Raw genomic sequence first — 72,089 nt, forward strand, 5'->3', positions numbered from 1 at the left:
TAGTATTGGTAAAAGTAAACTGAGAAAATATCTCAGAATGCAGCACAAAGAAGTGAATAGGTTAAAAATATGAAAGAAAAGTTAAGAAAAATGATGTTTAGATACAGCTCTAACATAGCCTTAGAGATAGGAATTCCTAATAAGTCAATAAGGAAATGGAAGGAAGAAAATACTCGAAAAAATAATGGCCAATATTTCTTCTAAACATAAGAATAATTAGAACCCCTCAATAAAAAAGGACTCTTTTTGCTGGGTAAAGACATAGGTTTCCCTGTACTTAAACATAATATAATAAAAGTCCGGAATATTTAGGGTAAAGGAAAATTTGTGAAAGCTAAGAAAAAAAGATGACCTACAAAAGAATGAGAATCAAACTGACATCAAATTTTCATCAGCATCTTTGGATTGCAAGAAGTTAGTAATGCACTATCTTCAAAACGTTAAAGGAGCATTAGCAAAATATTCTAAAAGATTCTTTTTTTTTTTTTTTTTTTACTGCCATAAATGTAGTTCACTGCCAGTGGAAGCACAAAATGGTTCTTTCTGGCAAGAAAATCTGCATTCTGAATTAAGAACCTTAAAATTTTTATATTCTTTAACCTATCTAGGAATCTAGTCCAAGGTAATAATCAGAAATGCCATACAGAACAAGTGCAATGAGCCCAAATGCTCATTATTGTGTTATTTTTGGTAGCAAAAATTGAAAGATCCTAAATATTAAAAATATTTAGGAAGACTAACTAAAGTATGTTTCAGCCATATGGTAAAATATTTGCCATCACTAATACAGTGCGAAGGCTTGCGAAATAAGATGGATCAGTTAAAATAGCAAATCAGAAGTGGTTCAAATAATAATGATGTTTATTATCTCACTTAATAAGAAATTAGGAGGTAGAAAAGAAGCAGAGTTAGTTAAGAAACTCAAAGATTGCTTGTAGTCCTGCAATATTTACTCTCTCCTCTTCCTAAGAAACAGAACCTTGAGTTGTTGATGGACACAACGGCCACCCAAAAAATTACTACATTTTCCAGGCTCTCCAAATACTAAATGCTAATTAATGAGATACAAGATGAACTATTTCATACAATTTCCAAGAAGAAATATTTAACTGGGGGAGGAAGAGGAACGTACATGCCCATCTTTGTACTTCCTCCTTTCTGATAATTGCAATTCAGAAGTGATAGCTGGAGATCAAGCAGCCATCTTGGGCTATGAGGAGAAAGCCATGTCTAGAGAATGGCAAGGCATCAAGACAGGAGGAACCGGATCTCTAACACCTGCCCTGGAACACCTACTTTTAGACTTTTTTTTTACGTAAGAGAGAAAGAAATTGTTATTTTGTTGTTAGTAAGCTGTAGAGTTGATTGCAACTTGTGGTGACCCCAGGTGTGCAGGGTGGAACTGATCCACAGCGTTTTCAAAGCTGTGACCTTTCAGAAGCAGATCACCAGGCCTGCCTTCTGAAGCACCTCTGGGCGTGTTCAAACCTTCACCCTTGTGCTTAGTAGTTGAGCATTTAACCATTTGTGCCAATCAGGAAATTGCTATTAAGGTACTATTGAGTTGTCTGATACACACATCTGGGCTCCACCCCAGAGTTTCTGATTCAGTATATTTGGGAGTAAAAAAAAAAAAAATTTGGGAGTAGGGCCTGATAATTTGTATTTCTAGCAAGTTCCCAGTTAATGCCAATGCAGTTGGTCTGGGGACCACATTTGGAGCACAACTGCAATAATGGATATAATGTTTTGTTGTTGTTAGGTACCATCGAGTCAGCTCTGTATGATACAACGAAACCCTGCCCAGTCCTGTGCCATTCTCACAATCATTGCTATTTCAAGCCCTTTGTTGCAGACACTGCGTCGAACCATCTCGTTGAGGGTCTGCCTATTTTTCATTGACCCTCTACTTTACCAAGCATGATGTCCTTCTCCAGGGACTGCTCCCTTCTGATAACATGTTTAAAGTACATAAGACAGTGTCTCGCCATCCTCCCTTCTAAGAAGTGTTCTGGCTGTACTTATTCCAAGACAGATTTGTTTGTTCTTCTGGTAGTCCATGGTATTTTAATGTTCTTTGACAACGCCATAATTCAAAGGCATTAATTCTTCTTCAGTCTTCCTTATTCATTCTCCAGCTTTCACATGCACAAGGTGATTGAATACCATGGCTTGGGTCAGGCGAACCTTAGTCCTCAAACTGGTATCTTTGCTTTTTAACATTTTAAAGAGGTCTTTTGCAGCAGACTTGCCCAATGGAACACGTAATTTGATTTCTTGACCTGCCACTTCCATGGGCATTGATTGTGGATTCAAGTAAAATGAAATCCTTGGCAACTTCAATCTTTTCTGTTTTTATCATAATTGTTTATTAGTCCAGTTGTGAGGAATTTTGTTCTCTTTATGTTGAGGTATAATCCATACTGAAGGCTGTAGTCTTTGATCTTCATCAGACCTCTTCACTTTCAGCAAGCAAGGTTGTGTCATCTATATTTCGCAGGTTGTTTATGAGTCCTCCTGTAATCCCGATGCCCCATCCTTCTTCATATAGTCCAGCTTCTTGGATTATTTGCTCAGCATATACATTGAATAAGTATGGTAAAGGATACGACCCTGACATACACCTTTCCTTATTTTAAACCATGCAGCATCCTCTTGTTCTGTTCGAATGACTGCTCTTTGGCCTATGTACAGGTTCTGCATGGGCACAATTAAGTGTTCTGGAACTCCTATTCTTCACAATGTTATTCATAATTTGTTATGATTCACAGAGTCAAATGTTTTGCATAATCAAATAAAACATAGGTAAACATCCTTCTGGTATTCTCTGCTTTCAGCCAGGATCCATCTGACATGAGCAGTGATATCTATCACTTGTTCCATGTTCTCTTCTGAATCAGGCTTGAATTTCTGGCAGTTCCCTGTGGATATATTGCTGCAACTGTTTTTGATTTATCTTCAGCAAAATTTTACTTGTGTGTGATTAATGTTACTGTTTGATAATTTCTGCATTCTGTTGGATCACCCTTCTTTGGAATGGACACAAATATGGATCTCTTCCAGTTGGTTGGCCAGGTAGCTGTCTTCCAAATTTCTTGGCACAGAAGAGTGGTTGCTTCCAGTGTTGCATACGTTTGTTCAAACATCTCAACTGGTATTCTGTCAGCTTCTGAAGCAGTGTTTTTCACCAATGTCTTCAGTGCAGCATGGACTTCTTCCTTCAATACCATCAGTTCTCGATCATATGCTACCTCCTGGAATGGTTAAACGTTGACCAATTTTTTTGATACAGTGACTCTGTGTATTCCTTCCATCTTTTTTTGATGCTTCCTGCATTGTTCAATTTTTTAACCATAGAATCCTTCAGTATTGCAACTCGAGGCTTGAATTTTTTTCTTCAGTTCCTTCAGCTTGTTCTTCCTTTTTGGTTTTCTAATTCCAGCTCTGTCTTAGTCATCTAGTGCTGCCATAACAAAAATACCACAAGTGGATGGCTTTAACAAAGAGAAATTTATTCTCTCAGAGTCTAGCATGTTACAAGTCCAAATTCAGTGTGTCAGCTCCAGGGGAAGGTTTTCTCTCTTTGTTGGCTCTGGAAGAAGGTCCTTGTCTTCAATCTTCCCTTGGTCGAGGAGCTTCTCGCTCTGCTCCTGGTGCTGCTTTCTTGATGTATGAGGTCCCCAACTCTCTGCTTGCTTCCCTTTCCTTTTATCTCTTGAGAGATGAAAGGTGGTGCAGGCCACACCCCAGGGAAATGCGCTTTACCTTGGATCAGGGAAGTGACCTGAGTAAAGATGGTATTACAATCCCACACTAATCCTCTCAACATAAAATTACAATCACAAAAAAAAATAAAATAGAATTACAATCACAAAATGGAGGACAACCACACAATACTGGGAATCATGGCCCAATCACATTGACACATATTTTTTGGGGGACACAGTTCAATCCATGATAAGGTCTTTTCATATTTCATTATAATACATTATTTTGTCTTCTCGAGCCACCCTTTGAAATCTTCTGTTCAGCTCTTTTACTTCCTCATTTCTTCCATTTGCTTTAGCTGCTCTACATTCAAGAGCAAGTTTCAGATATAATAACTCAGTGGTTCTCAGGCCTTGCTGCACATTAGAATCACTTGTGTGGCTTCCTTTAAAAAAAAACTTTTACCTAGGGTCCACTCCGGAGGCTCTAATTTGATAAGTATGGTTTGGGCCTGGGAATGAATGTAGGTTAAAAATCTCCCAAGTGATCCTAAGACACAGCCAGGGATGCATATTGTAACCCTTCCCCTATTTAATATGAACAGCAGTAATGAGACTGAAAAGCCTGTATCAGAGGGGCATGATATTTAAAAAGTTGCACTTGATGGCTCAGGACTGGAAGCCAAAAGAAATCACAAGAGAAAAGGCCCAGCAGATTTTCTATGAAGAACCTGAATTAGATTAGCCCTAAGACTGGACTAAAGCATTGTAAGAGAGAGAGGAGGAAAAAAAAAAGAGAAAGACCATAGGAAGAAATACTATAGGACTGATGTGTGACTACCTACCATAGAGGACTGGAACCTATGACGATATCATCTATTTCTTCCATCATGGACGCTGCCCACTTATCCTTCCCTTGAGTTTTTATTAGCATGATTATATTTTCAACAGGTGTTCCTAGTCTGCAGTAACTCCTCTGGGTGACATTCCTGGCCTGGCGCACATAGGCTTTGCCTGTGTGTGAACAGGTGTTGAAGAATGGACGGTCTTCCAACTATTATGATCATTATACTGCCATCAATAACCATAGCCTGAAATCTCCTGCCACTGAAATGTGTTCCTTGTCACTGTTTTACATCCAGGTGCTTGGCTATGGATGTGCCAGAAGTCAGGAGCTGACCCTGATATTTCTAATTTCAGGATAAATTGTGCCAGGCAATAGCAAAATAGATCGTTATAAGTGAATGTCTCTGTACCTATCCTGAGAACAAACGGAAGTGTCCATTAGTTGCTAAATGCCCACAGGCTTTTGCTTAACATATAGGAGGATAATATCCTGATTAAGTGGCCAAGACCTGAATTCAAGTCCGGTCTGTGAAGTCTGCTACAAGATAAGTTTCCTTGTTCAAACTTCAGAACCTCTCAAAGCTTCTATCTTCTCATTTTTAATGTGGGGATGCTGATAATATCTCCCTCACAGAGTTGTTAAGAGCATTACGTGTGTAAAGCACCTAGCATGGGACATGACCCCAGTGTGTGCCATAATATTACCCAGCTCAGACCTTGAATTGTAATTTTTAATTCAAAACTCATCTCAGTAGCATGAAGGGTGATATTAGATACTTGGTGCCATGGATCGAATTGTGTCTCCTCAAAAATAGGTGTCTCGATTTGGCTAGGCCATGATTCCCAGTATTGTGTTATTGTCTACCATTTTATCATCTGCTGTGATTTTTTTATGTGTGGTAAATCCTACCTCTGTGATGTTAATGAGGTGGGGTAGGCAGCAGTTATGTTAACGAGGCAGGTCTCAATCTACAAGATTGGATTGTGTCTTGAGCCAATCTCTTTTGAAGTATAAAAGAAAGAAGAGAGCAGAGAGACAGGGGGACCTCAGACCACTAAGAAAGCAGTGCCAGGAGCAGAGCTTGTCCTTTGGACCCAGGGTTCCTGTGCAGAGAATCTCCTAGTCCAGTTGAAGATTGAGAGAATAAACTTCTGTTTGTTAAAATCTCCCACTTGTGATATTTCTATACAACAGCACTAGGTGACTAAGACACTTGGGTAACATTAGACAACAGTTCTATCACCCATCTGTCAGTTTGTCATACTATGGTGGCTTGCATGTTGCTATGATGCTGGAATCTATGCCACTGGTATTTCAAATACCAGCAGGGTCACACCCATGGTGGACAGGTTTCAGCAGTTTCCACAATAAGATAGACTAGGAAGAAAGTCCTAGCAATCTACTTCTGAAAATTAGCCAATGAAAACTTTATGGATCACAAAAGAATATTATCCACTATAGTGTTGGAAGATGAGCACTCTAGGTTGGAAGTCACTACACAATAGCCATAATAACAAACTCAAACATGCCAGTGATCATGAAGATGGTGCAGGACCAGGCGATGTTTCATTCTATTATACATAATGCCATGTAGGATTTTAAACTTAGAAATTAGCAGAGAGATACCCAGGTTTATCATGAATAAACTCGTTTATTGTGAGGTACTTATGGCAAGACATGCAAGTAAGACCTCAGAACATTCACTTAGAACCTCACAACATTCATTTAGAACTGGACATGTAGCTGGGTTTAACAACACTTCACTCTCACACTTCAAGGCTGCTCCGGAGATTTTATCACACAGCACTGGCAAAGCGAACAGCTAAGAGTAGTAAGTATGAAAGACTGGTTAGAGGTAGTGCACTCACTCTTATTCTCTTTTCCCTAGAGCTTATCTCCTAAATTTCAAAATCTGGAGACTAGTGAAAATAGATGGAAGTTGTTGGAAAGGCGCAAAGTAGTATTTGTTGGATATCTGCTAGAGGATGTACAGATATTTTCTTATTTAATCATATTACAATTTCAGAGTAACTAATTTTTTTTATAATTTATTTTCTTTTTATAGTTCTTGAGAATATACACAGCAGAACATACACCAATTCAACAATTTCTACACGTACAATTCAGTGACATTGATTACACTCTTCGAGTTGTGTATACCATTCTCACCCTCCTTTTCCAAGCTGTTCCTCCTCCATTAACTTAAACTCATTGCTCCCTAAGTTTCCTATCCAATCTTTCAAGTTGCTATTGCTAATTTGATCCTATGTAGATAGATCTTAAAAGAGCTTAATGCTCAAGGCAGACATTCCTTACTACTTAAGCTAAACTATTGTTTGGTTTTGAGAAAACTCCAGGAGATATTTTTGGTTTAAGGTTTAAAGTTTATCTCAGGGCAAAAGTTTCAGGGGTTCATCCAGCCTGCATGGTTCCAGAAAGTCTAAAGTCCATGAATATTTGAAATTCTGTTCTGCATTTTTCCCCTTTTAATCATGATTCTTCTAGAGTCTTTGATCAGAACATTCAGTAATGGAAGCTGGGCACCATGCAGGTCTCCTCCTCTCCTGTCAAAGGGGGCAATTGTTCACGGAGGCAATTAGCCTCACATTTCATCTCCTCCTCCTATTCCTGACTCTTCTTCATCTGTTTCTCCAGGCAAAGAGACCAATTGTTGTGCCTTGGATGGCTGACTACATGATTTTAAGACTCCAGGCACTGCACAATGAACTAGGAAGAACAGAAGCACTAAACATGATATTAGGACAATTAACTGGGATGTTCCATGAAACCATGACCGTAAACCTCCACACCCAGGAACCAGTTTCCATGAGGTGTTTGATTGTACATAAACATCTTGAGTGGCTACCCTCCTCCCTTTTTTTGTCATTGTAAATATATCTGGTATGGATTGGACTGTGTCCCCAAAAAATATGTGTCAACTTGCTAGGCCATGATTCCCAGTATTGCGTGATTGTCCACCATTTTGTCATCTGATATAATTTTGCTACGTTTTGTAAATCCTACCCCTATGATGTTAATGAAGCGGGATTAGAGGCAGTTATATTAATGAGGCAGGACTCAATCTACAAGATTAGGTTGTATCTTTAGTCAGTCTCTTTTGAGACATAAAAGAAGTGAGCAGAGAGACAGGGGGACCTCATGCCACCAAGAATGAAGAAACAGGAGGGGAGGGCATCCTTTGTACCCAGAGCCCTCGTGCTAAGAAGCTCCTAGACCACGGGAAGATTGAAGATAAAGACCTTTCCCCAGAACTGACAGAGAGAAAAAGCCTTCCCCTAGAGCTGGCATCCTAAATTCTGACTTCTAGCCTACTAAACTGTGAGAGAATAAACTTCTACTTACTAAAGCCAGCCACTTGTGATATTTCTGTTGTAGCAGCACCAGACGAGTAAGACAGTATCTATCACATAACTTTTGGTAATTCAACTTTTTACAAGCATACAACTTATTGACAGCAATTATATGAATCAGCTGTGCAAACTTACCCTTAATCAATGTGATTTTTCCATCACTGTAAACAACAATTTTTTTTAAAGATCATATGATGAAGCTACATTCCTATTCCAGGTTCTTTTGTTCTTTGCATCTCACCAAGCTGTAAGAGGAGGGAGCATTTCTGAATCCCTAAGGGAACTGTGGAGTACCTGGGTGGTGTACAAAGTTAATGCCCTCAGCTGCTTAAGCTGACTTTTAAAAATTTGCCTCTGGTGAGAAAATAGTTAAACTACGACTGCAAAGAGGGTTTAGATAGGTCCTGGAGAGCCTCAGGTACCAGACTAGAGAGCTTGGACTTTTTCCTGTAGCTTGTGGAAGTCACTGGATTTTACCCAAGAAGTGACACAGAGTGCTGCTCTGAGAATCAGCCAGTGATGGATTAGACTGGGAAGTTACCGAAGTAATTCAGGTTGTAGAAAACCTAAATGCTTAGAGAAACACCAAAAATCAGTATGGCAGCATATATTTATTGTGAGTAAATACGATTCGAATTAGGCAGCGTGAACAAATAGGAGTGGTGCTCTAAAGGGGGGACAGTGAAAGCAGGTTATATAGGCCATTGTTAATTTCTCAAGGAGACAGCATCAAAGCACAGTGTAGGGTTTTAGGGTAGTGGATTGTAGAAACAGAGTCACCAAGAGCATGTCATACATCATAAAACACAGACTCTAGTCAGACCCTGGAGTTTCCGCTTCTGGCAACCAGCTGCAAATAGATGATTTTCCAAAAGAACCCTATGCCTGCGGTAAAACATTCTCCACTAAGCTGCTTACTAGGCTGTTGTTTAACTTGAAGGTGACTTCAGAGAACATATTCCTTAAAGGCCCCAGGTTCAAAAGGACACCTGAGGACAAATGGCCTTGGTGGACCACCTCAATTCCACAAACCCAGAAATCTCGATTCCAAGAGAATTGAAACGATTTTGTCAAGGTGTTAGGACCTGAACTAGGGTGGTAGTGATGGAAGTTGAATGGAAATGATAAATGCAAGCATTATGGCAGATGAAAATTAACAACATAGGATCTTTCGCAATTGTCAAGTTATTTTAGTGAATACTGGTAGCCTTCAACAACTAAAGATTGATGAGAGCTACATGTCTCTTGCTACTAGGGGGTATCCTATAATGGAGGCAAGCCTCAGATTGAATGCTAGTACACACCCCCCCACTGCTGCTGAGTTGTTTCTGACTCATAGTGACCCCGCAGGGTTTCCAAGGCTGTAAATCTCTGTGGAAGCAGATTGCCACATCTTGTCCCTGCAGAGCCCCTGGTGGTTTCTAACCACCAGCCTTTTGGTTAGTAGTCGATTATTTTTAACCACTGAGCCACCAGGGCTCCTTATTTATTAGCAAGTAAGCACAAGAACAGCTATACAATTGTTCTATAAATACGCTGAAGTCCATTTTCTCTGTTGTTCTGGGCATCCTGAATGACGAGTTTACTCTGAAGTAAATGTGACACTTGTATCATGTAACAGAATCCTCTTTTTTGTGGGAAAGGATGAAACATTGGTCTAGACTCAGGGAGCCATTCTGAGGCTATCAGTCAGCTAGCCTCAGCAAATTTTTATATCACATTTATGTAAGGGCAGAGGTGCCTGTACAATACTTTTAGGCAGACATGCATCTCTCATTTCCACAATGAAAAAGTACTTCTAATTCTTTATGCTAATTATTGAACCTCTAGTTCAGGTTTATATAGTGATATTTGAATCACTTGTGCATCCAGCTCTGTAGTGAGGATTCCTGATTAGCGTCTTTCAAATGCTAATTAACCACCCCAGAGTGTGCAGATTAAAGTTAACTTTCAAAAACATACTTATCCCACGGAAGTAGTCTAAAGTACACCGACAATGTAACAAGCATCAAAAAACAGCTTGAAGGTCACAAGGCAGAACATATTTAAGGTAGAAGATGAAAAAGTACTGTTTTAATGAGGGGTCTTGTGGTGAGCAACAGAAAACAACTGTGGCAGATTTAAGCAGAAAAGAAATTAATGAAAGGATAGTGGGTAGCTCAGGATTCCTGGGTGACACAAATCGTTCAGCACTCAACTACTAGCTGAAAGGTTGGTGGTGCTAATCCACCCAGAGATACTTCAGAAGAAAGGCCTGGTGATCTGCTTTCAAAAGGTCATAGCTTTACAAACCCTACAGAGCAGTTCTACTCTGCACATACGGGGTCGCCATAACTTGGAATCAACGTGACAGCAACCAATGGTAGCTTGGAGAATTGCTGGAGATCGAGGCTTGGACCTACATGGCTAGAGACTGCAACCAAAAACAGGCAACAGAGCTGTTGAGGAGAGGACTCCGTGGTTACTGATGCTAAGCACAGGCATTTTGCACTACTGACAGCACTATACTAAATGCTGGATGCTACTGCAAGACCCTCTTACTACCGCCACAGGAGCTTATCTTGCTACAGTCCTGCAGTTCCCCCAAAGAACATGACTTTCCATGCCTGTTTTTTGAGATTCTAGCTGGTGCACATGATTGACTGAGAGAGTACTTGCATTTCAGCTTCAGTCACTAGTCTCTTATATATATGAAATGTTGTTGTTACGTGCCATCGAGTCAGTTCCCATTCGTAGTGACCCGGTGTACAACAGAACGAAACACTGCCTGTTCCTGTGCCATCCTCACAATCCTTGCTATGTTTGAGCCCATTGTTGCAGCCACTGTGTCAATCCCTGTCATTGAGGGTTTTCCTCTTTTTCACTGACCCTCTACTTCACCAAGTATCTTAATCGTCTAGTGAGGCTATAACAGAAATACCACAAGTGGATGGCTTTCACAAACAGAAGTTTATTCTCTCACATTCCAGTAAGCTAGAAGTCCGAATTCAGGGTGCCAGCTCCAGGGGAAGGCTTTCTCTCTGTCGGCTCTGGAGGAAGGTCCTCAGGTCCTCGTCATCAGTCTTCCCTTGGTCTGGGAGCATCTCCTTGCAGGAACCTCAAGTCTGAAGGATGCTCTCTGCTCCCAGCACTGCTTTCTTAGTGATAGGAGGTCCCCAATCTGCTTGCTACCCTTTCCTTTTTATCTCTTGAGAGATAAAAGGTGATGCAGGCCACACCCCAGGGAAACTCCCCTTACATTGCATCAGGGATCTGACCTGGATAAGGGTGTTACAGTCCCACCTTAATCGTCTTCAACATAATCCAATCTTGCCTCATTAACCACAGGCAGAGATTAGGATTTACGACATATAGGAAAATCAATCACAAAATGGAGGACAACCACACAATGCTGGGAATCATGGCTCAGGACATAATTCAATCCATGATACCAAGCATGATGTCCTTCTCCAGGGACTGGTCCCTTCTGATAACATGTCCAAAGTACATGAGATGAAGTCATACCATCTTCACTTCTAAGGAGCCTTCTGGTTGTACTTCCAAGACTGATTTGTTTATTCTTTGGGCAGCCCATAGTATATTCAGTATTTTTCTCTAACACTATAATTCAAATGAATTAATTCTTCTTTGGTCTTCCTTATTGTCCAACTTTTGCATGCATATGAGATGATAGAAAATACCACAGCTTGGGTCAGGCAAACCTTAGTCCTCAAAGTGACATCTTTGCTTTTTAACACTCTAAAGAGGTCTTTTGCGGCAGATTTGCCCAATGCAATATGTCATTTGATTTCTTTACTACTGCTTTTGATTTCTTCACTGTTGCTTGTGGAGGCAAGAAAAATGAAACATATGGAATATATATGTATATATTCAATTGAATTAGAAGTGATGACAACATATAGAAACATCTAGCAAGTACCTGGAAATGTGATACTAGTTGTCTTAGTAATCTAGTGCTGCCGTAACAGAAATACCACAAGTGGATGGCTTTAACAAAGAGAAATTTATTTTCTCACAGTGTAGTAGGTCACAAGTCCAAATTCAGGGCATCTGCTTCAGGGGGAGGCTTTCTCTCTCTGTTCGCTCTGGAGAAAGGTCCTTGTCCTCAATCTTCCCCCGGTTGAGGAGTTTCTCAGGCACAGGGACCCCACGTCCAAAGAACGTGCTCTGCTGCTGGTGCTGCTTTCTTGATGGTGCGAGGTCCCCCACTCTCTGCTTGCTTCCTTTTTATCTCTTGGGAGATAAAAGGTGGTACAGGCCACACCCCAGGGAAACTCCCTTTACCTTGGATCAGGGAGGTGACCTGAGTAAGGGTGGTGTTACAATCCCACCCTAATCCTCTCAACAAAAAATTACAATCACAAAATGAAGGACAACCACACAAGACTGGGAATCGTGGCCTAACCAAGTCGATACACACATTTTTGGGGGGACATAATTCAATCTATGACACTAGTGCTCCCCAGAGAGCCAGACCTACAGATTTGAGAGTCGGGTAATGATCATATTTACAGTTAAAACAGAGTTAGCATGGAAAAAAAAATCTAACTCAAACTTTCATCTACATATGGGAATCTAGAATGGTTCATCCCATCCCCATCATCTGTTAAATGGAAAATTGCACTGCATTAGGAGAAATAGGACAAATATAAAAGTAACTGTAATACATGATTAGGAGCCCTGGTAGCACAATGTTTAAGTGGTAGGCTGCTAACTGGGAGGTCCTCACTTCAAACCCACCAGCCACTCTGCAGGAGAAAAGACCTGGCAATCTACTCCCGTAAAGATTATAGCCTAGGAAACCCTGTGGGGGCAGTTCTACTCTGTCACATGGCTTCCCTGAGTCTGCATGGACTCTACCCAACAACACAAGATAGGTGGGAGGAGAGAAGAAACCTAGTGCTTGTTGAGAGCCTATTGTGTACAACGACTTTAACAAACATTTAAGTGCCAACTATGTATAACTATGTATCAGTTACTATGCTACAATTATTTAATGGTGAACAAAAAACCAGGCAATGTCTCCACATTTGAGGAAATGAAACCACGCTGGGTACTGAGAGCTGGTGGGAGGTCAAGATAGAGGCAAAAAGGGACCAGACTACACAACATCTTGTCTATACCTAGAAAAGGATTTTGGAAAACCACCTAAGAATTCTGAAGATTTTTTAGAGACAGGAACTTATTCAATCTTTATAACAATCCTGTAAGGTATGTATTATAAGCGCACCATTTACATATAAGGAACTGGGGCTCAGAGAGGTTAACTGTCCTGCCTAAGCAGTAGGAAAAGCAGTGGGGTTAGAAGGCACAGGCAGGCAAGAAAGGCTTCTTGGAGAGGGAAAGGAAGTTCATATTTGCTGAGTGGCCTACCTTATACTAACCCAGTCCCAGTGCCTTGGAGTCGATTCCGACTCATAGCTACTAGGAAAAAAAAATTGTAACACTGAATATTCACCACAACTTTGCAAATAAAGTATTATTACTTGATAGTTGGAGAAACCGAGATCATACATAAATAAGAAGAGGAGGAACCAGGATTCAAATGCCAAGACTACAGCCAGGATCAAACACTGCTTCCCAATAATGCCTTCTTCCGGGTATTCAGTGCGTTCAGAATGCAAATGAGAATCGCTCCTAGGAAGGACCCTGAGAATAGAAGGCTGGGGAAAGTGTAAGACTCGGGAAGGGGGCATGGATGACCAGGGCTGGAGGAGCTAAGTGTTCTCCACGGAGTGAAGGCCCGGGTAGCGGATTAAAGGGAGACAATAAGAAAAGCAGGCTGGGTCCAGACGAGAAGGGCTTTGAAGGCGAGCCCGAAGGGCTTGGGCTTTAGATAGTGAATGGAACACAAAGCTACGTATTAAAAGAGCTGCAAAGCCTCCCGCAGCATTTACAGTCTACATGTGGAAGTCCCGCCCATCCTGCCCCAGTTTCGGTCCAGCCCGAGGCAGCGGCCTGGACGTTTGATGTACAAGGACAGCCTGATCCTTGCTGGTCTTCCTGCTCCGGTTCTCCGCCCCTGATTCCAAGTCCCGGGAGCCGGCAGAGTCCTGGGCTCCCCCGGCGCCGGGGTGGAGCCCCTCGCGCCCAAGCACCGCCTGGCGCACCTGGGTTTACCTCCCCGCGGCGGGTTTGGGCGGGGAGGAGGGCCGTGTTTAGGAGGGGCCTCAGCAAGGAAGCGCGCAACACAGTTTGGCCCCGGCGGCGTTCCGTATCCCCGCGGATTCGGCGGCGGGAACATGGCGGCCGCGGCAGGGCCGGTAACGGAGAAAGTTTCCACCGAGACTGGCCTATGCTAGTGCCCGTGGCCTCGGGACACTGATCCCCCTGGCCTGCTGCCTCGCCTCCGAGCCGCAGGCTCAGTCCCAAGGGCCCCGTTTACTCAGTTGGCCCCGGAGTACACTCCGAGGGTTAGAAAGCGTTGGTGCCGGCGACTGAGTCAGGTAGGGGGGCCACGGGGTGAACGGCCGGGCAGCGAGAGCGGAGCACAGACACCGCCCAGGGCTCGGCGTGGTCTGGGTCCCAAGCTCCGCCCAGCCGGCCTCACGGGGCGGGGGTAGGGATACCAGTCCCAAGAGGAGTTGACAGTGGGGGTGGAGGATGTGGGGGCGCCTCTCTTATGCCCCGAGATTCCCCGTCTCAGCTTGGCGCCCCGTTGTGCTCGCTTCTCCCGTAGTACAGGGGTGACCGAGGACAACCAGGCTCTATTTCAGGCCTCCCCACATGTCTCTAGAAGGAGGCAAAATGGGAGAAAAATTGCTATTGCTGACCTATTGCTGATTTAGTATTCGAGGTGCCATTTTCGTAAAAGATGGTCCCAAAAGTTATTATCTTCAATTCGAATAGAACTGAAGCACTGTAATTCCCCAACCCTGGCTTCTCAGTATCTTTCAACTTTTGCCACTGTCCCTAGATGGGACAGTAGTTTCTTAGTCGAAAGATAATGCAAATGATACGGTGTGTCTTGAACGACTTAGTGAGCCATGCGCTGGAGGAAAGGCATGGAATGAGAACTTACTGGTTTGAAGGAATGTGGGTGAAGCTTTAACTATGAAGGCTGGAATAAGGCCATGGGAGAAACAGCAACCGATCAATTTCTGGAACCTCCCAAAGCTTTACGGCTTATTAGCTGTGGGATATTAGAGGAGTTACTTATTCTCACTGTGCATTAATAATTGTTTGATAACTGGAAACACTGTTATTAAATGTAGTTATTTCTGTATTAGTCTTTTATTTCTTCAAATATTTGTTGAATGCCTACTTCATACCAGACTTTTTACTAAAAAAAACTAGACACTAGAAATTCAGTGTTGAATACAGACCCTCAGAGACCTTGTGATCTAGTGGGGGACTGCAGGCATTGAACAAGTGATGATGAATAGTTTGCTCTTACAAAGGAAGTATAAACCACCCTGCTCCTGTGGAGTCGATTCTGACTCATAGCGACCCTATAGGGCAGAGTAGAGCTGCCCCATAGAGTTTCCAAGGAGCGTCTGACAGATTCAAACTGCAGACCTTTTGGGTAGCAGCCATAGCACTTAACCACTACATCACCAGGGTTTCCCAAAGGAAGTATAAATAAATAAATAAACGGGTCATATAATGGGTCAGGGGAGACCTCCCTAAGAAAAAAATTTCTGCTGAGACCTGAAGATTAGGAGTAAGCCTGGTGTGAGGACTTGGGTGAGGCCAGGTGAAGGGAAAGGAGTGTAACTAGAGAGGGGATAGCATTTTTGTAGTTTCGCATTGCAAGTTAGTATGGCTGGAATACAAAGTGTGGGAGGAAGAATGGTAAGAGATAAGGCAGGAGAGTTAGTGAGGTCCAAAGTGGAAGGCCTTTAAAAAGACTTTATCACTGAGGGTGATGGGACACCATTTGAGGGCTTTATGTAGCAGTGATGTGACAAATTTGGGTTTTAAACAGAGCACTTCTTGGCAGGGGACAAGAGTGGATGCAGGGAGATGTTCAAGCTGGAGATGCTGGCCAACACTAGGATGATGACCTTGGTAATGAGAAGTAAAAACATTTAAGAGGTATTTGGGTTAGGAAGTAGAATGAACAGGACTTGAGGATTAAATGCAGGAAGTGACAGAAGGGTTAGAGTAGTATATGAAGTTTCATGGCAGTTATTAGTTAACATTCCCTGTATGTAGATTGACTCTTCTATTCTCTATGTAGACACATTTCTATCTGCCTTTTGAGTAATTTCCCATGGAAGAATCATAAATGATGGCAGACCAATTGAAAATCATTGCAGTACTTACCTCAGTCTCTGTTCAGGCTATTTGTGTTTTAAACAGTTCAGAGTGGGGAAAGACTTCTGTAAATTATCCATTAAAAGCAATTATTTTCCAAATTGTTTTTTGCACATTGGAGAGTGGCTTCATATATTCCATGATGCAGATGTACCGTACTTTATTAAATTATTTACACGGGTACATTTGCTTTGTTTCCAGGTTTTTGCCTATACAAAGAGTGCAGAACAGAGCTGTTGCCTTTATTGCTATTAGGTAGATTAATGTATATGTGTAAATGGATAGTAATTGAAGACATGGAAATAGATGAGATTGCTCAGAGAAAGTGTGTAGCAAAAGAAGAGCTTAGGCTTAAGAGCAAACATCCAAAGATAAGTTCAGAACTGAGAACCTGCAAGGAGACTGAGAAGGAGAGACTAATGAGTTAGAAAGAAAATCTCAATACTGGTCCTTGGAAGCAAAGGGAAGGTTTTAGAAGGTAGGAGGAATCATTCTTTAAACAACAGTGTCAACAGTTGTTTAAAGAATGAGCAGAAAATGGAGTAAAAGATGCCCATTGGATTTAGGAATGTACAGGTCATTTCAGACCTCGGCAAAGCAGTTTACCACTTTGTGATGGGAACCGCTGTTTAGTGGTTTAAAAAGTGAGTGGGTGAGAAGTGAAGCAGCCAGATATTCTCTGTCAAGAGGAGGATAGAAGATTGAACCTGGAAGAAGAGATGAGGATGAGGAAGTTTTGTGTTGTTTCTGGGTTTTGCTTTTTTTCTTCTTTGGATCATTTAAAAAAAAAAGATTTACAAATGTTTAAGTGCTAATGGATAAGAACTAGGGAAGAGGGAGAGTTTGAAGAGAAAAGAGAGCGTGAGATCCTGGAGAAGGCAGAAGGGAAGGAGATATATAGTATGGCCAAAAGATTTTCTCTTAGATAGGGAAGGGACATCCTTCGTTCCTTGTTTATATCAGGAGATGTTGGTAGAGGTGGGTTTGTAGTGTTGGAAACTCAAGTGAACTCCCTTGTGATGACTCTGTAGGAGGCAAAGTCATTTGGTGAGAATGCAGTGGGAAGTTGGGTCGGGTTTGAGGAGAGGGAAGAGAGGTTTGAATAGCACAGAGAATGGTAGAGTGTTGACCAGGGAAACAGAAGGATGCCTAATGAATTTAAAGTGTTCAGTAGCCTGAATTCAGATTGTACCATCAGCCCTTTGAGGATATGTATTCCAACATATTTGTTGAATGATCGAATAACATATAGGAGTGATATTTAAAAAAGAAAAAATTCAGTGCACTCCAGATTATCAGTTTCTCACTCTTAAGTAAAAGATAAACCAAAGTATACCAAAGGAAAACACTTTTTTATAGTGTGTGGTATCTGGTGGCACAATGGTTAAGAGCTTGGCTACTAACCAAAAGGTTGGCAGTTTGAATCCACCAGCCACTCCTTTGGAAAACCTACAGGGCAGTTCAGCTCTGTCCTGGAGGGTCATTATGAGTCAGAATCGACTTGACAGCGGTGGATTTGGTTTTGAGTTTTTTGGCGTGGAATCTTGAGTAAGAAAATAAAAATGAGTCAGAATCTACTTGACATCAGTGGGTTTGGTTTTGAGTTTTTTGGTGTGGTATCTTGAGTAAGAAAATACTGAATGAAAATGCAATTGAGGAAAATCAATTAGAATGCTTAGCTAATCTCATTTAGCTTTAAAAATATGCTTGTTGATAATATAGAAGTAGAATTAGTAACGATTCTTAGAGCCTACCAGAGACCCTAAAGTTGATTCAGTGACATTCTTCTTCAGCCTAATGGGTAATTTATGGTTAATTCCAAGGTTGTATGGTGTTTCTCTTGGGTCTTCCTTTTAGTGGCCTGTTTTTAAGAAAGTGTACATAAACTGATCACAAACTAGTTCTTTTTGAATTTTTATCTGGTCGAGTTCTCCTGGGATATTCAGCGTGACCATAGCCATCATAATAGACCAGTTCTTGTGAAACAATATACTAGAAAATTTTGAAGAATTATCTCAATAAAAAATCCAAACCGTTGCCATTGAGTCGATTCTGACTCATAGTGACCTTATAGGACAGAGTAGAACTGCCCCGTAGAGTTTCCAAGGAGCGCCTGGTGGATTTGAACTGTCAACCTTTTGGTTAGCAGCTGTAGCTCTTAACCGCTATGCCACCAGGGATTCTGGGGAATTATTTCATAGATAGCTAAATAATTTTTGAATAGTAATATTTTTTAAATAATATTTTGATTTTTCTTTCACTTAAGTGTGAGAAACTGATGATTGGAGTGTACTGAATTTTTTTTAACATCACCCTGTCGTGTTTTAAGTGTAACTCATAGAGATGCTTATCAGTATCAGTGTGCACTTAAGGTTGTAATAATTATCTGGGTGCTCAAACAAATAATCAGTGTGGTAAGGTTTTTTTTTAAGTAGAATTCTTAAGGGCTTAGTTTACTTTATATTAACTGTTGGTCAGCATTCCTGTGTTTGAATTTGACTGGCAGTAATTGGTTTGCCACAGAGAGATTAGATTTGGAAAGAAGGTTTGGTAAAGAAACTTTGTCCTAGAGGTAAAGGTACAGGGAGAATTATGGTCAACATTAGAGACTGAGTAACTTTAATGCAGTTGAGCTTTACTATTAGGGAGTTTATTAAATATTATAAAAACTAAGAATTTATAGCATTTTAGAGCTACCTTGAAAAAAAGGAGCCCTGGTGGCACAGTGGTTAAGAGCTCAGCTGCTAATCAAAAGGTCAGCAGTTCAAATCTACGAGCCACCCCTTGGGAACCCTATGGGGTAGTTCTACTCTGTCCTGTAATGTCTCTATGAGATGGCAACGAGTTTGTTTTTTTTTCTTTTTTTGTAAAAAAGGATTTTAGGCAGGTAATAATGGTCACTATTACTGTAAAATGGTGCTTTTCAAATTAGAAGTAATGAAGTTACTCATTCCATGTAAGAGTTGAGTAGATTTCCATCATGACAAAGCCATCTGCTACAATCTAAGCTAAGTGTAGCATCTCTTATCTGCATGATGGTGGAAAACCAGATACTAGCTAGTGTAAGAATGGAGTAGATGAATTCCTTACCATGTCTAGAAGAACAGTCCCGTTGATGGTTTCATCTTGAAGTCTTAGTATATGATGAGTAGAAAGCACATTTTTGTTTGGGTAAACTGCCAAGTTTTTAAGCCAGAGACAATTACCCATTAAGATATAGGCAAATGCAGATTTTAAATTGGGTTTCTGAAGAAACTATATTTGTTACTTATTTTGTACAAGGAAGATGCATATGCGAGGTAAATTATATAAAATTCATGCTGAAATATCATTTCTTTTTTTTTTTTTTAGATCATTATAAACAAAAATTCCACCTGAGAAAATGTTGAACAGAAGTTACGCATACATTGGATTGGCTGGATGAAATACAAGCAGTTAATTTTTACAACGTGGGAAGAAAGTCCAATTGCCAGATTTCATGTGTAAATCACTGCGTTATTGCTTTAGTCATTGTCTCTACTTAGCAATGACAAGACTGGAAGAAGTAAATAGGGAAGTGAACATGCATTCTTCAGTGCGGTACCTTGGCTATTTAGCCAGAATCAATTTATTGGTTGCTATATGCTTAGGTCTTTATGTAAGATGGGAAAAAACAGCAAATTCTTTAATTCTGGTTATTTTTATCCTTGGTCTCTTTGTTCTTGGAATTGCCAGCATACTTTATTATTATTTTTCAATGGAAGCAGCAAGTTTAAGTCTCTCCAATCTTTGGTTTGGATTCTTGCTTGGTCTCCTATGTTTTCTTGATAATGCATCCTTTAAAAACGATGTGAAAGAAGAATCAACCAAATATTTGCTTCTAACTTCCATAGTATTGAGGATCTTATGTGCTTTGGTGGAGAGAATTTCTGGTTATGTCCGTCATCGGCCAACTTTACTTACCACAGTTGAATTTCTGGAGCTTGTTGGATTTGCCATTGCCAGTACAACTATGTTGGTGGAGAAGTCTCTGAGTATCATTTTACTTGTTGTAGCTTTGGCGATGCTGATTATTGACCTGAGAATGAAGTCTTTCCTAGCTATTCCAAACTTAGTTATTTTTGGGGTCTTGTTGTTTTTCTCCTCATTGGAAATTCCCAAAAATCCAGTTGCTTTTGCATGTTTTTTTATTTGCCTGATAACGGATCCTTTCCTTGACATCTATTTTAGTGGACTTTCAGTGACTGAAAGGTGGAAACCCTTTCTGTACCGTGGAAGAATTTGCAGAAGACTTTCTGTTGTTTTCACTGGAATGATTGAGCTTACGTTTTTTATTCTTTCAGCATTTAAACTTAGAGACACTCATCTCTGGTATTTTGTAATACCAGGTTTTTCCATTTTTGGAATTTTCTGGATGATTTGCCATATTATTTTTCTTTTAACTCTTTGGGGATTCCATACCAAATTGAATGACTGCCATAAAGTATATTTTACCCACAGAGCAGACAACAATAGCCTTGATAGAATCATGGCATCCAAAGGGATGCGTCATTTTTGCTTAATTTCTGAGCAGTTAGTTTTCTTTAGTCTTCTTGCAACAGCAATTTTGGGAGCAGTTTCCTGGCAGGTAAGCTAATGGTTTTTTTTATTGCGTTGATGCCTATGTTGTGTGATAAAGTACTAGTGTCAAAAGTTGAACTATTAGAATTGTAAGGTCAAGTTTCTGATTTCTAGAGGAGATTCTTTTTTGGTGCCTATTTAATTTTGACCATAGAATCGAAGCACTGAATAAATGTTGACACAATAATTTAGTTTTATCTCTGACAAAGTGGTACCAAAATGATAGAAATACTCAGCATGTGACGTGTCCTCCATCTCCTAGTTTTTCATTAGGGAAATACTCATATATCAAACATCCTTAGAACATTAGCATTTGAAGGATACTTACAGGTTTTACTCTAAACCTTTCATTTTACAGACAGGAAACTGAAAGCCAAACAAGACATATCTTGTTTGGCTAGTACTAACCAGAACCAGGTTGTCTAGCTTCTGTCTAGTCCACTGGTTTCCCCACTGTTGTTCAAATGCAAGTTCAAGTTGAAGCTGAAGAAAATTAAATCAAGTCCATGAGAGCCAAAGTATGACCTGCAGTATATCCCACCTGAATTTAGAGACCATCTCAAGAGTAGATTTGATGTATCAAACACTAATGACTGAACAACAGACCAGTTGGTTGTGAGATGACATCAAGGACTTCATACCTGAAGAAAGCAGAATGTCATTAAAAAGACAGAAAAGAAAGAAGAGACCAAAATGGATATCAGAAAAGACTGAAACTTGCTCTTGAGTGTAGTGTAGTAAAGCAAATGGAAGAAATGATGAAGTAAAAATGCTGAACAGAAGATTTCAAAGGGAGGCTCAAGAAGACAAAGTAAAGTGTTATAATGACATGCAAAGGCCTGGCGTTAGAAAACCAGAAGAGAAGAACGTGCTTGGGACTTTACAAGCCGAAAGAACTGGAGAAAAAATTCAAACCTCAACTAGCAATATTAAAGGATTCTGTGGGCAAAACATTGAATGACACAGGAAGCATCAAAAGAACATGGAAGGAATACACTGTACCAAAAAAGAATTGGTTAACATTCAACAATTTCAGGAGGTAGTATGTAATCAAGAACCGATGGTAATGAAGGAAGAGGTCCAAGCTGCACTAAAGGCATTGGTGAAAACAAGGCTTCAGGAATTGACAGAATACCAATTGAGATGTTTCAGCATATGAGATGCAGTACTGAAGGTGCTTACTTGTCTATGCCAAGAAATTTGGAAGACAGCTACCTGGCCAACCAACTGGAAGAGATCCATATTTATGCCTATTCCAAAGAAAGGTGATCCAGCAGAATGCGGAAGTTATCAAACAGTATCATTAATATCAGACACAAGTAAAATTTTGTTGAAGATCATTCAAAAATGGTTGCAACGGTATATCCACACAGAACTGCCAGAAATTCAAGCCTGATTCAGAAGAGGATGTGGAATGTCCTCTGATGTCAGATGGATCCTGGCTGAAAGCAGACAATACCAGAAGGGTGTTTACCTGTGTTTTATTGACTTTGCATAGGCATTGGACTGTGTGAATAATAATTATGGATAACATTGCAAAGAGTGGAATTCCAGAACACTTAATTGCGCTCATGAGGAACCTGTACTTAGACCAAGAGGCAGTCATTCAAACAGAACAAGGGATACTTCGTAGTTTAAAGTCAGGAAAATTGTGCATCAGGATTGTAGCCTTTCACCATACTTACTCAATCTGTGTGCTGAGCAGATAATCAGAGAAGCTGGATTACATGAAGAACAGGGCATCAGGATAGGAGGAAGACTTATTAACAACCTGTGATATGCAGATGACACAACCTTGTTTGCTGAAAGTGAGGAGGACTTGAAGCACTTACTGATGAAGATTGTAGACTGCAGCCTTCAGTATGAATTATACCTCAACATAAAACAAAAATCTTCATAACTGTACCTACAAGCAACATAATGATAAATGGAGAAAATATTGAAGTTTTCAAGGATTTCTTTTTATTTGGTTCCACGATCAACACCCATGGAAACAGCACGCAAGAAATCAAAGTACGTTTTGCATTGGGCATATCTGCTGCAAAAAACCTCTTCAGAGTGTTAAAAAGCAGAGATGTCACTTTGAGGACTAAGGTTTGCTTGACCCAAGCCATGGTTATCAATCACCTCATATGCATGTGAAAGCTGGGCAATGAATAAGGAAGACCGAAGAAGAATTGATACATTTGAGTTATGATATTGGTGAAGAATATTGAATATACCATGGACTGCCAGAGAATGAATAAATCTGTCTTAGAAGAAGTACAGCCAGAATGCTCCTTAGCAGCAAGGATGGTGAGACTTCATCTCACATACTTTGGACATGTTGTCAAGAGGGACGAATCCCTGGAGGAGGACATCATATTTGATAAAGTAGAGGGTCAGCAAAAAAATGGAAGACCCTCAATGAGATGAATTGACACACTGGCTACAACAATGGGCTCAAACATAGGAAGGATCATGAGGATTGCATAGGACTGGGCACTGTTTCGTTCTGTTGTACATAGGGTCACTGCGAGTTAGAACCAACTAGTGGCACCTAACAGCAATAACATATAGTTATTAGATGTATTAAAACAAAACAAAAACTTGCTGTTGAGTCGATTCAGACTCATGGAGACCCCATGTGTTGCATGTAAGGGCCTTGATTACAGATTAGACACTGTCCTAAGAAAAAACATTTTTTATAATAATTTGCTGCCCACAATATGTCACAATAGTCCTATTTAGATGAAGATGTACAAACTGCAGGGTTGTAGTTTGTATCTACCATGTTAACAAACCAAGACTTACATTTGAACATTTGTTGACCATGCACTATATTCCAGGCACTGTGTTGGGTACTGAGGATCTAAAGATGAATAATGAATTTAATGTCTCTGGCTTTAAAGAAGTCACAGTCTTTAGTTGGAGGGGGAAGAGGGCAGACATGGAAACAAACAATTGTGATTACAGTATAACCAGTGCTATCATTTGAGTATATCAGCGTGGGATGATCAAGTCTGCTTGTTGCAGTCTCTGCTTTGTGTGTTTGTTGCTGCAGATGATTTCTAGATGTGAACGTTTAAAGGGAGATGTGGGGGACTTTTCTGGCCATGGTGCTTTTTTAGTCATTTTGGGCTGGGATAGGGAACATATGTGGGAGTCAACCAAATGATGAAAACATCTTGGGTGTCGCCTGAGGATATCTTCCTTACTGTGTTCTTACCAGTGCTAGGGACTGTCAGAATTATGATTGATGATGATGATTTCAGAAACTATCAAGAGCTCTCCCTCCTCTCTTCTCATTCCTGTTAGCACCTTTCCCAGCCCTAAGTACTTTTTCCTTTTCCATGTCACCTCATTCATGCTTGACTCCTTTCCAGGTCACCAAATCCTATTAACCAAATACTTTCTAAGTCACCAAACTCTTTCCCTTATGCCAGTGGCCTTCAAATAGGGTACATTTACCACTGGAGGTACACAAAAGCTTTCTATGTCTGTAAAGATAGTTTTAAGGGAATCAACTTCCAGATCCTCACCTTCAGTTCTACCCTTTCCTAAGATTGATCAGTTTGAGAAAGTCCATTAATCTAGGTGTGGAGTGTTACCATTGTTTTAATTTTCATGTGTCTAATTCCTAATGATGTCAAGAATCTTTTAATATGAGTTTTAGCCATTCACATATATTCATTGTTGAAGTATCTATTCAAATCTTTTGCCCATTCTAAAGTTGGGGTTATTTGTCTTATTATTGAGCTTTAAGTTTATGTAATATTCTAGATAAAATTTTTTATCGGATAGATGGTTTAGAAATGTTGTCTCCCAATCTGTAACTTATCTTTTTATTTTCTTAATGGTGCTTTTCAAAGAATAAAATTTTTTTAGTTTTATAAAGTCCAATTTATCAACTTTTTCTTTTATGGATTGTGCTTTAGTATCATATCTAAAATATCTTTGCTTAACCCTAAGTCTCAAAAACTTTTATCCTATGTTTTGTTCTAAAAGTTTATCACTTTTGTTCTTATACTTAGCTGTGTGATCCAGTTTGAATTGATTTCTGTGTATAGCATGAGGTAAGCATCTAAATTCATTTGTTTTGGGTGTTGTTTTACATATGGATGTATGATTATTCTAGCACCATTTATTGAAAAGACTGTCTTTTCCTCCAAAGAATTGTGTTGGCATCTTTGTCCACAATGAATTAAATATAAATGTAAGGTTTTATTTCCGAGTTCTCTATTCTGTTCCATTCATCTTTATGTCTGTCTTTATGCCAATACCACACTGTCCTGATTTCTTTGTAGCTCTATAGTGAGTTTTGAAATCAAGACGTCTGTTAAGACCGCCAACTCTGTTCTTTCTCCAAGTTGTTTTGGCTATTCTGGGTCTTGGGATTTTCACATACATTTTAGGTTCAGTTTGTCGCTTTCACAATGCTGCTGTTTTGATAGGGATTGTGTTATATCTATAGATTAATTTGGAAGCAATTCCCATCTCCACTTATTTAAATCTTTAATTTTTTCTCAACAATGGTTTGTCATTTCAGTGTACAGGTCTTTTTTTAAATTTATTCTTGAGAAATCAACTCAGTGGCAGTGGGTTTTGGTTTATTCCTTTTTAAAAAATATTGTGGATGCATATGTTCTCTCGATTTTGCTTTCAGATTTTTGGTTGCTGATATATAGAAATACACTTGACTTTATTAATCTGGTATTCTCCAAGCTTGCTAAACCTGCTTATTAGTTCTAGTAGTTTTTTGAGCAATTTCTTAGGATTCCTGACATTGTGTGTGTGTGTGTGTGCGTATATATGTCATCTGCAAATTAAGGCATTTTATGATGATGATTGTTATGGATTGAATCCTGTCCCCTAAAATTTTGTGTTGTAAATCCTAGCCTCTATGTTTTTTTTTGTAGTTATAATCCCATTTGGGAATGGGTGGTCTTTGTTATGTTAATTAGGCAGAGTTACTGTAGGTTTGTCTTGAGTCATTGTCTTTTGAGATGTAAAAGAGTTTAAACGAGCAAAACCTTCAGGCTGAGATGGGGAAAGATAGATGTCAAGCCACATGGAGATCTCCAAGGAGCCAGGAAGCTAGTTGAAGAGACAAGGATCTTTTCCTGGAGCTAACAGAGATTAAAAAAAAAAAACAAAACAGAGATAAAGCCTTCCCCTAGAGCTGCGCCCTGAATTTGGACTTCGCACCTCCTAAACTGTGAGAAAATGAATTTCTGTCTGTTAAAGCCATCCACTTGTGGCATTTCCTTTATAAAAAAATTATAGCTGCATTAAACTAAGACGACGATAATGTCGGAAACTCTAGCAAGAGCTGTTCTTCTCCTCTCTTCTCCCTTTTTTTTTTTTTAAATCTGTATGCTATTAAGTTCTTTTTCTTGCCTTATTCAGGACAATGCTTTGTTATCCATCTTACTGAGAAAGTATTCAGTTTCTCACTGTTAGGTGTGATGCTGGCTGCAGGAGCTTTGTACATACTCTTTATCAGGTGGAGGGAATTTCCCTTATTTTCCTAGTTTTTAGAGAATTTCTTGAGTGTTCGATTTTGTCAAATGCTTTTTCTGTATCTGTTAACATGATCATGTGTTTTTTTTTTCCCTTTATTAATATGGTATATTACATTAATAGATTTTTTTTTTGGATGCTAAACCGACTGTGCATTCCTGGGATAAATCCCACGTGGTCATGGTGTATAATTGTTTTTACATGTTGCTAGATTCAGTTTCTTAATATTTTATTAAAGATTTTTGCATCTGTGTTCATGACATTTTCTTGTCTCGTTATGTCTTATTTGTAGCTTTGATGTCAGGGTGATAGTAGCCTCATAGAGTGAGTTTAGGAAGTTTTCGGTCTTATATTTTTGGGAACAGATTGTGTAGGATTGGTATTGCCTTCCTTAAATTATTGTTAGAATTCATAAGTGAAGCCATTTGGATATGATCTTCTATTTGTGGCAAGATTTTCAATTATTCAGTTTTTTTTTTTTACTTGTTATAAATCTATTTAGGTTTTCTATTTATTTTTTAGTCAATTTTGGTAATTTGTGTCTTCCTGGAAATTATCCATCTCATTTTAGTTGACTCATCTGTTGGCATAAAGTTGTTCTTGACATTCTCTCATAATTTCTCATTTATGTAGGTTCTGTTTCATTTCTGACTTCATTTTGTATCTTCTGTTTTCCTGGTCTGTCTAGGTAAAGGTTTTTCAATTCCGTTGATCTTTTTTAAGAACCGATTTGTATTAATTGATTTTTCTCTCTCTTCCCCCCTCCCTTTCTTTTTCATTGATTTCTGTTGTTAGGTGCCATCGAGTTGATTTTGACTCATAGTGACCCCATGTGACGGAGTAGAACTGTCCCACAGGGTTTTCCAGGCTGTAATCTTTATGGAAGCAGATTGCCAGGTCTTTCTCTTACAGAGCTGTTGGGTGGGTTCAAACTGCCAACCTTTTGGTTATCAGCCTAGTACTTAACTTTTGCACCACCAGGACTTCATTGATCTCTACTGTGATGTTTGATTTGATTCGGCTGCTAACCAAAAGGTCAGCAGTTCGAATCCACCAGCTGCTCCTTGGAAACTCTGCAGGGCAATTCTACTCTCTCCTATAGGGTACATATGAGTCAGGATCAATTCGAAGGCAACAGGTTTGGTTATGGCTAATGGGTAATAGCTAATGATGTTGAGCATCTTTTCATGTATTTACTTGTTGGCCATTTGAATATCCTCTTTGGTGAAAATGTCTGTTCAAGTCTTTTTCCTATTTTTTGATTGGGTGGTTTTTCTTTTTGCTGTTAAGTTGAGGAAGTTTTTAAGAAATTTCTGGATAGATCCTATCAGTATATGGTTTGCAAACATTTTCTTGCAGTTTGTCAGTTGTCTTTTCACTTTTTTGATAAAGTCCTTTGGTGAAGAAAAATATTTTTTATAAGGTCCCATTTACCTGTTTTGCCTTTTGTCGCTTGGGTGTTTTTGTTGGCATACACTGTAACCATTTTTAAGTGTACATTTCAGTGGTGTTAATTACATTCCCAATGTTGCACAACCATCACCAAGGATGCCTCTAGTTTTATTTTTATGAGATTACTGTTGAGGCTGAGTCTATTTAATATGTTTCTGGTTGTTGAGGTAGCTAGCCTCCAAGATGGACTTCAGTGATTCCCACCTCCTGGTATTTATACCCTTGTGTAGTCTCCTCCAACATTGTAATAGAGTTGGTCTGTGTGACCAGTAGCATATGACAGATGTGATGGCATGTCACTTCTGAGATTAGATTATTCAATTAGATTGTAAAAGATATGGGACACACTGTCTCAGGTTACTTTTTCTGGGGGAAGCCAGCTGCCATGTCATGATGATACTCAGCCTATAGTGAAGAATGGAAACTTTCAGGTGATACCCAGTAAAGAACTGAGACTTAATAACAATTACATGTGAGTCAACTTGGAGGGGATTCTCCAGCCCCCGTCAAGCTATGAGAAGACTACAGTCCTGGCTAACAGCTTGACTGTAACCTCATGAGAGACCCTTAGCTGAACCACTCAGCAAAGCCACTCCTGGATTCCTGACCTTCAGAAACTGTGTGAGATAATAAATATTTGTTATGTTAAGTATTTGTTTTAAGTATTTTGGGGGGCATCAGCTGTACTCTCATTTTGTTACCTGAGAAGTAAAACCAAACAAAAACGTGAGATTAAACTGCCTAGACTTTGCTCAAAATGGGCTCAGCCGCTTATTTTAAACTTTTTTTGCATATGAATATTTTTTGTTAGTTTTACTTGGTTTAATAATAAAATTTTTTTTAACTTAGGTAAAATTTATGTACAGTAAAATTCACCCGCTTAGTGTATAATTCTGTGGTTTTGACAGATACATTTAGTTGTATGGCCACCACTAACACAATTAAGATATAAAACAGTTCCATCACCCCACAAAATTCCCTCCTGCCCCTTTGTAGCCAATCCGTTTCCAAACCCTCAGCATTTGGCAACCACTGATGTATTTTCTGACCCTAGAGATTTTCCTTTTCCAGGATGTGATATATGTAAAATCATATAATATGTAGCTGTTTGAGTCGGACTTCTTTCACTTAATATGATTCATTCAAGATTCATCTATGCTGTTGTGTATATGAGTAGTTATTCCTTTTTATTGCTAAGCAGTATTCTGTTTTATAGATGTACATCATTTTATCCGTTACTCATTTGAGGGGTATTGAGGTTGTTTACAGTTTTTGGTAGTTATGAATAAAGCTGCTGTAAACATTAGTAGATAGAGTTTTGTGTGAGCCTAAGTTTTTATTCGTGTGGAATTGCTGGATGGTATGGTAGCATATGTTTATAAGAAACTACCTAACTCTTTACTTTTTACCTGCAGTGAATTAGAGTTCCAGTTGCTCTACATACCCTTCAGGGCTTGGTATCATCTGTTTTTGTTTTTTAACCATTCTCGTGGTTTTATTTTGCATTTTCTTAATGACTAATGATGTTAAGCATCTTTTCATGTGCTTATTTGTCATTTTTATGTTCTTTAGTGAAGTACCTGTTCATATTGTTTGGGTATTTTTCTAATTGGGTTGTTTTCTTAATATTTAGTCCTGAGACTTCTTTATTCAAGATACAAATCCCTTTATCAGGCCTCAAAAAAAAAAAAAAAAAAATCATTGCTGTCGAGTCAATTCCACTGCACAGCAACCCTATAGACATAGTAGAACTGCCCCATAGGGTGTCCAGGAAGCGTCTGATGTATTCAAACTGCCAAATTTTTGGTTAGCAGCTGAGCTCTTAACCACTGCACCACCAGGGCCCCTTATCAGGTATATTACTTGCAAATATTTTCTCCCAGTGTATAGCTTATTTTTTCATTCTCTTATTGTGTTTTTTATTTTATTTTTATTGTGCTTTAAGAGAAAATTTACAAATCAAGTCAGTCTCTCGTTTAAAATTTATATACACCTTGCTATATACTCCTCGTTGCTCTTCCCCCTAATGAGACTGCACACTCCTTCTCTCCACCCTGTATTCCCGTGTCCATTCAGCCAGCTTCTGTCTACCTCTACCTTCTCAACTCCCCTCCAGACAGGAGCTGCCCACATAGTCTCATGTGTCTACTTGATCCAAGAAGCTCAGCCCTCACCAGTATCATTTTCTATCTTATAGTTCAGTCCAATCCTTGTCTGAAGAGTTGGCTTTGAGTCTCATGTTGTGTTTTTGAAGAGCAGAAGTTCTTAATTTTGATATAGTATACTTTATCTGTTTTTAAATCAATCATCTTTTGATGTCATATCTAAGAAATTTTTGCCTGACCTCTTTTGAGTAGGATCTTTGCCAAAGACCATATGAACAGCTTTTTTTGTTGTTGCCGTTTGTTAGTTTTACTGAGTTTAATAACATCTTCACAATGAGTCAGTAGTATTCATTCCAAGTCATTTACATGTGAAAAACTGGAAGTTTAGCCTTAACTTCTGTTGTGTTTTGTTCATAATCTCATTCCAACTTTAGACTGCGCAATTACATCTGTTGTTTGCTGCAATTTGTATTATGTTCATTGAATGTGCTATTTGCTTTCCTTGTTTATACTTTTTCCTTAAATCAGGCACTAAGAAAGAATTATACAGTACCATAGCGTTTGGTGTGTCTTATTGCTCAGCTATAGACTTTTCTGAAATTGTGATATTTGATAATTCGCAGAAGAATGAAAGGGGAGAAATTGGCCGGATACCCAAGGAAACATACCCCACGGCTATTATGTTTAGAGAGTCTCTCTAAAGTCTTTCATATGAAATTTTATATGCCTTTCATTGCCAGCCATTGTCATTTGCAGATTCCATGAGGTTTGATGCAGCTTTTTATAGAAACCTTTTTGACCCAAACCAGAAAAACCATAAACACAGTTGATTCCTTTATATGGGGAGCAATGACAGTCACCTGATGTGACAGATATATATAACAAGATTGACCTCACATCCAAAAAAGGGGTGGCATCTACAGATGCATCATAATTTCATTTCTAGCATAACAGCGGGATCAGACATATTACTCCGCTACTTCACTTGGCACAGGGAACAGGGAGTTTTCAAACCTCTTGCCCAAACTGCAAGTGTACATTTTTTATAACTTTTTGTTTTGTTTCTCTTTCTAAAGTTTTGAGCTGTTTTAGTCCATATGAGAAGGACAACACTAACTCTGTCAACTTTAATGTATAAGAAAGCATCTTTTAATTTGCTACTCACCACTTCTGCCACAACACTGTGAAAACAAGAGTATAATGCTTTTCTCCGCTCAACACCAGCAACCATAGTCTCAGTGTTGCTTTCTTCATGAAGTAAGAACGTGGTATTTCCTCTTCCCCCAACTGGTTTTCCAGCATTTAAAAACTTAAAAAAAAATGAATGACTGTAGATGTCAGTTTTTCCTATTTTAATAATAATACCATTTATTAGCTGTTTTCTCTGTGTTAGCCACCGTTCTATGCACCATTTATGTACTAATTTATTTAATCTTCATGACATTCATAGATAGATACTATTATTGCTTCCATTTTATAGATAAGAAACATGCTTGAGAGGTTAGAAAACTTGCTTAAAGCTGGTGAATATGAATCCAGGCAATCTGCCTTCACAAGCTTCACTCTTAATCACCTTACTTTGTTCCATGTAATTTTAGAGTCGGAAATTGACAATATAGTTATTTAATCTAACCTCTTTATTTTGTCTGTGGTGAAAGTAAGAGTAGAATTTCATTCCTGTACCAGTGTTGTTTCACCTTTGTCAAGATAGTGGTCTAAGAATATTTTTCTGTTTGTTATCTCTTTTTGAGGCTGCTTAGCCAGAGAATAGATTTCTAATGCATCTACTAGGGTATTAACAGCTCTACACTAAGATCTCCTATATAGTAAAAGTCATTTAGATTAAAAAGTAGTACCCATTTAGATTTCTTTTGCTTTGCTCATAATGTCCGTATTTCAATTTTAAAATGCGTCATTGCAAATTACAGTGGCCATCTATTGTGCGGGGTATATTGTACATATTTCCAACCCACATAATAAGCTCATAAAATAGATGTTTTCCCCCTTTTATAGATTCAAGAAATTAAGCCTCAGAAAGGTTGCTTATGTACACACAGGTGGTAAGTGGCTAAGCTGTAATTGTACCAGTCTACCCTGCCTCTACATGAAGAAGTCATTTGACCTGAAAAGTATAAAATGGCTTTCTTAGTGTTCTTAAATATCCTGAATTAAGCAAAGTTTGAAAGTTATCTCTTGTTTCTTAAATCTGGGTTACTCATATTAAAGACCAAAATATCTTCATTTATGTATTACTTTATTACATGCATTTGTATGTTTTATTTCTTAGTTGGGCTTCACTTTCTTTAGACTTCTGTGTATAATATTTCCCAAATCTGGCTAACTTAAGGTGACTCAGAAAAAAATACTCCTAAACAAACAAACGAACTAGAATTATATGTCTTTCCTGAAAATGCCAGATTTTTTTGTGAGAGTTCAACATCAGTATCTATGCGTTACGTAGAGATTTAATAGGAATTCAAAGTGTTAAATATTTTGACCATGACTTGAAAACCCAACTTAATAGCGTATTAATAGCTAGTAACTACTTTTTTCCCCTAAATTTTATTTATTTTGTTGTTGTTGTTGAGAACAGACACAGCTAAACATACACCAGTTCAACAGTTTCTACAAGTACGATTTAGTGACATTGATTACGTTCAAGTCGCGCAGCCATTCTCACCCTCTGTTTCGGTGAACATAAACTCACTGGCCCCTAAGCTTCCTATCTAATCTTTTGAGTTGTTGTTGTCAATTTGATCCCAGATAGATAATTCTTAAAAGAGCATAATGCTCAAGGCAGACTGTTTTTACTAGTAAGCTAAGCTATTGTTTAATTTTAAGAAGACTTCAAGGGACATTTTTGGTTTAAGGTTTAAAGATTATTTCAGGGCAATAGTTTTAGGGGTTCATCCAGCCTCCATGGCTCCAGAAGTCTGGAGTCCATGAGAATTTGAAATTCTGTTTTGTATTTTTCCCCTTTTGATCAGGATTCTTCTGTGAAATCCTTGATCAAAATGCTTAGTAATGGTAGCCAGATACCATCTAGTTCTTCTGGTCTTATGTTCATGGAGGCAATTAGCCAGATACCATCTAGTTCTTCTGGTCTTACGTTCATGGAGGCAATTAGCCAGATACCATCTAGTTCTTCTGGTCTTAGGTTCATGGAGGCAACTAGCGACACATTCCATACCCTCCTTCTGTTCCTGATGCTTCTTCCTCTGTTGCTTCAGGTGATTAGAGACTAATTGTCGTGCCTTGAATGGCCACTTGCAAGAGCCACTGCTGAGGCTGCTTGTGTACAACCAAACATCTCATGGTATTTGGTTTCTTGGTTTGGAGGCCCTGGTTTCATGGGACATCCCAGTTAATTGGCCTAATAACGTGTTTAGTGCTTCTGTTATATCTCCTTGTTTGTTGCATAATGCCTGGGGTCTTAAAAGCTTGCAAGCTAGTAACTACTTTCACAAAAAGGAAATTACTTACAAATTTTTCATTGGTCTACAGTTATATTAAGTGGCGCCCTGGTGGCGCAGTGGTAAGAGTTAGGGCTGCTAACCAAGAGGTTGACAGTTTGAATCCACCAGCTGCTCCTTGGAAACCCTATGGGGCAGTTCTGCTCTGTTCTATAGGGTTGATATGAGTCAGAATTGGCTCGATGGTAATGGGTTTTTTGGTATTACATTCAGTGTATATCCACTTTGGATTAAAAAAAAAAATTATAACTTTCAGGGGAATTTTATAGTATTTCTTTATAAAAGTCTCAGAAGCTTCTTTTAAAACTTACTTCTAGGCTACACTTACTGGTTTTGTTCAATTAAGTTGTTCTTATTTGTTGTACGGAATGGTTTAAAATGTAATGGGTACCCTGAAGTTACTAGTGACTTCAAGTTTGTAGCTATAGTATAGAGGTTTGTGTGTCATTAAAATGGAAACTTTGTGAAAGTGGCAAGTGGATAAATCACCCTAAATTTGTTTTTATTCCCCTGGACATACTTGCCATCTGTTCAGTTAAGGTTATGAATTTTAGTATTGCCAAACCATGTTTCACTTTTTTGTGTGTTTGTTAGCTTGATAGAATATTTAATACTGTTTTTCTAAGCTTGCTTATTAAAAATAGCCTAATAGTACTATTTAGTGATTTTTTTTTATAATTTGCTTTTTAAAAAATAATGGCAGGCATGAAATTCTCCATTAATTTTCTACGGATTATAAAAAGCAAGTAGTGCCAGATCACCATTGTCTGTGAACTATGAACAGTAAACTCTGAGCATCTACTTATTTAGCCTGTTGTACTAATTGAAGGCCTCTCTGGTGGCACAGTGGTTAAAAGCTCAGCTGCTAAACAAAAGGTCAGCAGTTTGAATCCACCAGCAGCTTCTTGGAAACCCTATGGGGCAGTTCTACCCTGCCCTGTAGGGTCACTATGAGTTGAAATTGACTCACGGCAATTTTTTTTTTTTAATTGTACTAATTATCATCAGTGCTGTATAACTGACACCAGGGATATTAAATAACATCAATGTCAATATTTTAGATGGAATTTTAAATTATTTAACTAGACTTTCCACTTCAGTCATCCAGAAATTGATTGGCAATTAAACTTTATCATTTATGTAGTTCATTGCCAAATTATGAACTCCTTGATATGCTTTTTAATGGTAAAAGCTACAATGTATCTTTAATTTCACAATAAAAATCTTAGTACTAATAACTTTATAAAATTCTTTAATGCAGAAATCAGTAATAACCATTAGTATTCTATACACATGAATATTTAGTTAAGAAGGGCCAGTCTCTACATTTGACATATTTAAATAGGATCAGGTTTAAAATAAATATTTTTAGGCCTGCTTTTAGGAATGGAAACTTCCATTCTCTTTTCTATAGGAAATGAGGAGAAAAACTGGTACATAGCCAAACCAAAAACCCACTTCCGACTCACAGCGACCCTATAGAATAGAGTAGAACTGCCCCATAGAGTTTCCAGGGAGCGCCTGGTGGATTCGAACTGCCAACCTCTTGGTTAGCAGCTGTAGCACATAGCGAATTAGTAAATGGTCTTAATTAAAAAAAAAAAAAAAAAAGATTTGATTAAACAGAGTAAAAATGAACATTTTTTTTGATGGTACAACTTTCTAATCTTTTACCATTTCAGTGTCAAAATTAAGTTCCCTGTTCTAAGGAAAATAACAAATTTCTTGTTTATGAATTTTCTTTAAAGTATTTTTTTTTCTCTGTGTCATGAAATTTCTTAGTAACTCATGGAACATTATGAATATTCAAACACTTGAGATCACACTCTAGCCTTTAATAACTAACTATCCTGGTATTAGGATTAATGTATAGGGATTTCTTTTTTTTTTTAAAGAGGATGCTATTTCTTTGTAATTGTTTTGTTTAAAAATCCTATAATTATGTTCTGTCCAGTAAAGTTAAACATGACTAAAGATTATTGGCTAATTTTATTTGGCCAGGACATTTTTTTAAGTGCGAATGTTTAGGTGGCAATGCAGCTTCCTTTAGAATTTCTACCACTACCTATTAACTTCCAAAGCTGCGTCACACATCTGCTTGCCTGGCCTCTGAATGCATTTGAGTTTGTGTCCCTTGCTGTAAAGGATAAGATAGTGAATTATTTGGTTCCTCATACTGCTGTCTTGATCAGAAAAGTTCTAGTTCTGTAACATTAAAGGCGGAAATAGTAAAGTTGCCATAATGTTGTTTATTGACTATTCAGTAATTCTTTTACATGAATGGCTGGCATAACTTGAAAGTAATCCTCTTATGTGAATCGGAGTTTAATTCATCAAAGCATTTTTATCATAATGGAGTAACATATACAATTAGAAGTTAAAGAAATGAAAAAGCAGTGAAATTCTTATTAGTTGCAGATAAGATGATTACCTGGCAAACCTAAGAATTAACTGAAAAACCCATTCAAAAATGCTATAGTAATATTTGTGAGAATGCTTGTTGAGAATTTTGTTGCTCCTTTAAAGTTATAAATTGCTGTTAGATGCCATTGAGTCAATTTTTGACTCATACCAATCCCATGTGATAGAGAACTGCCCTGTACGGTTTTCTAGGCATTACTCCTTATGGGAGCAGATCTCCTGGTCTTTCTTCCACGGAGCTGCTGGGTGGGTTTTAACTGCCAACCTCTCAGTTAGCAGCTGATTGCTTAACTGTTATGCTGTGAGGGTGCCTTAGGTTATTAATTATGTTTGTCATAAGAGGTTGATTTTGCTTACTGATCTAATTATCATTAAACCAACCAGTATAAAAAAACATGCAAATTTTCTTGGACATAGAAAAAAGCATGTCTCCTTGTATAAGTTATATAAAAAGAAATAAATGGTGTTTCTAGTGAAAATATAGTTTTTAATAGTATTAATGTGGCAAAGGATAACATATAAATATACAAAAATTAATAGCCTAGAAATTATCAGTTAGAAAAATGTAGTAGAAATGATCCCATTCATAAGAGCAAAAGAAACAAAATGTCTAGAAAAAAGAAACTTATGAGACTTTTATAAAGAAATACTATAAAACTCTGCTGAAGATTATATACAGACAACTTGAAAAAATGGAAAGATGTGCCCTCACAAAAAATGAAAACCCAGGGCCTCTGGAGGTGGGAGTCTCTGATAAATCATCTCCTATTTTAAGGGCAGTTCTATTCTGTCCTATAGGGTCTCTATGAGTCGGAAACGACTCAAAGGCAGTGGGTTTCGGGGTTTTTATTTTAAGCTAAGACCAAAGGAAAAGGGTAGAGCCCAAGCGTATTACAGTCCTCTCATAAACTTGCATGCTGACCTGTGTCTTCTCAGTGGTCCAATTTGGATTAAGTGGTCAGACCTGGATTAAGATACATGGACTGGTAGTACCCCCAGCTGCCTGGAAGAAACAAACAAAAATCCTTTGTTGGAGAAGATATTATCCTAGGCTTCAAATTTGTCATTTAATGCTTTTCTTTTTTACATACAGTGGTCAGTTCATAAATATAACTATGAATACACACATTTACATACATGACACCGAGAGCAAGAAGCAGCAAAATCAACAGACAGCAAAAAGACCTAAAATACTTACAATATTGGAATTATCTAGCACAGAGAGAAAACCATCATGCTTACAAAGTTGAAAGAATAAAAGCAAAGATAATAAATGTTGGGAAACTGCAAAGTATAAAAAATGACAAGGCAGATTTGAAAAGAACCAAATAAAAATTTTAAAATCAAGAAATAAAATACATGAAGTTAGCTCAATGTGCAAGTTTAACAGATTAGACAAAGCTGAAATGAAAATTAGTGAACTGGAAAATATAATTCAGAAGAGGTTATGCAGAAAGGAGCTCCAAAAAGGAAAAAAAGTATGGAAAGACTGTTTAGAAAAAAATGCAAAACTCATAGAAGATACAGTGAGAAGACCTAATCTTTGTTTGATTGACATCCCAGAAAGGGGAGAAATAAAGGCTAAAGAAAATATTTGAATGTGTAGACAAATAGATGAAACACAATCGAGAATCTGTAGATATTTGATTTATGACAGAAGTGGCATCACAGAGTAATATGGAATGGTTGATATTTTCAGTAATTGCTGCTTGGACAGTTGGATGTTCATACAGAAAAAAAAATGACATTGAGACCTTATAAACAAAAATCAATTACATTATGAAGCTAAAAAGGAAGGGGAAAACAATATAGCCTTTAGAGGATAATGTGAAATATCTTCTTGACTTTTGGGTAAGAAAGATTTAACTAACAAAAGACCCAAAATGAGTATAATACAATTAAGAATTTATGTTAAGCAAAAAAGACCATTAAGGAAGCCATAGAGAGAAGTTATTTGCAACACAGTCAACAAAAGATTTTTAACTAAAATATGTTGAGGAAAAAAACTATGAATCAGTACGAAAAAGCAACCCTTTGGAAAAGTGGGTAAAATAGTTTAACACTTTACCAAAGATGACCTCCAAGTGGTCAAAGGTATTTATTTAGCCTCATCAGTAATCAAAGAACTTGGTATTTTTTCTGGCTTTGTTTATAAAGAAAAAAAAAAATGGAAAATTATAAGCAATCCAAATACCAGTAATAGAGTATCAGCTAACTAAAATTTCATACTTAAAATAAGAATACCATTTGGTCTGTAAATTATGTTAATAGTCTCACAATATATTAAACAGTTTACAGAAAATTTTATTTCATCCCACCTTGGTTAAAAAACTATATACATGTGTATATACAGATTGCATGAATATATATGGATATATAGCATGAGCATATTTATTGCATGAAATCTGGAAATATTTAAAAAAATGTTAATAGTAGCTGTGTCTGAATGGTTGTACTTAGAATGATTTTAGTGACATGTCTTTTACTTATTTGTATCTTACAATGTTTCTAAATTGAGCATATATTGTGTTATTTATATCATTGATAGAATGTACCAAAATAAGATACTATATTCGCTTTTCCAATATGGAAATCAACTTCCTATTTTTATTAAAGTTACAGTCAGATGAGACCCTCTTTTCCCCCCCTTTTAGCGTTGAAAACATGTGTCCTTGAACATAGGCACGTGACTGCATAGTATATTTGTGCAGTAGCAACACAGAAAGGAGGAGGAATAATATCAGCCTTCTAATGACATGTGTCAGAACTGACCGGCATCCTTCCATTATCTTTTCATTTAAATAGATCCTTTAATTTTTTTCTGCTTCTTTATTGCAGTTACTACCTCATCTGCCTCCTTTTAATATTTCCTTTGCTTCTCTACTTTCCATTCTGCTCTTAGGATGTTTCAAATGTCTTTAATTCTTTTTACAAATTTGAATTTAGACATATAGAGAAACTAGAACTTCTTGAGAGAAAACTATACTGTAAATTTAATTAAATGCAAGAATGCAATTCATTTTGATAGCTTTAGGATCTTAAATTAAAAAAAATATTTTATTGTCAATATCTGGACTTCTTTCATGGGAAAAGAAAGGAGCCCTTTCTAAAGTACTCTTTCTAGTGAAATGTATTAAGGATGATTTGATGTGAGATTTTTCAGGAGAGGACTTGTTTTCTGGCTCTTTCTCTGTCATATGGAGAGAGGTGATTCTTTTTTAGTTGAGGTGGGATGTTACAAATGGAAAAAAATATGTGTATATATATATTTTTTTTTTGCTGTATTTGTTTTGCCATAACTTCAGAGAAGCTTAGAGATAAATTTAGGGCTCATTACATTAATTAACTCATCCGTGAATATTTGGCTGCTTCAGTGCTTCAACTTATAATTATTTTTAGGTCATTAACTGTCCTTTTTCGAAATGGGGGTTAAAAGTTGTGAATGAATATACACATATGTAAATACATATTCACATGCAGACACGTACACAAATATATTGTGTAAACATGTCCTTTAAATTTTTTTTAGCCAACAAATGGAATCTTCTTGAGCATGTTTCTCATTGTTTTGCCATTGGAATCCATGGCTCATGGGCTCTTCCATGAACTCGGTAACTGTTTAGGAGGAACATCTGTTGGATATGCAATTGTGATTCCCACCAACTTCTGCAGGTACAGTAATATCATCAAGTAACTACTTGATTCAACATTTTCTTAATATCTCCATAAGTATGACTATTAAATATAGCCCATTTTTCAAAATTATATTTTCAAAATGTAATAGTGTGTGGTATTTCTTCATTTATTCCAGATTCTTTAAAACTTTTATCTACTCTGAGTAATATAATCCTCAGGACTCAATATTTAAATATCATATTTAAATATTTGAAAAATAAATGTCTAATTTCTATTTTAGCTAGAAATCAGAAAATACAAGTGAATTTTCTAATGTAAGGTCCTAACCTAAAAGGGATATCTTGCTTAAGAAAATGCCATGTGAAATACAGAATATGCACTGAACCACAGAGTCCTAAATTCTAGTTCTCTGTTACCTGGGGCAAATCATAATCCCTCTGAACCTTGATATCATTATCCAGAATGTAAGTAATACATGTTCTGCCCATCTCAGAGGGATATTATGAAGAACTGATGAGAATATGAATGTGCCATACGAATCCCAAGGATTCAAAAAATTGGCAGTGAAGTTTAATAAATATAATAAATATTTAAGTTTTATTTCAAAATAATTTTTGCCCTCAAATATGTGGGAAATCTGTATGAATCCATAAATATTGCCATATTTTAATTTTTATATTATAGATAAGTACTTCTGAAATAGGTCCCTAAGTGACACAAACTCTCAGCTGCTAACCTAAAGGTTGGGGTTTGAACCTACGTAGCAGTACCGTAGAAGAAAAGGTCTGACGATCTATTTCTGTTAAGACTGTTGTTGGGTACCATTGAGTTGGTTCCAACTCATAGTGACTCAGTGTGATAGAGTAGAACTGTCCCATCGACTTTTCTTGGACTGAGTAGGTTTGAACTGCCAACCTTCCAGTTAGCAGCTGAGTACTTAACCATTGCACCACCAGGGCTTCATTAAGATTATAGCTAAGAAAACCCTATGGAGCAGTTCTACTCTGTAACACATGAGGTTGCCATTAGTCAGAATCTACTCAATGAACACCAACAACCACCTCTGGAAAAAAAAAGTTTCTTTGCCATGAATGAGTCCTGATGACCAAGCTTTTAGAGACACTTTCGCAGGAAATATTTTCTCCCATGTTAAGGCTTGATGAAAAGTTGAAGGCTCTTAAAGAGGGGCAAAATAAACAGAAGTGACAAGTATGAAGAAAGAATGTGTGGGAATAGTAATCTACATAGATTTTTCTTCCATAATAATTTTTATTATTCCTTATCCTTTTACCCTTTTATGACTTAAATGTTACAAGTATGGAACAAAATCTTTTATTATTTTAATGAAAACTAAAGTTTTATGAAAATAGTATTGTTAATATGTGAAGCAAAATGTAAAGCTTTTAAAACTCTGATAGAAATTCCTTTTCTGGAAAAGGTGTGATGATTTTTCCCTCTCAATATTGATAGTATTTTGATTCTGTTATTTTTAAGACTTGTTTTATTATCTTTACTGCAGTACCATTTTATATTTAAGGATCAGGTCTAAATTTCCAATTTGTATTTAGTAGCATAAGGCAGTGGCCTAAATTTTAATAATTGATTTAAAATGCTACTTATTAATAGACAACTTCTAAAATTTGTGTACCCTAAGTTAATAAAACTTGAACACAATATTACAAAGGCCCATACTTTTCGTTACAGAAATTAAATATGTAATTTAAAATATTGCTTCCATATTTTACATTAAATTTTTTTTCTCAACAAAATATATATATATATATATTTTAATAGCCACCTGGGTGTTCTTGAAACTTTTGGGGCCAAATTAATATAACAGTCATGCTTTTTTAAAAGTCTTGTCCAATATCTGTTATTCGATAGGGAGATATTATTTTCCCAGCTTTTAGTTTTAGTTAGTATCTTATTAATAAGATACACAATTTTTAGAAACCAGGTGTTGATTTTCCAAGCTTAATTCTTAGTGCTATAGGAATTAAAAAAAAATGGTTTAAAAACACCAAAAATTCTGCCAATTAGTTAGTAGGAAGTTTTTTTTTTTAAATGATGATTCTTAGATGATCAATTATAAATGACAGATAAGAAGGAGAAAGAGAATGAACACTTCTTAAACACCGAAATAATCTTTTTTTCCTCCTCCTTCAGTCCTGATGGTCAACCAACACTTCTTCCACCAGAACATGTTCAAGAGTTAAATCTCAGGTCTACTGGCATGCTCAATGCTATCCAAAGATTTTTTGCTTATCATATGATTGAGACCTATGGATGTGACTATTCCACAAGCGGACTGTCTTTTGATACTCTACATTCCAAGCTGAAAGCTTTCCTTGAACTTCGGACTATGGATGGACCTAGACACGATACCTATGTTTTATATTATAGTGGGCATACCCATGGCACGGGAGAGTGGGCTCTCGCAGGTAAAGTCACCTTTGGCAATTTCACTATTATGGAGATATACGTGTTCCTAGAAATTTATCCTTCACAAAGAGATACTAAATTTCCAGAAATCTCAGTTTTCTACTTGATAGTTTACCAAGTATACATATTATGGCTCCGTTTTGTTTTTCTTTTCTCTAGCATAATTTTAATTATCTCTAAAGATCAGGTTTTGATAATTATATCTTGTGATTGAAAGAAAAGATATCTGACTGATTTATCTGAAAATTGATCAGTTTCCCTTTGAGGTATTTTTAGAATTATTAAATATAGTTATAATTTCCAGAAGCTGATAAACTTCTCAATGACAGCTAACAGCAATCTAAGTCTTTAAAGGTTGTGGATGCATATTTTCAATAATTCTTTACATGTGAGGTTCTGTTTGTGTTAGAAAGCTCACCAAATTTTTAAACAGCAGCCTATCTTATGTGGTGGGAGTATTGCTTAGGTCAGGAGACTTTGATTCTGGTACTAATTTGCCACAACAGTGTTATTATAGGCAAGTTACTTAATTTCTCTAGATTTCCATTTTCTTTCCTATAAAATGAATGAGTTCGATCAAATAAACATTGAAATTCATTCTAAAATACAAAATTCTATAATTTTTTGATGCTTTTCAGTAGTCGAAAAAGCATAAAATAACTTGGGTTAACATAAATGATAAGAGCCACGGAAACACTTTCTTCTTAAGCTTTACTGCCAAGGAAGAAAATGAAAAGAACTTTCTGTATTACATAAATTTGTTTGGCAGTTTTCCCAACTAGAATGTTGGTATTAGGTGGTGTCGAGTCGGTTCTGATTCATAACAACCCTGTGTACAGCAGAGTGAAACACTGCCCAATCCTGCACCATGTTCTTCTTCATATAGTCCAGCTTCTCGGATTGTTTGCTCAGCCCACAGATTGAATAATTACGGTGAAAGGATACAACCCTGACCCACACCTTTCCTGATTTTAAACCCGGCAATATCCCCTTTTTCTTTTCGAATGGCTGCCTGTTGGTCTATATACAGGTTCTGCATGAGCACAATTAAGTGTTCTGGAATTCTCATTCTTCTCAATGTTATTCATAATTTGTTATGATCCACATAGCTGAATGCCTTTGCATGGTTAATAAAACACAGGCAAACACCTTTCTGTAATTTCCTACTTTCAGTCAAGATGCACCTCGCATCAGTACTGATGTCCCTCGTTTCATGTCCTCTTGTGAATCCAGCTTGAATTTCTGGCAGTTCCCTGTTGATGTACTGCTGCAACCGTTTTTGAATGTTCATCAGCAAAATTTTACTTGCATGTGAAATTAATGATAATTTCGCGTTCTGTTGGATCACCTTTCTTTGGAACGGGCACAAATATGTATCTCTTCCAGTCGTGTGGCCTGGTAGCTGTCTTCCAAATTTCTTGGTGTTGACCAGTGAGCACCTCCAGTGCTGCGTCTGCGTGTTGAAATATCTCGGTATTCTGTCAATTCCTGGAGCCTTGTTTTTCACCAGTGCCTTCAGTGCAACTTGGACTTCTCCCTTCAATACCATAGGTTGGTGGTCATATGCTACCTCCTGAAATAGTTGAAGGCCATCCAGTTCTTTTTCGTATAGTGACTCTGTATTCCTTCCATCTTCTTTTGATGCTTCCTGCGTCATTCAGTACTTTTCCCGTAGAATCTTTCACTATTGCAACGTGAGGCTTGAATTTTTCATTCACTTCTTTCAGCTTGAGAAATGCTGAGTGTATTCTTCCCTTTGATTTTCTAACTCCAGGTTTTTGCATGTCATGTTAATACTTTGTCTTCTCCAGCCTCCCTTTGAAATCTTCTATTCAGCTCTTTTACTTTTTTATTTCTTCCTCGCACTTTAGCTACTCTACATTCAAAATCAAGTTTCAGTGTCTCTTCTGACATCTGTTTTGTTCTTTTCTTATCTTTTTAATGAACTTTTGCTTTCTTCAGGTATGATGTCCTTGATATCATCCCACAACTTGCGTAGTCTTTTGTCATTAGTGTTCAGTGCATCAAATCTATTCTTGAGATGGTCTCTAAATTCAGGTGGGATATACTCATGGTCGTGCTTTGGCTCTCATGAACTTGTTTTAATTTTCTTCAGCTTCAACTTGAACTTGTGTACGTCCAGTTGATGGTCTGTTCATCAGTCAGCCCCTGGCCTTGTTCTGACTGATGATATTGAGCTTCTCCATCATCTCTTTCTACAGATGTAGTCAATTTGATTTCTGTGTATTTTCATCCAGTTGAGGTCCAAGTCGCTGTTTATGGTTTTTGCAATGAATAAATCCTTGGTCTTGCAAAATTCTATCATGTAATCTCTGGTGTTATTTGTATCACCAAGGCCGTGTTTTCCTACTACTGGTCCTTCTTCTTTGCTTCCAACTTTCACATCCCAATCATCAGTAATTTTCACTGCATCTTGATTGCATGTTTGATCAATTTCTGACTGCAGAAGTTGGTGAAAACCTTGAATTTCTTCATCTTTGGCCCTAGTGGTTAGTTCGTAAATTTGAATAGTGATCATATTAACTGGTCTTCCTTGTGGGCATATGGATATTATCCTATCACTGATGCTGTTGTACTTCAGAATAGATCTTGAAATGTTCTTTTTGATGATGATAGTGACGCCATTCCTCTTCAATTCCTAGCATAGTATTCCATATGATTGTCCATAAAATGGCTAACACCAGCTCATTTCAGCTTACTAATGCTTAGGATATTGACCTTTATGCATTCCATTTCATTTTTGATGACTTCCAATTTTCCTAGATTCATACTTCGTACATTCCACATTCCGATTATTAATGGATGTTATAGCTGTTAATTTCATTCTTTCCACATCAGCAAATAAAGGTCCCAAAAGCTTTACTCCATCCGTGTCATTAAGGTCAACTCTACTTTGAGGAGGCAGCTCTTCCCCAGTTGTCTTTTGAGTGCCATCCAACCTGAGGGGCTCATCTTCTGGCACTATACTAGTGTTCTGCTGCTATTCATAAGGTTTTCACTGGCCTGTTTTTTAAGAAGTAGATCATCAGGCCCTTCTTCCTAGACTTTCTTAGTTTAGAAGCTTTGCTGAAACCTGTGCACCGTGGGTGACCCTGTCGGTATTTGAAATACCAGTGTCATAGCTTCCAGCATCACAGACGAGTGGTGGCCAACTAGAATAGAGGCTCCTTAAGTCAAGAACTTTTTTTGTCAATTGTTGTATGTTCAGCATCTAGAATATTGCCTAGGAAACCAATAAATAATTGATAAATGGGTAAAATCATTGAATGAATCATAAAACAGAAAATATAACTTATATTAGAAACTGTTCTTTTATATTTAATTATATCATGCTTTTTTCCCCATAAAAGACTGTAGATATTTTAAACCAAGAACATATACAACAATAAAAATATAAGTGGAAAGAGATATTCAGGTCCAAGTAGTATGGAAGGACAGAGGCAGAGGTGCCAACTCAAGAACTCAGAAGGAAGGAAACAAACTCAAGGTTAACAAAGAAATGATTTTAAACTAGCATGATCTCACTAACATCACGCAAGATTTGTAACCAGGGTTATTATCTTAAAGAAAAAATCTTTTTTTTTTTTCTTATTTTTGTTTGCTTTTTGCAAGTATATGTTGAATAATTCAGTAGTTGTCTGGAAGGGGCAAACTAATCTTAACCTTCAGCTACTGTGCTGATTAGATGCAGTATTAAATTCAATCCTCATGTGAAATCCTTTGGGGTAAATAGCATCACCCCTGCATCCTCATTTTTCAAAGGATAATATGGAATTAGAAAATAGTTATTTAACTTATCTGTGGTCATACCAGTGATAAGTGATGGACGCATGATTCAAGCTTAGTCTTTCCTGTCTCCTCAACGTATTTTTTTTCCACTGACCATGCTTTTGTCAAGAATGAAAGCCATGGTGGGGCAAAAATGGCATTTTCTGATCAGCTAGATAGTTCCGTTATCATGAATTTATGAAATTGGAATGTAGAGAAAGTACTTAATACTAAAGCTACTTGAACATAGTTTATCAAATTACATACTTGACCTGTAACCCTTTTTAATACTCAGTGTAGAAAACAATGCTTTAAACTTTATGACTACTTCAATTCTAGATAGATTAATACATTCTGTATACTCCAAAGCTAATAGGTTGATGTATAGCACGTTCTGTGTACTTCAGAGCAAGAGAGAAAGTAGTTCTATTCCAATTGGAAAATCTTTACAGAAATAATAGTTTCAGATGTAAAAAAAAAAAAAAATTTTTTTTTTTTTAAAAAAAAGCAGGGATTAATTGTTGAAAATGTACTGCAGTGCCTATAATAATACAGCATCTCCAAGTTAAACCAAATGTGAAAAAAAAAAGGCATAATTCTAGTGGTCATCCATATTTTCTTAGTTATTTTAAAGTATTTATAAGAAGATGATTTTAATAGTAAGCTTTTTTGTTTACGTGAAGGTCTTATTGCCTAATATAAAATTTTGTGCTTTTTTGGTGGTTGTTTAATCTTTTAAAATTTATTTCAAGAATTTTTTAAAAAATGGCTTTGGAAATAAATTTAAGAAATTCAGCTTACCAATATTCATATCAGCATTCTCTTTTCCTAGGAAAAGTTGTAGACGCTTAGATAAATAGCATATAAATCAATGTTCTTAAATTTTCATTTACCATGTGTTAGGAATAATTTATTAAGACTTAAAACCTCTAAAGTAGGGTTATATTATTAGGCAAATGCCTAGCAGTTTCATTATAGAATGATATTTTTGTAATTTTTTTTGTAATATGCCACCAGTAATCATTATAGAATTCCTGTCAGCCAAGATGTTTTGTTCCTGTGTAACTTTTTTTGTCAAAAGCTTTATATGAAAAGTAGAAAAAGTAATGGTGAAAGCATTGATTGACAGGGCACTTCCCTCACCTCCAAGAAGTAAATATTGGCCCCATAATGAAGCAGCTGCATGTTGTCATGGCGTGGGGTACCTCATGAACTAGGCCAAGAGACTGAGCCCTCTTCTCAGTCAGTTGACTCCCTGGCCTGCCCTAGACACAGTCCTGAAGATTAACTCTGCCTCAGAACTAGAATTGAACACTCCTGCTTTGAGGAAAATACTTTAATCTGTTCCAAATCAAGTTACAAAGAGCTTGAAGGAAACATACTGACTGGATTTTACCTGGGTTAGAAAGTAAAAGCAGGGCCAGAACTAAATATTATGGTGTGTTCCTGAGAATCTGTATTTGCCCTTTATCCCCATATCTTTCTTTATTCACAATACTTCTTAGAATATGCAGTCTTTTTACCTTTATGAGACCTGAAATTTTTGCCTCTTTGCTTGAGGGTAAAAAACAATTATGGTAATAACAAGAGGGACATACACGAAAGACAAATGTAGATAATCTGTAAAGCAGTATATCACAGATACACAGAGCCTTTAAACAGCAGTCTCAGTTACTTGAAATGCATCAGATGGCTGTTATCTGAGGTAAATGTAAGTAGTTTGCATCTGGGCTAAAAGCCAAATGCAATGTAGAACTTACACCAGAAAGCAGAGCAAACCAAAACAAGAGAAGAGAAATAGGCAGTTTAAAAGGCTTTAACGCTGCTTTAAGTCTCTTGATGATATCTAAAGAGAATGTCTATAACAGAATTAGGATATCATAAGATGTTGTTGGGTGCCATCCAGTCAGTTCCAGCTCTTAGTGGCACTACGTACAACAGAACAAAACACTGTCTGATCCTGTGCTGTCCTCACAATCGTTGCTATGTTTGAGCCCAGTGTTGCAGCCACTGTGTCAGTCGATCTTGATGAGAGTCTTCCTCTTTTTTGCTGACCCTCTACTTTACCAAGCCTAATGTCCTTCTCCAGGGGCTGGTCCCTCCTGATAACATGCCTAAAGTATGTGACATGAAGTATAGCCATCTTTGCTTCTAAGGAGCATTTTGGCTTTACTTCTTCTAAGACAGATATGTTTTATCTTTTGGTAGTTCCTGGTATATTCAGTATTCTTTGCCAGCATCATAATTCAAAGGCATTAATTCTTTTTTGGTCTTCTTTATTCATTGACCAGCTTTGACATGCATATAAAGTGGTTGAAAACACCATGGCTTGAATCAGGCACACCTTTGTCCTCGAACTGACATCTTTGGTTTTTAACACTTTAAGGAGACCGTTTGCAGCAGATTTGCCCAATGCAATATGCAGTTTGATTTCTTGACTGCTGCTTACATGGGTGTTGATTGTGGATTCAAGTAAAATGAGATCTTTGACAACTTTGATCAATCTTTTCTCCATTTATCATAATGTTGCTTTTTGGTCCAGTTGTGAGGATTTTTGTTTTCTTTATTTGAGGTGTAATCCATACTGAAGGATGTACTCTTGATCTTCAGTAAGTAGAATGTATTAAAGAATATTTATTGAAATGGTTGTGGATGGCATGTTACGTAGTGATTTTTGTGGCAGATGGCAGATGAAATTTGTGCATTAGCTCTTTTAATCTGTGTTGCCCTGATCTCTGAAGAAATTTAATAGAGCTGGCAATAATGAAAAGTTAACATTAGGCCATTTTTTTTTTAAAAGGGTAGGTATCTCCTAGAGGCATCAATGAAGTAACACATGCAGTAATGTGTGAAGACTGTATTGAAATAGTCCTCTGAGATTCTATGCATGAGTGTTGGAGCATTTAATGAAACAAATTTTTCATTATTTGAGTCTTAATATAGAGCAAGTTGATGAATAAAAAAAAATTAATTATACATAAAGAATGTAATATTGCCTAACTTCAGAGTATTATTATATCACTAGTAGAATCCACAAAGAATTCTCTATATTTCTGGTGTTGTCATTTTGATGGGTTAGTAAGGGGGATGGTTGTTCTTGATAGAAATATATATTTTTAAGTTAGGTTGTTGGATCTTGTGCTAGTAAATTTCAGCATATTAAAACTTCCCGACTATAAAAGTAACATGCTTGTCATCACATGCTATAGAAATATTCTGTATTTGGGGAAATACAGAAAAGCATTAAAAATGAAAAACCGAAATCTCAACACCAAGCTAATATTTTTGTAGCTGTACTTCTGCATCATTCATTTTCTCTTAATATAGACATTTTCTCATGTCATTAAAAATTCATTATAAATATTATTTTATAAGATTCCCTCATTCCCCTTGGTTGTTTCAGATTTATCCTATCTTAGTTAGCAATGGGGAAGGTCTTCATATATAATTTTTTGGTCCCCATTTCTGATGCTTCCTTTGGATAGATTACTAGAATTGGAGTGATGGGGTCATTGTATTGTTGAGACAGGACTAGCACTAGGGTAAGGTGAGGACGGCACTTGCCTTAGGCACAAAATTTGAGGGAGGGCCAAAAAACTCAGCAATGAAGATAAATAACATTTTAATGCAGCACTTTAAAAAATCTACAATGAACCAGATGTATAACCCACTTAATATAAGGCAGGTTTCTTGGTCAGAAATTTATTTACTTTAGACCTTTCTGAGTATATTTTTTTAATCCTTGGTTGTTCTTTAGGTATAAACTGTTTTAAAAATAAATCTGTTTTTAAACTCATTCTTGGAACAGGCAGGAAGAATGTTTCTTTGTCATTTAGTAGGTACCTGTATTTGAAGAGAATGTAGCATCGATTTGATTTATCAGTGGTGTAGAGCAGAGGGTCAGCACACTTCTGTGAATAGCCAGACATTTTCAGCTTTGTGGACCATAAGTTCTCTGTTGTAAAGGCAGCCATAGATAGTATATAAATGAATGAGTGTGGTTATGTTCTGATAAAATGTTATTTATGGAAATAAACATGAGATTTGAATTTCGTATAAATTTCACGTGTCTCAAAATATTATACTTTTGGGTTTTTTTAACCATGTAAAAATCATTCTTAGCTTACAGGCCATTCAAAAACAGGCAGCAGGCTGGATGTGGCCCGTGGCCCATGGGTCAATTTGCTGACCCCTAAAAAAAAAAAAAAAGTGTGAAATATTAACTTCCTTGTATGAATTTTTTTTCCCCACTAAATTTAACTTTGTTAAAAAACTTTTCTTGATTTATCATAGACTATTCCTTTTTTATGTGAGTAATAAAGATGCATGGTATTTTTTTCCCCTGATGTTGAAAGTATGTTTTTAAAAAGGTCTTCTGGAAAGATCCTTTAAAAGGAAGGCTCCATCTATTTTCTTTGCTTACATATTCCATGAACTTAAAATGCACTTAAAATAAGAGTATTCTTAAAAAGAAGCTTAATTATTGCTTTGTTGAATTTTCTCTTGTTCACAGGTGGAGACATACTACGCCTTGACACACTTTTAGAATGGTGGCGAGAAAAGAATGGCTCCTTCTGTTCCCGACTTATTATTGTATTAGATAGTGAGAATTCAACCCCATGGGTCAAAGAAGTGAGAAAAATTAATGACCAGTATATTGCAGTGCAAGGAGCAGAGATGACAAAGACAGTAGATATTGAAGAAGCTGACCCACCACAGCTAGGTGACTTCACAAAAGACTGGGTGGAATATAACTGCAACTCCAGTAATAACATCTGCTGGACTGAAAAAGGCCGCACAGTGAAAGCAGTGTACGGTGTATCAAAGCGGTGGAGTGACTACACTCTGCACTTGCCGACAGGAAGTGATGTGGCCAAGCACTGGATGTTGCACTTTCCTCGTGTTACATATCCACTCGTGCATTTGGCAAATTGGTTGTGTGGCCTGAACCTTTTTTGGATTTGCAAAGCTTGTTTTAGGTGCTTGAAAAGATTAAAAATGAGTTGGTTTCTTCCTACTGTGCTGGACACAGGACAAGGCTTCAAGCTTGTCAAATCTTAATTTGGAGCCCGGAGTAGAATATTACTGAGAGTTCATACTATCACTTATCACCAACTTGCCATTTTTTGTATGCTATATTTTTATTTGTGGAAAATATCTTGCTACTTTTGTAGCTCCTCTCACTTTGTCTTTTTTCAGGTAATTATGATATATGAAAGGTATTGGGAATAAGCATTATTTTATACTAAAAGTGTGTAAGGAGTTATAAATGCTGATTCTGTGTGTATGCATAAAAGATGTTAAAATAACAATGCACTTTGACAAATGTTTGCATATGTCTCAGATTTGAAAAACAAACAAAACAGACAAACAAGAAAAACCCCAGTTGTTTATGCACTGCAGCGGCTAATGAATTACTAATGCCTTTTTTTTTTAAGGCATAGATAAGAAAATGTAGACCAGACAATCTATTATTATGAGGAAACTACCCATTTGCTTACTGAAGAGTCTTTTTTATTAACAGCAGGTTTGAGTCCAAGACCATTTAAAGAACTACAAACTCTTTTTCTTAGAAAAGGAAAAAGGAAGAGGCCTTTCCAAAATGAATGTGTAACTTGCTTGTAGTCAGCCGCATTCAGATGTCTTGGTGGCGACCTATTACCGGTAGAGCAGAGAAGCCCAGATTACTTTTATAGATCAAATCATTTTTCATGTAGCTAAGTGTAAGAGGCTAGAGCCTACAAGTTACTTCTTTGTTCATTGTTGGGAGCCTCTGAAAGCACTGGTAGTTTTATGAGTCTTTCTCAGGGTAACGTAATATTTTCTTAATGAAAAATGTTTCCAGCTATAAATTCCTTCCAAATAAATTGTCTTCCTTTTCAAAAAGTACTCTTAAAAAAGAAATTTAGCGATTTTTCATTGGCTGATCCAGGCAATTTTAAGCATTCAGAAAGGATTTTGATCTCTATAGAGTTCATGTTCTTCCATGAAAATTATTTTCCAAATTCCATCAGCGATAACATTTATCTTACTTAAGGTCAAGGAATAGGAAACAGGTTATTTTTTTCCTTGTATACTTGTATTATGTAAAAAAAAAAAAAAAAAGTATTCAGTATTAGCAATTTTAGTTAAGCATAATGGTGTGGTTATAATTTTTAAAACTTAATTCAGTGTTTTGTCTGATTAAAGCAGGCACTGATCAGTGTATCTCCTAAGATGTAATTTACCTCCTGTTTCTTTCCAATAATCTTTACATTCTGGATTTTCATCTTTGAGAAATAAGAGGAATAGAATTAAATTTGGGGATATTCTAGTATTTGTTGTTTAAATAGTGTGACTTCTTACCATTGAAGCCATTTTGCAGCCTCAGAGAGAGGAAGTAATGCCTCTATTATTTTCTGCCTGGTGACTTGAAAATTGAAGTTTTAGTTAGGAAGAAGTTGCTTAGCATCAGGGAACTTGTATACCACTATCTATGCACCATTGTTATAGTCTGATTAATCCTGTGTTTTGAATATGACTTTCCTAAACCCTTGAATAAAGTTTTGGTAAAAATTAGTTCTTCATTTAATGTACAAATAAGTTACTGAATATTTTAGTATAATAAAAATGATAGTCATTAAAAAATGCCCTTGTTTTAGAAAAGTTCATGCTTCGTGGCAGGTTGGTTGGAAGATTTCCAGTATTTGGTTAACTATTTTATATCAACATCGTCCAAAAAATGAAATAGTACAAAAGCTAAGTGTTAAAATGATGAGCTTATAGCTCCAAAAAGAGTTAAATTTCTACTAAGCAAAATCTCCTTTTAAATTTCTCTCTGAGCCAATATTGAGCAAATTAGCTTTAACTAAAGCATTTTTTAAAGCATATCCCTTTGCTCTGAGAAAGCCAAATATAAAAGTAAATTCTGTATTCTTTATGAAGTAGTAATATTAAGCTGATACTAAAAATCACATTTCAAAAAGGTAACATACAGTTTTAAAGCCACAAAGCAAACTTTCTGTTGAATATTTTCTGTTAAAGTATAACCAAAAAGAGTCTTTGGGCTAAAAATGTGACTTGAGCCAATTTATTAACCAAGAAGTTATAGAATATCCATTTTGATGAAGTCTACAAAAACAAACAAAAAATAAATAAAACTATAAATTACTTTTGAGGATGGGAAAGCTCAATGGAAGAAAGTATCCTAAGACGCCGATTTTAGATCATTAAAGTAACTGATAGTGTGGAGAAGGACAATTACAAGAAGGATAAAATGATTGGTTACTTTCACCTAACGAAAAAACTAGGCCTGACCATTAGTGAGACGAATTTTCCCATGGCTTTCATCTGACATGTCATGTATTTAGGAAGGAGTTATTTGGAATGAGAGGAATTATTTTAGAATAAAACTTTGATCATTCCACTAGGAAGAAATAGGTAACATGGAGATATTTTTCAACACGATGTTGTCTTTGTTTCTTTATGTGTTACCTTGCTAAAACCACAAAAGCACTAGCCCCTAAAAACATCTTTTAAGAAAGTGTACACTGTTAAGTGATAAATTTTTCTCACCGTGACTTTTCAGTTATGCAATTATTTAATTCAAAATATGGTTTTGCTCTGATTTAACCTCTCCCTGGGGATTTCTCCATAGTTTTCTGTTTTGCTCTTAATAAACACAGAATTCTATGGAAAAGACCTTTTTCAGAAGACCATTTTTATGACCAGTGTTTTCATATGTTGTATGCCTTTAAAAATTAACATTGTTAATTAAAAAGCATTTATAATTAATGTATTAGTGGATAGATTTTTGCTTTAGGTAAAATCTGCATTAGAATCTATTTGTAACTATGTATATTTTGTTTGTAATTTTTTTGCTTAAATGTATGCTGTTTTGGGTGCTGCGTTTTTATATGTATCCTTTCACATTTAGAACTTGTTCTTTTTTGAAGTAATGTTCTACATTACTTTTCCACAGGTGGCGTGATAGTTAATATATATATATGTCAGAGGAAAATGGTTTAATTTTAAGAATGTGATTAAGTATATTTGATACTAAATGCTCAAAGAAGTTACATTTGTGAGTACTTTTGAATGCTTCCTTTATTGTAAGCTACTAGGCTTTTTGGGCAGCGGCTTATACATTTTTATATTTCTGGTACACAGTTACCCAGAAAAATGCTCTGCCTTTATAGGAGGCATTTAATGAATATTTTTGACCAGATGAATGAGTTTAGAATCCTAAGGAGAAATGGGAATAACTTGATTGTAAATTATTCCATCTTCTTTACAATGTTACTTAAATGGATATTATTTCAAGATCCTTGTTAAGCCTGTAATTTAGTAAAGAATATTATAGAACCAAACCAAAACCAAACCCATTGCTGTCAAGTCGATTCTGACTCATAGCGACCGTATAGGACAGCGTAAAATTGCCCCATTGGGTTTCCAAGGAGTGGCTGGTGGATTCAAACTGCTGCCTTTTTAGTTAGCTGAGCTTTTAGCCACTGCGCCACCAGGGTTCCATTACAGAATCAGTGAAAGGAAAACAACAGATCTCATATTTGTAGTTAAGAGTTGTTAAATGTCAGAATTAAAAAACCAAACCAGTTGCCATCGAGTCAATTCTGACTCATAGTGACGCTATAGGACAGTAGAACTGCCCCCTAGGGTTTTCTAAGCAGTAATCTTTACTACGGAAGCAGGTCACCAGGTCTTTTCTCCTGCAGAGCTGGTGGTAGGTTTGAACCACCAACCTTTTGGTTAGTAGCCACTGTGCCACCAGGGTTCCTTGTGTCAGGATTCGGGTGCAGAAAAAGGATCAGACCGGTCTGAATGCAAATACAGCTGATGTCACCAAAAAATGACTTTGTGGGTGAGTCTATAAACCCTCATTCTCATCGTGACTTTTAAATGATTAAGATTGAATCTTTCATTTTCCTATTATTAGAAACATCTAGACAGATTGGAGATTTGTCACAAATGAAAATTATTTAAAAAAGGAAGTGTGACTCATGAACAAAGAAGGAATTTGGCTATGCATATCAATGACAACCAAATTGTCAGGTCAGAAAAATAGGCCTGTAAACATATGCATGTTAAGGACAAGCTAGTAAGTATTTCATTTTTGGAGTATCTTCCCTATTCTACTTGCAATAGATAGAGATAAAGTATGAATCTAAAATACAAGCAATAGCATTGTTTTGGGCAACCATTTTATTGATTAAAGAAGTTTATGTTTATTAGGAAATACTACATACACCAAAGGTGATTAGAAATGGAAAACTTTAGGACACCACAAAGTTTTCTTTTTTTATATCTAATATATGAAAGCCATTTTTGCTTGATTAAGAAAACAATTCATCAGATTGACCCATCTTGTGCGATGCCTGTACAATATTTAGATACTTTTTTTATAATTATGAACTTAAAGTAATGAGAAGTGGATAGTTTTGGCAAGCTTTTATTTGTTTTTTGGTTTGGACCTGCTTATCCCAAGTCAAAGATTTTTAGCGGTGTGGCAGGGATAAGTGAGGAACGTGGCATATCTTCTAGACCAGCAATGTTTACTCCATCTTAAGTAAAAATATTTTTATATTAAAAAAACACATACCAGTGTATCCATGAGTACTATGCAAAATTTGCGTTAATTTTTAATATAAACCACAAGAATTCATAGCAGTTTTAGTCTTGCAGTGAATTATTTCTGTTTTAGTCTCCTCACCCCAGAACACTACAGGTTCTTTGGACACAATTTGGATATTAATGACGCTTCATGCAGGATGTTTTTAAAAAAGAAATCCTTTGTTTTATGGCTTGGAATTCGGATAGCACAATAAATTTTCTCTAAACAAATCACTTTATCCATATATACATATGTATATATGAGTCGGAATCGACTCAACAGCAGTGGGTATGTATATATGTGGAAATTTAGAATGGTGCCATTTTAATGCAATTTTTTTCTTTCCTTTTTTTAAAAATTATTGTGCTTTAAGTGAAAGTTTACAAATCAAGTCAGTCTCTCACATATAAACTTATATACACCTTACTACGTACTCCCACTTACTCTCCCCCTAATGAGTCAGCCCGCTCCCTTGCAATTTTATAAGAGATATTTGTAGGTTCTTTGGAGTCCTTATACATATTGATTTCTTGTTCTAAATGACTGGTATTTGTAAGGGAAATGGGGTGGGGATTTTAATTTGTAATCCCACATCCACAGGCTCTCCCTTCTTTCCTACCTAACAAAAAAGATACTCCTCTTTCTGTCGAAACTTTAGATCCCTTTCTTCCTTTCCACATAAAACAATTTATCAATAACAATAAAAATGACAATGACTATCATCTACTGAGTGTTTACTGTGTTCTAGACACTGTGCTAAACACTTCTATATACATAATTTCATTAAATCTTCACAGCCACCTTCTAATGTAGATTTATGAATAAGGAAACAGAGGCAGTGAACTTAAGTAACTTTCCCAGAATTACACAGCTATGTCTAAGAAATTGGGTCTGTAACTCAGCTCTGACTCCAGACCTAACCATTACCATCTATCAATTTTGTGTCATCAACACCTCTAATGGCACTTTCCCCTTGGAATACAGTATGAATGTTCTCAAGGCTTTTCGGTAGTAAAGAAATTCTCCCTCGATCTTACAACAGAGCTTCACTTTTTTGTTCATAGCCAAGTTACATTAAAGAATAAATATTCTACACCTAGTCTACAATTCCTCAGCTTCTATTTTATATCTTGTATCCATGGCAATCTGGGTTCCACCCATGGTGCTCCACTGACTGCGTCCTGACCAAATCACCAATGACCTCCATATTGATAAATGGATATCTTGATCTCTGGATCATTAACCACTTCCTTTCTCCAGTTTCTCTATCCTTGGCTTCTGTAATGCTACTCTTGGTTTTCCTGCTACTTCTCTGGACATGCTTTTGCTTGCCACACCTTTCTCTACTTAAGGAATTTTGGTTTTTCCCATCCCCAGACTCAGCTCATTCCATCACCTGCTTTCAGTTACCTCTTTCACACCTCGGATTTGAAGTATATTCACTGATGACTCTCAAATTTCTGTCTCCGGCCCAGATGTCTCTGGCACTCCAGGTACGTGTACTCAGTTATATAGTGAACATCTCCACTTGAATTTTTCCCAGGCTCCTCAAACTCAAGTGCAAATCAGAGCCCCAGCATCTTAATCTCCAATTTGCTTCATTCTTTCTATTACTGCCCCCACTTTATTACCCAAAGCAAAAAAGTCTGCTTCATCCTTGACCTTCCCCCTTTCTCATTACACATACATACCCTATTAGCCTCCAAGCCCTACCAATTGTATTTTCTAGTATTTCATGTAGCCACCCCCTTGACTACATTCTCACTGCCTCTGTCATACAAAGGACTTCATTTCTTTCAACCAGTAGTTATTGTTATAGACCCTTAACTGGTCTCTTTTTCTCCTGTCTCATGTCTGTTTCAAAATAACCTCCATGTTTTTGCCAGAACAATCTATACTCCCTATCACCATAAAGGATAGATTCATTACGTTAGCACATTAGGCCTCCCTTTATGGTCTGGCAGTTTTCAACATCTCTAGGCTCATTTCTTGCCATTCCTCATCCCAATCATCCTCTGTCCTGATATTTAAAATCACTTCCAAATCCCTGAAAATGTCACATTATTATTTCTTTTTTTGTCATGTTATTTTTAAGAACAGTTCCACGTAGGTTGGGAACATACTGGTCTCTAAGCACATCAGTCACAGGTGAAGCAGAGCTTGGCTGGGTGAACAGACAGTGCTGGTGTCATAAAGCTGGCATGAAGAAGGGGACATGATATATATGGGTCATAGATTTGCATTCACATGAGATGCCCAGAGAAGAGGAGAAGCATAAACAGTGATTAACAGATATAACAGCTTGAGTGAGTTGAGTTTTTGTGTCATTGGTCCCCACGACATCATGTTTGGAATGGGAGGGTCATGGCAGGTAGAGTGGAGAGCATTAGATCTTGTGGACAGCTAGGTCTGGAGGACTAGGACGTGGTCCACAAGGCCATGCAGCATTGCCAAGTCTCCTTTAAATCCAGAGGCAGGAACTTGACAATCTGAGCTCTACTAGTAAATAGAACAGTGCTGCTTGGACACCATATATGAAGAAAACAAGAGGTCATTAAAAAGATGGGAAAGAAAAAAAAAGACCAAAATGGATGTCAGAAGAGACTGAAACTTGCTCCTGGATGTCAAGCTAAAGCGAAAGGAAGAAACAAAGTAAAAGAACTGAACAGAAGGTTTCAAAGGGCAGCTTGAGAAGATAAAAGTATGATGAAATGTGCAAAGACCTGGAGTTAGAGAGCCAAAAGGGAAGAACACATTTGGCATTTCTCAAGCTGAAAGAACTGAAGAAGAAAATCAAGCCTCTAGTTGCAATTTTGAAGGATTCTATGGGCAAAATAGTGAACGATGCAGGAAACATGAAAAGAAGATGGAATACACAAAGTCACTGTACCAAAAAGAATTGGTCAGCGTTCAACCATTTCAGGAGGCAGCATATGATTAAGAACTGATGATATTGAAGGAAAATCCAAGCTGCACTGAAGGCATTGATGAAAAACAAGGCTCCAGGAATTGATAGAACACCAATTGAGATGTTTCAACAAAGGATGCAGTGCTTGAGGTGCTCACTGGTCTATGCCAAGAAATTTGGAAGGGAGCTACCCTGTCAACAGACTTCAAGAGATCCGCATTTGTACCCATCCAAAGAAAAGTGATCCAACAGAATGTGGAAATTATCGAACACTATCATTAATATCTCACTCAAGTAAAATTTTGCTGAAGATGATTAAAAAAACAATTTATAGCAATACATCAACAGGGAGCTGCAAGAAATTCAAGCCAGATTCAGGAGAGGACTTGGAATGAGGGATATCATTGCTGATGTCAGATGGATCTTGGCTGAAAGCAGAGAATACCAGAAAGATGTTTACCTGTGTTTTATTGACTATGCAAAGGCATTTGACTTGTGGATCATAACAAATTGTGGGTAACATTGCAAAGAATGGGAATTCCAAAACACTTAATTCATTTTCAGAAAACATTAGCAAGAGAGTAACATTTTCAGTGTAAAATATAAATGAAAGCTTGCTAATTAGGAAATAAATTTAGATGAATAAAGAAGGAGATGGTTGTCATTTAAATGAACAGCAGCATCTAGAAATCCTATCAAGTTGTTGCCACCTGATACTATGTAAATAATATTAGCTTGAAAAAAAATGCTTTCAGATAGCTCACGGCTTTATTTTTGTATATATATCTCAGCTTAGTATACTTTAACAAATATATGGATACACATAAATATGGGCCTGGCTACATATTTCAAGTCCAAAAAGCAAATGTATTACTTTCTCACATAGTAACAATAAATGAATAATAATGAAATAATTAATTGGTTGATTGAATCAAATGGCCAGAAACCTATCTCTGAGGTAGACAGCAAGGTTAAAAAATTTCTAAAAATCAGATTTCCTCAAAACTTAAAAGATTTCAAAATCTGCCTCTACCTTGTCAGTTGCTAACATTGAAATATATGAATCAATAGAACTTTGATTGGCTACATGGATAAAAAAACAAAAAAAGATGAATTGCAATCCAGAAATTTTGGCTCAGATTTTTCTGTATTTATTATTTTGTCAAATGGAGAGAGGTGAGCCTTAATTGAATAGGTTTTTCCTCTAAAGATATTGAGTCTAATTCCTGATTTAGGATTTATTAAAGATCTACATTCTACACTAAAATTTTTAATTTACTTCAGTACACAGTCATCTAGTCACTGCCTCCTAAACATATAGATTCATTCTTTCCATCCGCCTCTTCTCTTCCTTCTCTGAGTTCATTGATTTATACTTATTCCTATGTTGATTTCTAATTGGTTGCCTTCTTTTTGCCAGATAATGGGAATACAAAACCAAATAAGAAACGTTTCTGCTTCCGACTCTTTTGGGGTAATTGGTAAATAAATAAACAAACAAATAAAAACTGCATAAAACATATGAGGCAATTGTTGTCAGGCACTGGACAATAGACAGCATTAAGATTGTGATGCCTGAAAAGGAAACTCATGAGGTAAACTGCACAACCACCCTGACCCTCTGTTTATTGTCTTCAAGAGTGGATTCCTACCCATGGCAACCCCTTGTGTGTCAGGTAGAACTTGTGCTGCATAGAATTTTCAAGACTAACCTTTCGTAAGCAGATCACCAGGCCTGTCTTCCAAGGTGCCACTGGGTAGGCTTAAACGGCCAACTTTTGGGCATTAACCATTTGGTCCTGGGACTTGAATTTCTGCCTGGAGATAATTAACTGCAGCACTGTGAGAGGAAGTCCAAGCAGAGATGGTAGTCCCTCTGAGGAGGAAGAGGTTGGGGTTGGGGTAGCTGTAGCTGCTGGAATCTGCAGCACAGTGAACTGAAGGAGGGAGCAGAGTGGGAGAGGATGCAAAGGTGCTATGGATTTCATACTTACCTAGGCAGTCCTCATAATTGTGCAAGCCTATTCCTTGCAATAAGTCTCTTAAGAAATATATATCTGACTGCTCCTCTTTCTCTGGTGGAATCCTGACTGAAAAAGGTAAATATATGTAAATTCATTGAAAAAGGTGTGAAAGCATAGAACATTCTCTAGAATAGAAAGCAAGCTTTAACAGAATCCAAAACATTGAAATATTACAGAGCAACTTCTCTGACCATAAGGCCATAAAAGTGGAAATCAATAACAGAAAAAGCAGGGAAAAGAAATCAAACACTTGGGAACTGAACAAGACCCTGCTCAAAAAAGACTGGCTTATAGAACACATTAAGGATGGAATAAAGAAATTCGTAGAATCCAATGAGAATGAAAGCACTTCCTATGAGAACCTTTGGGACACAGCAAAAGCAGTGCTCAGAGGTCAATTTATATGAATAAATGCACATATCCAAAAAGAAGAAAGGACCAAAATCAAAGAACTATCCCTACGATTTGAATAAATAGAAAGAGAGCAACAAAAGAAACCCTCAGGCACCAAAAGAAAGCAAATAATAAAAATTAGAGCAGAATTAAATAGAAATAGAAAACGGAAAAACAATTGAAAGAGTTAACAAGACCAAAAGCTGGTTCTTTGAAAAAATTAACAAAATTGATAAACCATTGGCCAAACTGACAAAAGAAAACAGGAAAGGAAGCAAATAGCCTGAATAAGAAATGAGATGGGCGATATTGCAACAGACCCAACTGAAATTAAAAGAATCATATCAGATTACTATGAAAAACTGTACTCTAACAAATTTGAAAACCGAGAAGAAATGGATGAATTCCTAGAAACACACTACCTACCTAAATTAACACAAGCAGACGTAAAACAACTAAATAGACCTGTAACAAAAGAAGAGATTGTAAAGTTAATTAAAAAAAAAAAAAAAACAACCAACAACAGCCAAAAAAGCCCTGGTCTGATCAGCTTCACTGCAGAGTTCTACCAGACTTTCAGAGAAAGGTTAACACCACTACTACTAAAAGTATTTCAGAGCATAGAAAAGGACAGAATACTCCCAAACTTATTCTATGAAGCCGGCATATCCCTGATGCCAAAACCAGGTAAGGACTCCACAAAAAAAAGAAAATTATAGAGGGATACCTGATGAATGTAGATGCAAAAATCCTCAACAAAATTCTAGCCAATAGAATTCAACAACATATCAAAAAAGTAATTCACCATGACCAAGTGGGATTCATACCAGGTATGCAGGGATGGTTCAACATTAGAAAAACAACTAATGTAATCCATAAAAGACAAGAATCATATGATTTTATCAATTGATGCAGAAAAGGCATCTAACAAAGTTCAAGACCCATTCATGATAAAAACTCTCAGCAAAACAGGAATAGAAGGGAAATTCCTTGACATAATAAAGGGCATTTATACAAAGCCAACAGCCAACATTATCCTAAATAGAGAGAGCCTGAAAGCATTCCCATTGAGATCGGGAACCAAACAAGGATGCCCTTTATCACCACTCTTATTCAACATTGTGCTGGAAGTCCTAACCAGAGCAATTAGGCTAGATAAAGAAATAAAGCACATCCAGATTGGTAAAGAAGAAGTAAAAGTATCTCTATTTGCAGATGACATGATCCTATACACAGAAAACCCTAAGGAATCCTCTAGAACACTACTGAAAGTAATAGAAGAGTTCAGCAGAACATCAGGATACAGGATAAGCATACAAAAATCAGTTGGATTCCTCTACACCAACAAAAAGAATATCAAGGAGGAAATTACTAAATGAATACTATTTACAATAGCCCCCAAGAAGATAAAATACTTAGGAATAAATCTTAACCAGAGATGTAAAAGGCTTATACAAAGAAAACTACAAGACACTACTGTAAGAAACCAAAAGAGACCTACATAAGTGAAAAAACATACTTGCTCATGGATAGGAAGACTTAACATTGTAAAAACGTCTATTCTACCAAAAGTCATCTATAGATACAACGCGATTCCGATCCAAATTCTAAAGACATTTTTTAATGAGTTGGAGAAACAAATCACCAAGTTCATATGGAAGGGAAAGAGGCCCCAGATAAGAAAAGCATTACTGAAAAAGAAGAACAAAGTGGGAGACCTCACTCTACCTAATTTTAGAACCTATTATACTGCCACAGTAGTCAAAACAGCCTTGTACTGGTAGAACGACAGATACATAGACCCATGGAACAGAGTTGAGAATCCAGACATAAATCCATCCACATATGAGCGGCTGATATTTGACAAAGGTCCAAAGTCAGTTAAATGGGGAAAAGACAGTCTCTTTAACAAATAGTGCTGGCATAACGGGATATCCATCTGCAAAAAAATGAAACAAGACACACACCTCACACCATGCACAAAAACGAACTCAAAATGGATCAAAGACATAAATATAAAATCTAAAACGATAAAGATCATGGAAGAAAAAATAGGGGCAATGCTAGGAGCACTAACACATGGCACAAATAGTATACAAAACATTACTAACAATGCAGAAGAGAAACTAGATAACTGGGAGCTCCTAAAAATCAAACACCTACGCTCATCCAAAGACTTCACCAAAAGGGTAAAAAGATTACCTACAGAGTGGTGGAAAAAAGTTTTTAACTCTGACATTTTTGATCAGAGTCTGATCTCTAAAATCTACATGATACTGCAAAAACTGAACTACAAAAAGACAAATAACCCACTTAAAAAATGGGCAAAGGATATGAACAGGCACTTTACTAAAGAAGACCTTCAGGTACCCAAAAGATACATGAGGAAATGCTCATGATCATTAGCCATTAGAGAAATGGAAATCAAAACTATATTGAGATTTCATCTCACTTCAACAAAAACCAAAAAACCCAGTGCTGTTGAGTCAATTCGGACTCATAGCGACCCTATGGGACAGAGTAGAACTGCCCCATAGAGTTTCCAGGGAGCGCCTGGCAGATTGGAACTGCTGACCCTTTGGTTAGCAGCCGTAGCACTTAACCACTACACCACCAGGGTTTCCACTCCATCAAGGCTGGCATTTATCCAAAAAACACAAAATAATGAATGTTAGAGAGGTTGAGGGGAGACTGGAACAATTATACACTGCTGGTGGGAATGTAAAATGGTACAACCACTTTGGAAATCAATTTGGTGCTTCCTTAAAAAACTAGAAAAAGAATTACCATAAGATCCAGAAATTTCACTCCTTGGAACATGTCCTAGAGAATTAAGAGCCTTTACATGAACAGATACATGCACAACCATGTTCATTGCAGCACTGTTTACAATAACAAAAAGATGAAAGCAACCAAGGTGTCCATCAACGGATGAGTGGATAAATAAATTATGGTATATTCACACAATGGAATACTACACATCAATAAAGAACAATGATGAATCTGTGAAATATTTGATAACATGGAGGAATCTGGAAGGCTTTATGCTGAGTGAAATTAGTCAGTTGCAAAAGGACAAATATTGTACAAGACCACTATTATAAGAACTTGAGAAATAGTTTAGACAAAGAAGAAAATATTTTTTGATGGTTACGAGAGGGGGGAGGGAGGGAGGGAGTGAGAGGGGTTTTCACTAATTAGACAGTAGATAAGAATTATTTTAGGTGAAGGGAAAGACAACACAGAATACAGGTGAGGTCAACACAAATGGACTAAACCAAAAGCAATGAAGTTTCCTGAATAAACTGAATGCTTCAAAGACCAGCGTAGCAGGGGCGGGGATTTGGGAACCATGGTTTCAGGGTACAATTGGCACAACAAAATCTATTGGGAAAACATTCTACATCCCACTTTGGAGAGTGGCTTCTGGGGTCTTAAATGCTAGCAAGCAGCCATCTAAGATGCATCAGTGGGTCTCAACCCACCTAGAGCAAAGAAGAACGAAGAACACCAAAGACACAAGGTATTTATGAGCCCGAGAAACAGAAAAGGTCACATAAACCAGAGACTGCATCGGCCTGAGACCAGAAGAGGTAGATGGTGCCCTGCTACAACCAATGACTGCCCCGACAGCACAACAGAGAGCCCCTGAGGGAGCAGGAGAGCAGTGGGATGCAGACCCCAAATTCTCATAAAAAGACCAGACTTAATGGTTGGATTGAGACTAGAAGGACCCAGGAGGTCACAGTCCCCAGATCTTCTGTTAGTCCAAGACAGGAGCCATTCCCAAAGCCAACTCTTCAGGCAGGGATTGGACCAGACTATGAGATAGAAAATGATACTGGTGAAGAATGAGCTTCTTGGATCAAGTAGACACATGAGACTATGTTGGCATCTTCTGTCTCAGGGGGAAATGAGAGCACAGAAGCTGGCCAAATGGACATGAAAATAGAGGGTGGAGGGAAGGAATGTGCTGTCTCATTAGCAGGAGAGCAATTAGGAGTATATAGCAAGGTGTATATAAATTTTTGTATGAGAGACTGACTTAAATTGTAAATGTGCACTTAAAGCACAATAAAAATTAAAAAAAAAAAAGGTGTGAAAGAATAGTCAACAAACCAAAAAAATGGTTGTTCTTGTAGAAAGATCAGGAACAGGGCTTGAACTTACAAGTGGGCTTAAGTCTTATCAACTTTTTTAAAATTAAAAACTGATAGAACATATTCATATATTCAGCTACACACTTTTCAAAGAAAAAAAAGTTTCCTTTACTTGCCTTCAATGTGCCAGCAAGATATCAAGGATAAAAAAGGGGAACAAGAATAGTGTCTGCTCCCCTGTGAAGTAGACATCATCATCAATACCATACTTTGATCAGCTATTTTTTTCTTAAAAGCCAACACTTATTGAATACTCACCAATTACCAGCTGCTGTTCTCCTTGTTCTACGAGTTTTACATGTATTTTCCAGTCAATCTTCATACCAACCAGATGCCCATAGGCATTATTTTTATTATCGCTGCTTTAAAAATAAGAAGTGAAGCATAGATGGGTTAGTAACCTGTTTAAGATTGCTTATCTAGAACCTGGGACTCAAACCAAAACCAGAACATAAAACCTGCATTCTTAGCCACTATTCCTTCCTACCAATACCGCTTTGGTAGCAAGTGATTTCATTCAGTCTTCACCAAAACCAAGCAAAGTACTGTTGTCGTTGTTGTTATATGCCATCGAGTCAATTTCAACTCACAGCGACCCTATAGGACACAGTAGAACTGCCCCACAGGGTTTTCAAGGAGCAGCTGGTAAATTTGAACTGCTGACCTTTTGGTTAACAGCTGAGTTCTTAACCACTCATCACCAGAGCTCCAGCAAAGTACAACCTTCCCTTATTTTACAGGTGAAACACTTGAAAACCAAAGAGGTTATAGAAATGGTCTATAGTCATATCCCCCGATTTGATAGAAACTATGCTGGAGATCGCATGATAGAATTTTGCAAGACCAATGACTTCATTGCAAATGCCTTTTTTTTTTTTTTTTACCAACATAAACAGCAACTACACACATAGACGTTGCTGGATGGAATACTTAAGAATCAAATCGACTCTAACTGTGGAAGGAGATGATATTAAAGCTCAATATCATCAGGCAGAATAAGGCCAGGGGCTGACTGTGGAACAGACCTTCAATTGCTCATATGCAAGTTCAAGTTGAAACTGAAGAAAATTAGACCAAGTCCACAAGATCCTAAGTACAACCCTGAGCATATTACACCTGAATTTAGAGACCATCTCAAGAATAGATTTGACGTGTTGAAACACTAATGACTAAAAACCAGATGAGTTGTGGAAGGACATCAAGGACATCATACATGAAGAAAGCAAGAGGTCATTAAAAAGACAGGAAAAAAAGAAAAGACCTAAATGAATGTCAGAAGAGACTCTGAAACTTGATCTTGAACATCAAGTAGCTAAAGTGAAATGAAGAAATAATGAAGTAAAAAAAGCTAAGCAGAAGATTTCAAAGGTCAAGTTGAGAAGACAAAGTATTATAATGACATGTGCAAAGACCTGGAGATAGAAAATGGAAAGGGAAGAGCACGCTCAGCACTTCCCAAACTGAAAGAACTGAAGAAAAAATTCAAGTCTCGAGTTGCAATACTGAAGGATTCTACGGGGAAAATATTAAACAACGCAGGAAGTATCAAAAGAAGATAGAAGGAATATACAGGGTCACTGTACCAAAAAGACTTGTTCGAAGTTCAGTCATTTCAGAAGGTAGTATATAACCAGGAACTGATGGTGCTGAAGGCAGAAGTTGAAGCTACACTGAAGGCACTGACAAGAAACAAGGCTCCAGGAATGATGGAATACCCATTGAGATGTTTCAACAAAAAGATGCAGCACTGGAAGTGCTCACTTGTCTAAGCCCAGAAACTTGGAAGGCAGCTACTTGGCCAACTGACTGTAAGAGATCCGTATTTATGCCTAGTCCCAAGAAAGTTGATCCCTCCGCATGCAAAAATGATCAAACAATGTCATTAATATCACGCGCAAGTAAAATTTTGCTGAAGATCATTCAAAAGTGACTGCAGCTGTATATCAATAGGGAACTTCCAGAAATTCAAGCCTGATTCAGAAAAGATGTGGAACGAGGGATATCATTGCTGATGTCAGATGGTTCTTGGCTGAAAGTAGAGAATACCAGAAAGATGTTTACCTATGTTTTATTGTCTGTGTAAAGGCATTCGACTATGTGGAACATAACAAATTATGGATAACATTGTGAAGACTTGGGAATTCCGGAATACTTAATTGTGCTGAGGAATCTGTACATGGATGAAGAGGGAGTTGTTTGAACAGAACTGCGTGGTTCAAAGCCAGGAAATGTGTGTGTCAGGGTTGTATCCTTTCACCATACATATTCAATCTGTATGCTAAGCATATAATCTGAGAGGCTGGACTACATGAAGAAGAATGGGGCATCAAGATTGGAGGAAGACTCATTAACAACCTGCATTATACAGATGACACAACATTCTTGCTGAAATTCAAGAGGACTTGAAGCACTTATCGATAAAGATCAAAGACTACAGCAGTCAGTATGGATTATACCGTAACATAAAACAAAAATCCTTACAACTGGACCAATAAGCAACATCATGATAAATGGAGAAAAGATTAAGTTGTCAAGGATTTCATTTTACTTGGATCCACAATCAATGCCTTTGGAAGCAGCAGTCAAGAAATCAAACGGCTTATTGCATTGGGCAAATCTACTGCAAAAGACCTCTTTAAAGTGTTGAAAAGCAAAGATGCCACCTTGAAGACTAAGGTGTGCCTGATGGAAGCCATGGTATTTTCAATAGCATCATATGCATGGGAAAGTTGTGGACAATGAATAAGGGAAGACAGAAGAAGAATCGATGCCTTTGAATTGTGGTGTTGGTGAAGAATATTGAATATACACACCATGGACTGCCAAAAAAATGAACAAATCTGTCTTGTAAGATGTACAACCATAATGCTCCTTAGAAGCAAGGATGGTAAGACTGGGTCTTACATACTTTGGGCTTGTTGCCAGGAGAGATCTGTCCCTGGAGAAGGACATCATGCTTGGTAAAGCAGAGGGTCAATGAAAAAGAGGAAGACCCTCAATGAGATGGATTGACACAGTGGCTGCAACAATGGGCTCAAGCATAACAGTGATGGTGGGCATGGCCCAGGACCAGGCAGTGTTTTGTTCTGTTGTATGTAGGGTCAGTATGAGTCAGAACTGACCTGATGGCACCTAACAACAACATATGCATGTGAAAGCTTCATAATAGATAAGGAAGACCTAAGAAGAATTGATGCCTTTCAGTTACGGTGTTGATGAAGAATATTGAATATGCCATGGACTGCCAGAAGAAGGAACAAATCTGTCTTGGAAGAAGTACAGCCAGAATGCTCCTTAGAAGCAAGGATGGCGAGACTATGTCTCACATACTTTGGACTTGTTATCAGGAGGGACCAGTCCCTAGAGAAGGACATCATGCTTGGTAAAGCAGAGGGTCAATGAAAAAGAGGAAGCCCCTCAATTAGATGGATTGACACAGTGGTTGCAACAGTGGGCTCAAGCATAAAAACAATTTTGAAGATGGTACAGGACCAGGCAGTGTTTCATTCTGTTGTATATAGGATAGTTATGAGTCAGAACTGACTTGACAGCACCTAACAACAGAACAGTGCTTCTGCTTACCCAGACTGGGGTGCAAAATAGGATAGGAGGTATTGTGTCCAAGGGTGATGTAGGTGGCCCCCCTGTTAACTGGATACCATTTACCATTTTGCCTGGTGATATTTCTTTCCTTTGACCACTTGTGGTAGTGAAGTTTCAGCAGAACTGTAAGCGGAGCATCATGACCAACAGCTGTGATGCATTAAGAGTAGTTTCCACATGGCCTTCTGTCCTCACAGTGAGGTTTATCAATTCAGAAAGACTACAGACTCAGGGCTGTGGGCAGTTCACCATGCAGGATTGCACTCAGAAGACTGTGAGAGAAGAATTTTGCTCAATTACAAACAACTCAAGATTCCACAGTGGAGAAACCATCTCCTACCCTCATTCCCGAGACTTTTAAGAGCTGCATCCACACAACTGGGTCATTCCACTCAAAGTCTTGGGAAACGACCCAAACTCCACGATGAAGGAAACCATGCCCTACTCTTGCCCTACTCTTCAGATGGGGTCACACATTGACTCTTTCCCAGCAGAACTACCAGTCTTGAACTCAGCCCTACAAGAAGGCTCAGGAATTCTTTGAGACAAAGGGGAGCTCTCTGCAGAGCCTGTGTTCTGTGTCTTCTTCCATGAATTTGATGCTTAAGATATGTAGGTCGAACTACTTCTGATGAAATATGATTTGCAGGGTCCCAGGCTCCCTTGTGTCTGAGGGGCAGACTCAGTAGATTTGGAAGAGCAAAAGCCTTTGTTTTCCCCACACCTCAGCTCTGAAAGATAAAAGCTGAAACCCCCATCTAAGAAATCTTTCAGTCCCGAGGAGTAGTCAAGGGGTGAGGCTCTGGCACCCTACTGCACTCCAGGGTCGATACTTCGTTTAAGCAGTGGATATAGAAGCTGGAGGTGCTGCCAACCTCTAAGATGGGCTATAGGGTGATCACTTTGCTAGGTAATATGTTCGGGATGAAAAGAAAAGCTAAAAACTCCAATATATTTAAAAAAGGTAATTATGCCCTTTCCCTATTATTCCTGGACAGTGAGAGCCTGCATGTGACACTGTGATATGGTGTCCCAGGATCCTAAATGATTCAGAGTTTTGGAAACCAAAGGAGTGAAGAGCCAAGACTTAGCTTGTTGGACAGAAACAAAAACCAAGCAAATTTAAATTGAGTGTAACTCAGGAGTTAGGCAGAGGGAGAGAATTCAGCTTTGGGACAATAGGACACCACTCCTTCAGCTCACATCTCAGTAGCTGGCAGATCCTTCTCTAGTCCACATTTTTCAGGCAAGAGTCTGCACCAGTCTACTATGTCTGCCAACTGCACTAGATTTGAGGTGAGGAGCAGGCACGCCCCTGCCTTCCCCCTTGGTGCAGTACTCACAACACTCCAACAGCTCTCCCCAAGAAATCTTCTCCACAAATCAGCCTTTAATCTCCAGCTCCAAACCTTTCATGTCCTCCATGTGGTTGAGGGATTTCAGAGTCATATGACGCTTTTTGATTCCCTTCTTTGATATTTTTCTTCTTTGTCTGGCTTCTCGGCCATCAGTTACCATTTTTTTCTGAAGATCTCACTGCTGAAATGTCATTTAAACTTCCTCTTACCAGCAATAACTAATTTTAAAATATAAGGATGAACATTCTTCTCCCAATGGCAACAGAAATAGAGAATACAACATAAATCAGAAGTGTTTGGGACCCATAAGAAAAACCATAATTGCACTGAAAGATACAGACTATGACTAAACAAAGATACTTAGCATGTTCTTGTAGGGAATGAATAAATACTGTAAAGATCTAAATTCTTTACAAGGTAATAAAGTAAATTTAATAAAATCCTAAGCACAATGTAAACAGTAGTTATCTATGGGTCATATGGTTTGAGTAATTGTTTTCCTATTTGGTACCCCTGCTTTAAAAAAGTACTAGAGTAATCCAGCACCGATGGAGGATTATTTTCACTGCCAGTTTATAGAGCTCTGTACTTGATAATTACTAAAAATTCATTTCTTTCTGCACATACAGCTCATATGGTATCTGAAAGGAGTTTGTCAATTAATGTATAAAGTAAAGGTATCTAATATTTTAGATAATAACCAAATCATAAAGATTTCTCCAAAGATTGATATACGTGATCATGTAAGAAATTTGAAGCCATTTTTCAAACCCCAGGACCCTGGGGGCTCTAGCGTCCAGTCCTCCTTGTGTAGGCATGGAAGATCAAACCTCCAGCCCTGGAATGAACTCTGACCCTCCTCACATGGAACTATTCTCTGTATTTCTTGACAGAGAATAATGTTCCGACTGAGTACCTAACCTGACATTAGGAAGTAATTGTCCTCCTTGGATATAGTCACTAGCGCCCCTTGCCTGGATGAGTAGGACTATTAACCACAGAAATACAGCCTAGCTTATTTTGACACTTAAAAACAAGACCTTCCAACCCTCGGCCAGGAATGACAACTTTGTACCAACCCGTTGCCAAATCGGTTACCATTAAGTCCATTCCGACTCATAGCAATCCTATGGGACAGAGTAGAACTGCTCCCATAGGGTTTGCAAGGAGCAGCTGGTGGATTTGAACTGCCGATCTTTTGGTTAGCAGCCGACCTCGTAACCACTGCACCACCCAGAGATACAGCCTAGCTTATTCTGACACTTAAAAACAAGACCCTCCAACCCTAGGCTAGGAATGACAACTTTGCACTGAATAGGGTAAAACTCTTCCACTTACAGAACTTCTTCAAAAAAATTAAATTTTTGAGATTGCTCAGGGTACGAATAAATAGATCTTTAAAACAAATGTGCTAAACTGACCCTGCAATCCTGTACACAGCTACTCATAGGCAGGGCTATTGGCAGTTCACCATGCAGGGATAGCAAGCATTTATGGAGGTGCTCTGCATCCTGTATTTTCTCACATGATAGTCCACACTGCATTTTGGTACACACATAAATTTTGGTTTTCTGCTTGGACTTCTTTGATTCTATTAAGAACATTCATTTCTTATTAAAAGTCAAGTTTTCATTTCTGAAACGATTTATACTAGAAGGCAATGTAATTACATTAGAAGATATTTTAATTTGCAAATTCATTTCTAGCCAAGATTTGTGCAAAATAAAATCTAATTTATGCCAAAGCATATCCAACCTGCTAATCAATTCTCTTTTAATGACTTTCTAGGAAGAAACTGGTGTTGGCTATGAGTCTTCACACAGCACAGTTATCTTCCAACCATATTGCTTTTTAAAAGTATTCAGTCTATTTTTATGCTTTTTCAGAAATGAGGATTGCATTCTCTCTTTACCATAAAATGAGAATTTTGCCCAAATTATTAAAAAGGAGGATTTTGGTTGTTTTCCTTCATGCCATTTATTTCTAGGATTACTCACTTTTATTTCCTTCACTTTTTACTTCCAAATGCCTTCAATGCTGATTTTTTACTATATTTTAATATCATACAATATATTACTGAAGTGACTTGCAGCTTGTCCCAAGACCAATGAGAGAACAATTTGGAGAAAGAAAAATACATGGATGGTGTACTGGCCCTTAAACCCTCTTTCTAATGGAAAATCCCATATAATAGATGAAAAGTTACCAGAAAACATGAACTGCCTCATTAACTTTACACCCGAGTTCTATCAATGATTGATTTTTTAATGCCTATACTCATCATTTATGAGCTCTTAGAATTCTTTATATACGTTTTAAATTAAGCTTTATAAGTTGAACTAGTTACGTCACTCACTGTATCATCTATATAAAGCATCTTAAAGAATAATTCACAGAGAAGGAACAAACAGCTAATGAGCCAGAGCATTGTTT

The 72,089-nt window shown here is 37.3% G+C and overlaps 1 protein-coding gene across 1 annotated transcript; it reads left to right on the forward strand.

The window, feature by feature from the left end:
* Positions 1–13,947: 13,947 nt before the first annotated feature.
* On the forward strand, positions 13,948–53,382 carry TMEM168 (transmembrane protein 168). Its single transcript, XM_049893936.1, has 5 exons — positions 13,948–14,371; positions 19,536–20,790; positions 39,266–39,408; positions 41,539–41,813; positions 50,117–53,382. The coding sequence occupies exons 2-5, from the start codon at positions 19,663–19,665 to the stop codon at positions 50,662–50,664; spliced, it is 2,094 nt and encodes a 697-aa protein (XP_049749893.1). The 5' UTR covers positions 13,948–14,371; positions 19,536–19,662; the 3' UTR covers positions 50,665–53,382.
* Positions 53,383–72,089: the final 18,707 nt, after the last annotated feature.

This window comes from Elephas maximus, chromosome 8 (genome assembly GCF_024166365.1).
Source record: "Elephas maximus indicus isolate mEleMax1 chromosome 8, mEleMax1 primary haplotype, whole genome shotgun sequence".
NCBI lineage: Eukaryota > Metazoa > Chordata > Mammalia > Proboscidea > Elephantidae > Elephas > Elephas maximus.

Coding starts and splice junctions, on each gene's coding strand:
- TMEM168 (XM_049893936.1), top strand. CDS start 19,663: ATGTGTAAATCACTGCGTTATTGCTTTAGTCATTGTCTCTACTTAGCA. Junction 20,791..39,265: donor TGGGAGCAGTTTCCTGGCAG/GTAAGCTAATGG, acceptor AATTTTTTTTAG/CCAACAAATGGAATCTTCTT. Junction 41,814..50,116: donor GGGAGAGTGGGCTCTCGCAG/GTAAAGTCACCT, acceptor TCTTGTTCACAG/GTGGAGACATACTACGCCTT.